General features: G+C 43.1%; 1 protein-coding gene and 1 pseudogene across 1 annotated transcript; both read right to left on the bottom strand.

The window, feature by feature from the left end:
• Positions 1–23,661: 23,661 nt before the first annotated feature.
• On the bottom strand, positions 23,662–23,780 carry LOC134912104 (5S ribosomal RNA; annotated as a pseudogene).
• A 24,007-nt stretch (positions 23,781–47,787) lies between these two features.
• On the bottom strand, positions 47,788–48,729 carry LOC134910778 (olfactory receptor 13C9-like). The gene has a single exon (XM_063919162.1). It carries the CDS (start codon positions 48,727–48,729, stop codon positions 47,788–47,790), a length of 942 nt encoding a protein of 313 aa, XP_063775232.1.
• Positions 48,730–72,089: the final 23,360 nt, after the last annotated feature.

Here is a 72,089-nt window from a genome sequence, read left to right on the forward strand (position 1 = left end):
TAAAACATATCCCCACACACCAAACCAACTTTTTCATCTGACCAGCCAACATTCAAACTTTTTCATCAGACCAGCCAACTTCTCTCCAACTTGTGATGTCACAGAAGTAGGAGGACAGTGTCTGCCTACTTCTGAATTTTAAAAAAAAAACTTGCATGTCTATTTATTCCAGTAAAAGCTTTTTTTCCCTTTCTTTTCTTCCACATCAAACATTAATTGGTATAGAGAAAAATGTTTTATTATGTTAAAAAAGGAAGTTGCATCCAAGTAATTCAATGAAGAATGTGCCTAACAGACTAAAATACTAATTATATGGCAATATATAAATGTCAGATAATAGAATAATATTAAAATGTTGAAATTGATTGAAACATTTACAGTATATGCTTTGCAATAATTAAACTAAGATGTCATAAACTAAAATATATTTCTATTCTATGAGCAAAAGATTTCTATCATCCTATAAGGGAATGAGTGCAGTTAAAATCTTAAGTATTTTGACATTTGTGGGGGTGGGGGGAGGATTGGAGGTGCCATCTGTGGTAGAGGGGCGTCAGAAGTGTTACCTGTTAAGGGGAGGGTGGGGGTGCAGGTGGGGTTGTAAAAATAATCATTTCTATGACGGATATTCAACTGATTGCATAAAGTCCGTAAAGTGCCCTCCAGGGAAGACCCACAGCCGGCGCTGATGACAGGGGGACCCATTGGCATTTCTAGAATGGGTGCAGTGTGTGTGGTGTACACGGCGTCTGAGTCCCGGGGGGCCCACACTGCACACATTTCTTCTATACTTACCTTTCCGGAGTCCATCGCTGATCGTGTGCGGACCCTCTCCTCTCCCATAGGCGTCGCACCGCTGCTAGCGCACTGATCACTAGAGACTCTGGCACAGTGCCAGAGTCTACAGCGCATGTGCAGGACTCCAATAAAATAGTGCGGCTGACATTTTTCATAGTCCTGCTCATGCGCTGTAGACTCTGGCACTGTGCCAAAGTCTACAGCGCTCAGAGCGCTAGCAGTGGTGTGACGGCCCACACACGGAGTCTGCACATGGGTCCCCTCCTCTCTAGAGACACCCCTGGGGGGACCCACAGCTGGCGCTGATGGCAGGAGGACCCACAGCTGGCGCTGATGACAGAGGGACCCACAGCCGGCCACATGTTTTATATGTACGGTATGGACCCTACCTTACTGTCATGTGATACATAGTTGCTGGCACTGTATGTGGGGGATGGCTGCCAGGGGAAACATAGTTGCTGCTGTATGTGTGGGCTAGGTACTGCTGGCATGGCAGACTGCTGCTGCAGCTGGTGCTTTTCACCACAGGTCCCTACCAGCAGGAGGATGGAGTGCAGTGAGGAGGCCCTTGCAGCCAGAGGGGCCTCCTGCAAAGACCCTGCTACTGCACCCATGGCTTCCTGTAACTCAGAGGTTCTCAAACTCGGTCCTCGGGGGCCCATACAGTGCATATTTTGCAGGTCTCCTCACAGAATCGCAAGTGAAATAATTAGCTCCACCTGTGGACCTTTTAAAATGTGTCATTGAGTAATTAATACACCTGTGCACCTGCTGGGTTACCTGCAAAACATGCGCTGTGTGGGCCCCCGAGGACTGAGTTTGAGAACCTCTGCTGTAACTGGACAGAAGATACTTTGGCGGCCCAAAGTCCTCACACTCCAGCCCGCATCTGTGATGCTCCCTCCCCTTCCCCAACCCCTACCAATGATGTATTCCCTGACCAGGACAGCACAGCTATTCCAAAAAAGCTAGTGAAAGTGCGGCTGCCAGTGCTGATTGCAGGCAGGCGGATTCAGGTGCTGCTGTGCCGGGTGTCCGCTGGTGATGGGGTGTGGCAGGGGCGTAACTAGACAAAAAGTATAGGTGTAAATAACACCCAGTACTCCCGGTACAATAGAATATAAATTAATTTCACTTGTGTTTGAAGTTCACAAGCTGCACGGACCAGGCTTTGCAAGAGCCTAAATAGCAAAAGAAACTAGATTACACAGGAAGGTGTCAATGCGCTTTAGTGACTGAAAACACAGTGAATATTAAATAGATGTCTGTTTTCAATCATAAAACCAGTAGACTTGCTAATAAACATTTACTGATACAATAACATAACACTTAATATTGTTACAGTAGTCTAAAATAATGTCATAAAATGTAGCAGCTCTAAACTGTCACATAACAGTCAGTATATATTGCAATATGAGTTCAATTGGAATTACGTTCTGCCTATAATATATGCAGAAATAGCCTGTTAGCTGAAAAAGGTCAATTGGGTCTTCTATTTGCCGCTAGTGCCACAAGATAGATTCTGTTTGCTACAGCACAAATATAAAGGAACAATGTCTCCAATTTACTCTAACACTGGCGTCCCAGTGCAGTCAGTCCTCCTTCAGTGTTATTACCCGACTAATCGGGATTATATTTACCCCCTTCTGGAAGTGTCCTCTAATTAAGCACTATGGCACAAGTGCAAAGGTGTACTCCTTCAAAGGATCCAGCTGGTGGGCAGCGTATAAGGCACACAACAGGAGGCAGTGGAGATCGTAGCTGGTGGCCGGCGCTATAACGAGCGCAGTCCAAAGGCCGCCGTGCACGGACGTGCCGTAGATACAACAGGTGTCCGCAGCATTCAACACACACCACGAGCGGCAGTGACCCAGTGCAATTGCAGGTGGCAGAGGTGACACAAACAATATTAAGTGTGATGTTATTGTATCAGTAAATGTTTACATCATTAGCAAGTCTCCTGGTTTTATGAGTGAAAACAGACATCTATTTAATATTCACTGTGTTTTCAGTCACTAAAGCGCATTGAAACCTTCCTGTGTAATCTAGGGGTGTAACTAGAACTTTTTGGGCCCCATAGCAAGACTTTGAAAGGGCCCCCTGTGCCCATCGAGAGCGATGGGGTAGAGGGGGGGGGGGGGTTGTTGGGTTGGGGTTAGAGGTGATGGGAAGCAGAACAGCAAAAAAGGGGGCAGGGCTTGCAGCTCTCTAAAGTGGCATGTCCTTTTGACACCTAAAGTGACCCACTGGTCAGTAGGGCAGCGCTGGGATACACATATACATATGCATATGTGCATATGCAATTATACAATATACAGATAGGTACATACAGACACTCATATCAATATACACATACTGTATATGTACATGGATACACAAGTACACTCATATATAGCTACATGAACATCTTTATACAAATATAAGATTCACACATTTTAGTCCTAAAATTTGCACCGAGGTCGCTGGATGACTAAACTCAGCGACCCAAGTGGGTGGCACAAGCACCTGGCCCATTTAGGAGTGGTACTGCAGTGTCAGACAAGATGGCACATAAAAAAATTAGCCTCAAACATCACATGATGCAGAGATAAATAAAAAATAAGAGGTGCAAGATGGAATTGTCCTTGGGCCCTCCCACCCACCCTTATGTTGTATAAACAGGACATGCCCATCATTTCAGCCACAGGGTCTGCCACACGACTGTGACTGAAATGACTGGTTGGTTTGGGCCCCCACCAAAAAAGAAGCAATTAATCTCTCCTTGCATAAACTGGCTCTACAGAGGCAAGATGTCCACCTCATCATCATCCTCCGATTCATCACCCCTTTCACTGTGTACATCCCCCTCCTCACAGATTATTAATTCGTCCCCACTGGAATCCACCATCTCAGGTCCCTGTGTACTTTCTGGAGGCAATTTCTGGTGAAAGTCTCCACGGAGGAATTGATTATAATTAATTTTGATGAACATCATCTTCTCCACATTTTCTGGTAGTAACCTCGTACGCCGATTGCTGACAAGGTGAGCGGCTGCACTAAATACTATTTCGGAAGTACACACTGGAGGGAGGGCAACTTAGGTAAAATAAAGCCAGTTTGTGCAAGGGCCTCCAAATTGCCTCTTTTTCCTGCCAGTATATGTACGGACTGTCTGACGTGCCTACTTGGATGCGGTCACTCATATAATCCTCCACCATTCTTTCAATGGTGACAGAATCATATGCAGTGACAGTAGACGACATGTCAGTAATCGTTGGCAGGTCCTTCAGTCTGGACCAGATGTCCGCACTCGCTCCAGAATGCCCTGCATCACCGCCAGCGGGTGGGCTCGGAATTCTTAGCCTTTTCCTCGCAGCCCCAGTTGCAGGAGAATGTGAAGGAGGAGCTGTTGACGGGTCATGTTCCGCTTGACTTGACAAGTGTCTCACCAGCAGGTCTTTGAACATGTGCAGACTTGTGTCTGCAGGAAAGAGAGATACAATGTAGGCTTTAAACCTAAGATCGAGCACGGTGGCCAAAATGTAGTGCTCTGATTTTAACAGATTGACCACCCGTGAATCCTGGTTAAGCGAATTAAGGGCTCCACCACAAGTCCCACATGCCTAGCAGAATCGCTCCATTTTAGCTTCTCCTTCAATCTCTCCAGCTGCTTCTGCAAAAGCCTGATGAGGGGAATGACTTGACTGGCAGTGTCTGAACTGACTTCACGTGTGGCAAGTTCAAAGGGTTGGAGAACCTTGCACAAGACGGAAATCATTCTCCACTGCACTTGAGTCAGGTGCATTCCCCCTTCTTTGCCTATATCGTAGGCAGATGTATAGGCTTGAATGGCCTTTTGCTGCTCCTCCATCCTCTGTAGCATATAGAGTGTTAAATTCCACCTTGTTACCACCTCTTGCTTCAGATGATGGTGGGGCAGGTTCAGGAGTGTTTGCTGGTGCTCCAGTCTTCGGCACGCGGTGGCTGAATGCCGAAAGTGGACCGCAATTCTTCGAGCCGCCCACAGCATCTCTTGCACGCCCCTGTCTTTTTAAAAAAAATTCTGTACCACCAAATTCAATTTATGTGCAAAACATGGGACGTGCTGGAATTTCCCCACAAGTAATGCACGCACAATATTGGTGGCGTTGTCCAATGTCACAAATCCCCAGGAGAGTCCAATTGGGGTAAGCCATTCTGCGATGATGTTCCTCAGTTTCCGTAAGAGGTTGTCAGCTGTGTGCCTATTATGGAAAGCGGTGATACACAGCGTAACCTGCCTAAGAATGAGTTGGCGTTTGCGAGATGCTGCTACTGGTGCCGCCGCTGCTGTTCTTGCTGCGGGATTCAATACATCTACCCAGTGGGCTGTCACAGTCATATAGTTCTGAGTCTGCCCTGCTCCACTTGCCCACATGTCCGTCGTTAAGTGGACATTGGGTACAACTGCATTTTTTAGGACACTGGTGACTCTTTTTCTGACGTCTGTGTACATTCTCGGTATCGCCTGCCTAGAGAAGTGGAACCTAGATGGTATTTGGTACTGGGGACACAGTACCTCAAGCAATTCTCTAATTCCCTGTGAATTAACGGTGGATACCGGACACACGTTTAACAACAGCACAGCTGCCAAGACCTGAGTTATCTGCTTTGCAGCAGGATGACTGCTGTGATATTTAATCTTCCTCGCAAAGGAATGTTGGACAGTCAATTGCTTACTGGAAGTAGTACAAGTGGTCTTCCGCCTTCCCTTCTGGGATGACGATCGACTCACAGCAGCAACAACAGCAGCGCCAGCAGCAGTAGGCATCACACTCAAGGATCCATCGGAGGAATCCCAGTTAGGAGAGGACTCGTCAGAGTTGCCAGTGACATGGGCTGCAGGACTATTGGCGTTCCTGTCTAAAGAGGAAATTGACACTGAGGGAGTTGCTGTTGTGGTTCGCAGGAGCTTGGGTACAAGAGGAAGGGATTTAGTTGTCAGTGGACTGCTTACGCTGTTACCCAAAGTTTTTGAACTTGTCAATGACTTCTGATGAATGCGCTCCAGGTGACGTATAAGGGAGGATGTTCCGAGGTGGTTAACGTCCTTACCCCGACTTATTACAGCTTGACAAAGGCAACACACCTGTTGTCCGCATTTCTGTTAAAATAATTCCACTCCAAAGAGGTGTTTTTTTTTTGTAATTTGACCAGGCATGTCAATGGCCATATTTATCCCACGGACAACAGGTGTCTTCCAAGGTGCCTGCCGTAAATAAACCACCTCACCATCAGAATCCTCCTTGTCAATTTCCTCCTCGCAACCGACACAATTGGAGTCTCCTTGGGGATTTGTGATTTAGAAGAACGCACAGTTCTTTGTTGTGCTTTTGCCATCTTAACTCTTTTCAGTTTTCTAGTGGGAGGATGAGTGCTTCCATCCTCATGTGAAGCTGAACCACCAGCGATGAACATAGGCCAGGGCCTCAGCCGTTCCTTGCCACTCCGTGTCGTAAATGGCATATTGGCAAGTTTACGCTTCTCCTCAGATGCTTTTAATTTAGATTTTTGGGTCATTTTACTGAACTTTAGTTTTTTGTATTCTACATGCTCTCTACTATGACATTGGGCATCAGCCTTGGCAGACGACGTTGATGGCATTTCATCGTCTCGGCCATGACTAGTGGCAGCAGCTTCAGCACGAGGTGGAAGTGGATCTTGATCTTTCCCTATTTTACCCTCCAAATTTTTGTTCTCCATTTTCTTATGTGTGGAATTATATGCCAGTAATATGTCAACAGCAATGGCCTACTGTACTGTACTATATATGTACACTGTTGGTCACCAAAATGCTGCACTGTAATACTATATATAATGCTCACAAAAATGCAGCAGAGATATGGAATGGATACATGCAGTGACACAGAGCTGCAAGATACAGCAATGGCCTACTGTACAACTATGGCCCTCATTCCGAGTTGTTCGCTCGGAGTTTTTCATCGCATCGCAGTGAGAATCCGCTTAGTGCGCATGCGCAATGTTCGCACTGCGCCTGCGCCAAGTAAATGTACTCTGGAGAAAGTAAGTTTACTCACGGCTTTTTCATCGCTCCGGCGATCGCATTGTGATTGACAGGAAATGGGTGTTACTGGGCGGAAACACGGCGTTTTAGGGGCGTGTGGCTGAAAACGCTACCGTTTCTGGAAAAAACGCAGGAGTGGCCGGAGAAACGGTGGGAGTGCCTGGCCGAACGCTGGGTGTGTTTGTGACGTCAGCAAGGAACGAAAAGCACTGAACTGATCGCACAGGCAGAGTAAGTCTGAAGCTACTCAGAAACTGCTAACTCGTTTGTGATCGCAATATTGCGAATACATCGGTCACACATTTATGAAGCTAAGATTCACTCCCAGTAGGCGGCGGCTTAGCGTGTGTAACTCTGCTACATTCGCCTTGCGAGCGAACAACTAGGAATGAGGGCCTATATACTGTTGGTCACCAGAATGCTGCACTTTAATACTATACATACTGCTCACAAAAATGCAGCACAGATATGGAATTGATACTTGCATTGCCACAGAGTTGCAAGATACAGCAATGGCCTACTGTACTGTACTACTATAATTATATACTGGTGGTCCCCAGTCCCCACAATAAAGCACACTGAGCACAGATATTTGCAGCACACTGAGCACAGATATTTGCAGCACTCTGAGCACAGATATTTGCAGCACACTGAGCATGGAGAGAACGCAGCCACGTCCTCTCCGTTCAATCTCTAATGCACAAGTGAAAATGGCGGCGCCGCGCGGCTCTTTTTATAGATTCCGCATCTCACGAGAATCCGACAGCGGGATGATGACGTTCGAGTTGGTTCAGGTTAACCAAGCAAGGCGGGAAGATCCGAGGCTGCCTCGGAACCATGTAAAATAGGTGAAGTTTGGGGGGGTTCGGATCTCGGAGAACCGAACCTGCTCATCTCTTCTATATATATATATATATATATATATATATATATACACACACACACACATACAAACACTTCTATACAGATACCAGCTACACATATGTATATGTGTGTATGTATGTATATATATATATATATATATATATATATAAAAACACATCCAAGGAGATACCAGATACACATATCACATATACATATGTACATTAATGCACACATACACTAAAATTCATATGTACTGACACTGTATGTACAAATTTGGTTCCAGCAAGTGCATACAGTAGTTGGCTCCTAGAAGGGTGCAGAAGACAGTAAGGGAGGAGTGCTGAAGATGGCGTCTGCGCTAATATCACAAAGCGTATGTCAGCAACAGGCAAGGGCTCAGGACGGGAAGTGGCAGGGGACGGATCAGCGTGAGGAGAAGATTTACAGTGCAGTCAGGGATAGCGGGCATCTGTTGCTGTTAGGACCCGCAGCCATTACTACCTTGTAAGTGAGCCTCTGCTGCAAGACTGTCATGCCAGGAGCCATACAAGCAACCCCTCACTCTCTGCCTCAGCAGCAGTAGAGAAGCCAGTGCGTGACTGAGAGCAGGGGAGCGGCGGACCCTACAGACATCAAGGACCCCGTAGCAGCTGCATCGCCTGCGGGCATGGGGACACTTGCTGTAGGTGGTGATCTTGCCTAAAGTGGGGAGGGAGGGGAAGTGCTTGGTGATCTCTAACGGGTTTCATGCTGCAGTCCGTTTGGAAGGCTGACCACAGGTGCCGGCAGGAGGGGTGGGGGGGTTGCGAGAGAGGTGACAGGGAGACTGACGTTCAGCAGCAGCTCCTGTCCTTCTCCAGCTCCCCTGCCGGGGTGACAGAAGCAGCCCCAGCCGGAAGTGATGGTGACAGAAGTAGGTAAACACTGCTGCCCAGTGTCCGCCTACTTATCGTTTAGTTGGGGGGAAAGTTCCCCTACACCTGAACGATCAGTTGGGAAAAATCAAACAATTTTGATTTTGCCAACAAGTTGGACAGGCCGTTTTTAGGTGTTTTTCAGCGTGTGGGAGCAAACGGCTGATTATTGTTTGTTCCCACACACTGCCCAACTATCGTTCAAACTAGCCAACTAGTTGGCTGGTTGGAGCAAGATCGTCTTGATGTATGGCTAGCATTAGTAAAAAAAATGGTTGTTTCCGCTGTGTGGGGTGCACCACGTGTGGGTACCTTCAGGTTGGGGTTGCAGTGGTGCATGTCCAATCAGGTAAGAGGTTTAAAGTCAATTGGCCTCTAATGTGTACCTCTAGATTTGTAATATATGTGCTTTTCTGCCCGTGTGGTAAGCAATACGTTGGCAAGACTACGTGCCAATTAAAGGAGAGAATGGCGCAGCATAGAACTGCGATTAGAGCCGCCATCTCCACAGCTCACAGTGATCAACCCGTGGCCCAACATTTCTTGGACATGGGGTATCGTCTATCCAATATAAAATTATAGACCATGTACCTCTGTTAATCCGTAGGGGTAATAGACATAAGAGGCTTCTCCGAATGGAAGCCAGATGGATTTTTAAACTTGACACGCTCACACCAAAAGGGCTAAATGAGCACAAGGGGTTAAGCTGCTTTTTATGAGTATTTAAATATATAAATATTTAAATATTTAAATGTTTCAAGTTATCTGCTGGTTTATAATGGATTTTTCACCTCCAGTTTTTTTATATACGGAGCGATTTGAGATTTTCAGTTTGATCTTGGTGCCAGCTGATGAGTTACATGTGGCTGTGCAGCACACATGTTTTATTGCACGGTTTTTAGAGATTAGAAGTGGTGTGTGAATCACAATATATGTTGATGTTGTGTCATTTATATAAATGTGGTGCCTTACAGTGTCTGCTATATGTTTAAATGCTGTTGTAACATCATTGTAGCCGTGGTGCACCATTGTTACATGTATTTGAATATATATTAGTGATAAGCGGGTTCGGTTTCTCGGAAACTGAACCCCCCCCGAACTTCACCCTTTTTACACGGGTCCGAGCCATACTCAGATTCTCCCGTATGGCTCGGGTAACCCGAGCGCGCCCGAACGTCATCATCCCGCTGTCAGATTCTCGCGAGATTTGGATTCTATATAAGCACCACGCGTCGCCGTGATTTTCTCTCGTGCATTGTAAATGTTAGGGAGAGGACGTGGCTGGCGTCCTCTCCGTTTATCTTTATGCATTGCAAATATTTTGTGCTTGCTTATTACTTAATTGTGGGGACTGGGGAGCAGCTGTATATAGGAGGAGTACAGTGCAGAGTTTTGCTGACAGTGACCACCAGTAATACGTTGTCTGCCTGAAAAACACTCCATATCTGTGCTCAGTGTGTTGATTTATTGTGGGGACTGGGGACCACCAGTATAATATTATATAGGAGGAGTACAGTGCAGAGTTTTGCTGACCAGTGACCACCAGTATACTATATATAGCAGTACGGTACAGAAGGCCACTGCTGTACCTACCTCTGTGTCATCATTAAGTATACTATCCATCTACATTCTATACCTGTGGTTCATTTTAGTTTTGCAGTTTGCTGACACAGTGACCATCAGTATACTATATATAGCAGTACAGTAAGGAAGGCCACTGCTGTACCTACCTCTGTGTCGTCATTAAGTATACTATCCATCTACATTCTATACCTGTGGTGTATTTTAGTTTTGCAGTTTGCTGACACAGTGACCACCAGTATACTATATATAGCAGTATGTTACGGAAGGCCACTGCTGTACCTACCTCTGTGTCGTCATTAAGTATACTATCCATCTACATTCTATACCTGTGGTGCATTTTAGTTTTGCAGTGTGCTGACACAGTGACCACCAGTATACTATATATAGCAGTACGGTATGGAAGGCCATTGCTGTACCTACCTCTGTGTCGTCATTAAGTATACTATCCATCCACATTCTATACCTGTGGTGCATTTTAGTTTTGCAGTTTGCTGACACAGTGACCACCAGTATACTATATAAATCAGTACGGTACGGAAGGCCACTGCTGTACCTACCTCTGTGTCGTCATTAAGTATACTATCCATCTACATTCTATACTTGTGGTGTATTTTAGTTTTGCAGTTTGCTGGCACACTGACCACCAGTATACTATATATAGCAGTACGGTACGGAAGGCCACTGCTGTACCTACCTCTGTGTCATCATTAAGTAAACTATCCATCTACATTCTATACCTGTGGTGCATTTTAGTTCTGCGCAGTATATATAGTAGTAGGCCATTGCTATTGTTACTGGCATATAATTCCACACATTAAAAAATGGAGAACAAAAATGTGGAGGCTAAAATAAGGAAAGATCAAGTTCCACTTCCACCTCATGCTGAAGCTGCTGCCACTAGTCATGGCCGAGACGATGAAATGCCATCAACGTCGTCTGCCAAGGCCGATGTCCAATGTCATAGTACAGAGCATGTAAAATCCAAAAAACAAAAGTACAGTAAAATGATCCAAAAATCAAAATTGAAAGCGTCTGATGAGAAGCGTAAACTTGCCAATATACCATTTACGACACGGAGTGGCAAGGAACGGCTGAGGCCCTGGCCTATGTTCATGGCTAGTGGTTCAGATTCACATGAGGATGGAAGCACTCATCCTCTCACTAGAAAAATGAAAAGACTTAAGCTGGCAAAAGCACAGCAAAGAACTGTGCGTTCTTCTAAATCACAAATCCCCAAGGAGAGTCCAATTGTGTCGGTTGCGATGCCTGACCTACCCAACACAGGACGGGAAGAGCTTGCGCTTTCCACCATTTGCACGCCCCCTGCAAGTGCTGGAAGGAGCACCCGCAGTCCAGTTCCTGATAGTCAAATTGAAGATGTCAGTGTTGAAGTACACCAGGATGAGGATATGGGTGTTGCTGGCGCTGGGGAGGAAATTGACAATGAGGATTCTGATGGTGAGGTGGTTTGTTTAAGTCAGGCACCCTGGGAGACACCTGTTGTCCATGGGACGAATATGGCCATTGACATGCCTGGTCAAAATACAAAAAAAAATCAGCTCTTCGGTGTGGAATTATTTCAACACAAATGCGGACAACAGGTGTCAAGCCGTGTGTTGCCTTTGTCAAGCTGTAATAAGTAGGGGTAAGGATGTTAACCACCTCAGAACATCCTCCCTTATACGTCACCTGCAGCGCATTCATCATAAGTCAGTGACAAGTTCAAAAACTTTGTGTGACAGCGGAAGCAGTCCACTGACCACTAAATCCCTTCCTCTTGTAACCAAGCTCCTGCAAACCACACCACCAACTCCCTCAGTGTCAATTTCCTCCTTACCCAGGAAAGCCAATAATCCTGCAGGCCATGTCACTGGCAAGTCTGACGAGTCTTCTCCTGCCTGGGATTCCTCCGATGCATCCTTGAGTGTAATGCCTACTGCTGCTGGCGCTGCTGTTGTAGCTGCTGGGAGTCGATCGTCATCCCAGAGGGGAAGTTGGAAGACCACTTGTACTACTTCCAGTAAGCAATTGACTGTCCAACAGTCCTTTGCGAGGAATATGAAATATCTCAGCAGTCATCCTGCTGCAAAGCAGATAACTCAGGCCTTGGCAGCCTGGGCGGTGAGAAACGTGGTTCCGGTATCCACCATTAATTCAGAGGCAACTAGAGACTTGATTTAGGTAGTGTGTCCCCGGTACCAAATACCATCTAGGTTCCATTTCTCTAGGCAGGCAATACCGAAAATGTACACAGACGTCAGAAAAAGAGTCACCAGTGTCCTAAAAAATGCAGTTGTACCCAATGTCCACTTAACCACGGACATGTGGACAAGTGGAGCAGGGCAGACTCAGGACTATATGACTGTGACAGCCCACTGGGTAGATGTATTGCCTCCCGCAGCAAGAACAGCAGCGGAGGCACCATTAGCAGCATCTTCCAAACGCCAACTCATTCCTAGGCAGGCTACGCTTTGTATCACCGCTTTCCAGAAGAGGCACACAGGCTGACAACCTCTTACGGAAACTGAGGAAGATCCTCGCAGAATGGCTTACCCCAATTGGACTTTCCTGGGGATTTGTGACATCGGACAACGCCACCAATATTGTGCGTGCATTACATCTGGGCAAATTCCAGCACGTCCCATGTTTTGCACATACATTGAATTTGGTGGTGCAGAATTATTTAAAAAACGACAGGGGCGTGCAAGAGATGCTGTCGGTGACCCGAAGAATTGCGGGTCACTTTTGGCATTCAGCCACCGCGTACAGAAGACTGGAGCACCACCAAACATTCCTGAACCTGCCCTGCCATCATCTGAAGCAAGAGGTGGTAACGAGGTGGAATTCAACCCTCTATATGCTTCAGAGGATGGAGGAGCAGCAAAAGGCCATTCAAGCCTATACATCTGCTTACGATATAGGCAAAGGAGGGGGAATGCACCTGACTTAAGCGCAGTGGAGAATGATTTCAACGTTGTGCAAGGTTCTGCAACCCTTTGAACTTGCCACACGTGAAGTCAGTTCAGACACTGCCAGCCTGAGTCAGGTCATTCCCCTCATCAGGCTTTTGCAGAAGAAACTGGAGAAATTGAAGGAGGAGCTAAAACAGAGCGATTCCGCTAGGCATGTGGGACTTGTGGTGGAGCCCTTAATTCGCTTAACCAGGATTCACGGGTGGTCAATCTGTTGAAATCAGAGCATTACATTTTGGCCACCGTGCTCGATCCTAGATTTAAAACCTACATTGTATCTCTCTTTCCGGCAGACACAAGTTTGCACATGTTCAAAGACTTGCTGGTAAGACATCTGGTCCGGACTGACCGAGCGATGTCGGGGAGCATGCCAACACGGCCACGGACCAGCCAACGACCGGTGACAGTGCAACAGGGCTGAGTAAGGACACATACGATATATCCGCTTCTGGGCACGACTGGCCGTAGGATGGGTTGCTGAAAGGGGGGGTTCACAACACAACCCGGGCTGGGCTCAGCCAGTGGCCAGGAGCAGAGGACGGGAGGGAGGAGGGGGAAGTCAACAATCCCCTGTACACCACAGCATCCCAGTGATGGCAGGGAGCTGATCGTAGGCAGCAGAGCCTGGATGGGGGGGCAGGGCTAATATCTGGTGCAGCTGGAGTGAGCACTCAGGTCAGCGCAGCTCGTGCCATGGAGCCCGAGTGAGAACCACCGCCTGTGCACCAGGCAGCGAGAAGCGAGGGCCGCTCAGTGCCGCCCCCACACAGGGAGCTCCGAAGACAGTTACCTGGGGGCAGAAGGAGGAGACCGGCCGGTGGCAGGAGTGATCGCGGGAGTAGAGCGATCCCGCTCAATGCTTTCGCCAGAGCCCAGCAGCGGTAAGGTCACAGGGAACAGCAGCCGGAGGGAGGGCAGCAGCTCATCTGGCCGGCGTCCCCGCGCTCAGTGGGCTCCACAGCAGAAGGCAAGATGGCCACCGCTCGATCCCCAGTCCCGGTGGGCCACATCTCCCCACTCGTCTCCCATGCGCTGGGGCTATATAACGGTAGATGAAAGGATGAAGGAGCTGCACGGAGGCCCGTAGAATGTATACAGGGGACACCGAAGGCACCGCAGAGCTGGCAACGCAGCCTCGGACATACGGCCCGGATGGGACTTCAACTCTAGGCCCCGGCTTCACACTGGGGGGAAAGCTGCAATCCACAGAAGGGCTGAAAAGCGCTCCCCGATTCCGCGGGACTCCTGCAACGACAACTGCAGGGTAAGAGGGGTTACAGGAGGCACTCCAAGGCTCTCAGGGGAGGAGCAGGCAGGTGAGAGGATTATTATAATAAGGTGCCCTCAGCAGCTGCCAGAGAGCACGTCCTCTCAGTATGATAGCTAGGCCACCCCCCCCCCATCTTTTTATGCTATTAATGTTGCTATTACAAGGCTATTGGGTACACATTTTTTATCTTCCCACCTCCATTTCTTGAGTTATTTTAGTTAATTGATATATGGTTATTTCAGTCAGTTATTACAGTTCATTAAAGTTTTCACCCAAATCCACACAGTGAAAGACCTGGAACAGGCTCACTGTGTTAAAGTTCTGCCCAGCATACACCAACAGGAGGTCTTACTGTGACCACAATCTCCTAGTATGGCTTCTGGGAACCAATGTTATCACTCCAGGAAGTTTAGTTCCAAATCCATCCAAGGACAGGCTCCCCAGGTCAAAGTTCTGGCCAGCATATATCAACAGGAGGTACAACTGGGACTTCAGCTCCCTACTATGTCTTTTGGGATCCATCATTTTTACTCTGTGAAATTTTCATCCAAACCCATCTAGTGGCAGGCCTAGAGCAGGCTCATAAGGGTCAAAGTTCTGTCTAGTGTACACTAACAGGAGGTCTGACTGGGACCCAACCACCTAATATGTCTTCTGGGATCCAATATTATCAAATTTTTTACATTTTATTACAAATCGGTCCAGTGGAAAACTCAGAATAGGCTCCCTGGGTCATAGTTCTTTCCGGCGCATTCCATTGTGAGGTCTGACCAACCCAAACCCCTAGTACATCATCCTAACCCTCTGTTCCACTTTCTTTATGTACCCATCTGTTTCACCCCTGTCTGTCTACCCCTCCCCTTTAGATTGTAAGCTCTCATGAGCAGGGCCCTCTTCCTTCATGTGCTTATCCTTTGTCTTACTTTAGTAATAATCAACTGTACCACATCCAGCAGTCTTCTGCCACCTGATACTTATTCCAGTGTCATCTGCTGATGTAACTATGTTTATTTACCCTGTACTTGTCCTATACTGTCATCAACTGTAAATTGCTGTTTTCCTGTTTGATTATTTATGTACTCTGTAATTGGGTGCTGCAAAACCCTTGTGGCGCCATATAAATAAAAGATAATAATAAATAATAATAATAGAATGTCTTCTGCAATGTATTATTTGCACTCCTTGAAGTTTTCTTCCAAATTCATCTAGTGGCCAGCCCAGAGCAAGCTATACAGGCTAGAGTTCTGCCCAGCATACACTAATGGGAGGTCTTTGGGGATCCATGTTACCACTATGTGAAGTTTTCTTTCAAATTCATGCACTGTAAAGCTAAGAACAGGCTCCCTTGGTCAAAGTTCTGCCTTGTGCATTCCACCAAGAGGTCCAACCTGGACCCTAAACCCCCTAAAATCCAGCTAGACAATGTCACATTAGTTTTATTACAATCAGTGAAGGGGTAACTGAAGGCATAATCAGACAAACAAACAGATCAATTCATTTTATCCATATCAGATAGGGATGCGTTTAGCATCCTGATGGACGTGATGCCAGCAGTCATGTCACTGATGCAGGAAAGCCTACTTCACTTGCGAGACCGGCGATGGAACACGCTTGGCTTGAGTTGAGTATCTGACAACTGACAAATGACTGAGAGAGCAGCTTACGCTAAAGGAAGGAAATCAGTTGGCTGAATATAGTTTAAACTCATGGATTGAAGAGTTGGTCCGAAGATGCATAGAGGTAAGCAATGACGGCAATGACTGAGAATGATACACTAAAGAAAGATGAATTCAGTTTTAATGAGACTTCAAAACTACACCACAACTAGGAGAAAAGTCAGAGTGAGTTCTGAAGAACAAAATGTTCATGACTTGTAGACAGTGCTAAAGATTACTGAAAGGAGAAGTGACTTGTGATTTGTAAATGATGCTGAAATACACTGAATGAAGAGATGACTTGTGATTTGTGAACGATGCTGAAGAACACTGAATGAGGAGCTGAGTTGCGATTTGTAAATGATGCTGAAGTACACTGAATGAGATGACTTGTGATTGTAAACGATGCTGAAGAATACTGAATGATGAGATGACTTGTGATTTGTAAATGATGCTGAAGAACACTGAATGAGATGACTTGTGATTTGTAAATGATGCTGAAGAACACCAAATGAGGAGATGACTTGAAGAACGATGTTGAAGAGAGGATCTCTGTAAAGCACTGACAGCAAACGTAGACCCTCTACCAGATAGAGGACCAATCAGTTAAACACAAGGGCAGGTGGACTGGAAGCAAAGGACTGCAATAACAGAACTGCCCACCTGGGGCCTTCACAGAACCAGGATACCAGGAATTAACCTGGAAGCACAGAGCTTGAGCACCTTACAGCATCAAGTAATTTGAAGCACTGGGACTATAGCTAAGCATCCACCTCTTTTTATAAGGGGAAACAGCACCAGATTGGCTGGACACGAACTGGGATACCTATTGGCTTGGTTTGATCTCCAACATGGTGGCTCCCTGCACAGAGGACACATATGGAACCAGCACATAGCCACTACCTCTGGCCTCAGCCTCCCAGACGCCATACTCCAGCAACAGGACACTTGGAAACAGACACCTCTGGCTGCCATGCTCCGCTCCCTTAGTACCTGGAGCCCGACCTCCAGACACCCAGCAGCCGCACCGAAGGACCTAGCTGCCGCAGATCTTATCTTCCGCAGCCACACCAGCCAGCTATCAGGAAGGCCGCAGGGACCAGAACTGGAGGTAAGACTCCGAATGCTGACACTGTCATCCTAAAGGTTAGTATTATGATACCTGTAAGGGTTAGGGCCTGGGAGGGTTGGGGATAGGCACTGGGTGGTTAGCTCTAGCCGTCACCCTGGAGGGTTAGCCCTAGCTGCCATCCTGGAGGATTAGCCCTAGCCACCATCCCCAGAGGCTTAAGGTCAGGGTAGGGTTGGGGGTAAATATACTTACTCCGATGATGGGATTTTCAGTGCCAGGATGCTGGTGTTGATGATGTATTTTAGGTATTTTTGGATAGGTCTACTATGTTGTTTGATACACCTGCTAAAATTGACTTTTATACTGTAGGTGTTACACTGAGATTCTCTGCACAGTGACAGATTGCATTTTCTCACTTTTGGGCTTTAGCCCTAGCTCTTTATGCTATAGCCTTTCTTGCATTCAATGTTTCCTTTATGTATTAATTGCTATAAAAACTGGTACGCCATAAGGGATTTTAAGGTGTGTGTGTGTGTGTGTGTGTGTGTGTGTGTGTGTGTGTGTGTGTGTGTGTGTGTGTGTGTGTGTGTGTGTGAAGGGGGGTGTTAGCTTTAGGCTCTTTGGGGAGGGTTATGGTTAGGTTGCAGGTGTGGGCAGGTTAGGCTGCAGAATGGGTGGGGTCGGGTTAGAGGGGCATTGGGGGAAGTTAAGTATAGTTATCTATCTCCTGTCTGGATTCTAAGTATCGGGATGCGTGGTTGGTATTCTGACTGCTGACATTCCAGATGCCAGCATCTCATACCCAATGTGCTCTGTAATACAGTAGCCAGAGGACAGGGCCCTGCATGGACCAGAAACAGTGCTGTACAACATTAAACATTATTGAAATTAACTGCAGTGTCGAGTGTCGAACGTAAGTTTTCTAGACCCATCATACACTGTTCTATATACCTAAGTCATGCAGTGAGTTGCCTTATTGTTGGGAGTACTGGATTATTTTTGTATTTTTTTTATATATATATATATATATATATATATATATTTGTTGGAAAGGGACATCATAGCATAGGCTACTCTGGGACCAATTTTGTCATGCTCCTTCCCCATGAGGGCATATGCCTTTTGTTCTTATTGGGAAAATAGGAGAGGGGGGATTCTCTTTCTGGTACAAGGCACCAAAAACTCTAGATAAGACTCTGGACCAGAAGATCTTTTAAATTCTTAGCTCTCGTATACTGGGCATTAAATGAGAACTATAAATTACCATTAAGTCACTATCAGTAATAATAATTGGCCACATTTTCATTGCTTTCTTGGTGATATCATCACTCCAACTGGCATATTTATTAATCTACAGAATGACAGTGGTCAACTTTTGTTTTTTACTAGATGTTTCATCCCTAGGGACTTTGAGTACAGTACTTTAGATGTAATTCCTTCCAGATATTTACATCTGTGACCCCTCTGAAGGCAAAGCTTAATCATACGATCAAGCTCTATCTCTGCCTATGTGGGATCATTACAGATGTGTGCCTTTACATTGTTGCTTGTGATGCATGTATCCCTCTACCCAAGCAGGAAATGTCGGAGGGAGCCTGAGGAGGTAGCGATGATCGATGCTCCAGCTACCCTGTGCTACCCATAGATTTTTCGTTTGTTGGTCGGTGACTAGCAGATCATTCCCACTGCCATTGTATTCTGTAAGGAGCTGGACACAGCTGGAGGCCACACTCTGCCATGATGGCTGTGCAAAAAGCTGACTGATGGCGGCATCCACAGTCATCGGGTCTGGGACTCCAGGTCGACAACAAAAAGGTTGACACACCATTGGTCGACGCCAATTGGTCGACACACCTTAGGTCAATATGGACAAACGGTCGACATGGACAAAAGGTCGACAGGAACAAGGTGAACATGAGTTTTTTATGTTTTTTTAGTGTTGTTTTCTTCGTAGAGTGATCGGGAACCCCAATTAGTGCACCGCGTCCCCTCGCATGGCTTGCTTCGCTCGCCATGCTTCGGGCACGGTGCCTTCGCTCCGCTCCGCTTCGATCGGCACAGATTACCGTTCCAATTGTAGTCCACATGGATCATTAAGTATGAAAAAGTTCAAAAAAAGAAAAAAATAGTGAAAAACTCATGTTGACCTTTTTCCATGTTGACCTTGTTCCTGTCGACCATTTGTCCATGTCAACCTTTTGTCCATGTCGACCTAAGATGTGTCGACCAATTGGCGGCGACCTAAGGTGTGTCGACCTATTTGTTGTCGACCTGGAGTCCAGATACCCAGTCAGAGCGGCGGTCTCAGTAACACAGACCCCCCAGGGAGGTGGCCTGCAATCACCACAGCTCAGCAGCCCACCCAATTGAATGGATGTGAGATGAAGTAGTGATTCCTGGTACTGAGTCCTGTCCGATGGTGCCAGACAGAGAGCTGTGACCACATAATGTGAGTGGAGGGATATCCAAGGTAACTGCACTCACATAATTTGGGTAAATCAAATAACCTGTTTATCCTCCTAAATACAGCTAGAGATCTAACACTACAGCTACAGCTAGGAGAACCTGTCTCTTACAATACTTGCAGGGAGATACCGCTGACAAATTTACTGTTAGTTCAGGAGACAGATACTCCACATTCTGAGGACGGATAGAGCAATACACAGGTATAGAGCCTCACCCTGAAGTAAACGACAGATGAAAGTCTACATAGAATTGCCTAGAGGTAAGTAGCCTTACCTACAGCAGAGACACCAAGCACTATATAGCCTGTTATCTTGGAGGGAACTTAAAGAGCCAGGAGCATAAGGAAGCTTCCAGATACATTCTGTAAAGTTGGGGCTAGTGATAAATAAACCTGATCCATCCTATGAGAGATATAAGTGCATAGAACCACACTGCTACTTAGTAGCCATTAGTGGATGTCTGGTAAAACTTGGAAACAGCTCCATTCATTCAGCTAAGTTTTCACTACCAGTGGCAAATGCAGGATTTGCATGGGGGGGAGGGGGGGTCCAGAACTGGGTGGAGCCAATAATGGGGGTGGGGACTGAGGTGACCCAGTATATGCTGGGTACGTAAAACTAGTGTGGCTGTGTGTGTGTGTGTGTGTATATATATATATATATATATATATATATATACATACATATCTACACATATATATATACTGTGTATATATATATATATATATATATATATATATATATATATATACACACACACACATATACATATATTTATATATATACACACACACATACAGTACACGTATATATACACATGTATATATATCATATGTGTGTGTGTGTGTTTATATGTATGTATGTATATACATGTGTATATATGTATGCACATGGATATATATGTACTATAATTAAAATAAAGTAAACTTTTATTGCACTTACAAGTGCCACCAGGAAGACAGCAGGCTGCAGAGGACGTTAGACAGCCATTAATAATACTCATGCAGCTAAAAAAAAATATAGTGGAGTGGGGTTTCTGGGTGCTCGGAAACCCCCCCTGGGTGCACCACTGACTACAAATAATAGAAACGAGATGTGCACCAACGAGGTCATGACTTGGGTAACTGCCCTGAGAGAAGTATAATTGGGATATATGTTTTACACTGCAGTATAAAGTCTTGTTTGGATAAATAACTATATTAGAGTCATTTATGTTCAAATTGTAATGTTTCATTTTGCAAAAGTTGTGTACTCTAGTGTCAGATCCAGTAAATGTGTTATGTGAGTTTACAGTATTTCTTACATTCTATCTAGAGTTGGTAGTGAATTTATTAAACGTCAGAAGATACGTAGTGTAAACAGTTTATTCTAGGGTTGTTACCAAACTGATATTAATTTACTTGCCCTGCTAATAACGATTTTGTACAGAAGTGAAGATTTTTATCTGAAAGTCTCTGCAAATAAAGTTACAATTTGTTTCTGTTTGTTGTATTCAATAATGTGAACTATGTCCTGTTGTGTCAACAGTAGAACTGTCTTATTTTGAGATTAATAGAATAGCATGGAGCACTCAAGTACACCAAATACCGACAACAGGGGTTTGGCTTAATGAAAAGTATTTACTCATACATTTAGGAAGTAAGGGGAACTTACCTCTCTGCAATTGATAGAGATTCAAAGAAGAGGTTAAACAGGAAGGTCACAAGAGATCCCTTGCCTATCACCTCCTGATTTAATGAACTGGTAAGTAACTCAGGGCCTAGTTCAGATCTGATCGCAGCAGCAAATTTGTTAGCAGTTGGGCAAAACCATGTGCACTGCAGGGGAGGCAGATATAACATGTGCAGAGAGAGTTAGATTTTGGTGGGGGGTGTTCAACCTGAAATCTAAATTGCAGTGTAAAAATAAAGCAGCCAGTATTTACCCTGCACAGAAACAAAATAACACACCCAAATCTAACTCTCTCTGCACATGTTATATCTGCCTCCCCTGCAGTGCACATGGTTTTGCCCAACTACTAAAAAAAATTCTGCTGCAATCAACTCTGAATTACCCCCATGCCCAATTACTCTGTACAGCGATGGTTTGCCACAGACCTACTGATATTGAAAGTATTTTATGATCATTTATTTAGTGCATGATGTCAATTTGTGCCATGTGGAGTTGAGCTCATGTGGTCAGGATGTATCAAAACTGGATTATGAGGTTCCATCTGGTTGCTGATACAGTATTTTGGCCAAATCAGCATAATTAAGGATGTAGAACATTATTAGCACAAAGGGAAGAGTCCTTTCCTGGATCTGGGATTACAGAAAAAAGAACTTGCCCTGAAAGATGTGATTGGATGCCTCAATCATAAATGGAACTAAATTGGCCTTTAAAGTTTTATAGTACTGACAACCCTTGTCAGTACTATACAACTTTAAAGTATTGTCCTGTAATTTGATGACATGAATAAAACTCTTCATCAGAAATATGAAGGCTAGGCTTAATAGAGGTGAGATGTGTGGATGGTCAAAATCGGAAATGGGTTCCCTACCACAGATGTTTGTTTCTGAATGTTAAAATGTTTCTCATAATACATCTACTGTAAAAGTCTTTGTTTATTTTAGATGGATTTTATTGTAGGATGCTTCCTTCATTTTTTTATCATGGGGATAACAAACCTGGCTTTTTATTATGTGGGCAGAATTGAACTGGTTTTCTGCTGGCAGCCAGCAGATGGCGTCCAACAGAGGAATTCAATTGTAGCTCTGTTTTGGAGAGATGTTTGCCGGCGCCAGGATTTCAGCTCACACCCCCCACATGTTGCTATTTAGGTGACACTGGATAACAGACAGACTGTATGTGCTCCCTACAATGGCATTGATACAGTAAGTGAATTAGACACAACAGGGCATCTGAGCACTGCTGCTAAGTTTGAACCACTGGGTAACTCATAACACACTTATATATAAGAAGATAACGCAGGGCCGTAACTAGGTGTGGGCGGACGGTGCTTAGCACACAGCACATTTGCTCTGTGGGCGCACCATCCGCATCCACACTGATTGGCCACCTAAGCTTCCCGCTGTACTGTACAGTTTATTAGTAGCATTGCGCCCGGCTCTTCCCTGCCGGAGGCAGCGCTGCTAATATACATTACAGGCACAACAGGCAGTGCTGGGCAATCTGTGTCTGTGAGTCTCTCACCACCACCCCCGTGTGCTGTGCTCCGCACCCCTCCTCCTGTTCTGTACACACTGACTGTCTTCCGGGTCCTGGAGAGGAGACAGCTGCTGCAGCTGCTCAGCAGTGTCAGCACCAGTGAGGTCTCTCCCTCCCTCCCTTCCCTCGTCCAGAGACTCACATGCAAATGCTGCTTACCGTATGTGGGTACACATGAGAAACTATGGAAGATACCGCACTGATCATAGATATTACACTAATCAGCATAGAAAAATCAAAATTACATGATTAGAAGGGCAAAATTCCTCTACATTTTTGTGTTTGCGGTGCACCCTGAGTCAGTATAATACTAAGCAAGACAAAAAAGGAGAAAAAGAAGAGACTCTTTTTGGATGCACTCTTGAGAAAGTCAACAGAAGACTGTAATAAAGCAAAATTAAAACACATTGTATTTTTTTTAATCCATAATTAAACTTCAAACAGTTGGTATATCCGGATCAAACATATAAAGAACAGACACAAAGTTTAAAAGTTTCACATCTGTGGACTCTACAGTGCAAAAGGTACCTGAGATAATCTCATATAGACAGACTCAGAGATGTGACATTAATCGTCAGTAAGGGACAATAAAACTCACAAGGGGTTGATACTCCATGGACTCACGAGCATGCTCACAGAAAATGTTCTTCAAAATGGTGTATATAGAAAGGTTGGTATATGAAAGAAATTGAGTAATATGAAAATTTGAAGAAAAATAGAAGAATGATCATACGCGATTGTGCTGAGAAACTAGAAAAAAGAGAAATGTAGTAAATCTGCTGTCAGTGTTAGGCACAGAGTCTACCAATCACTTCTGCCTCTACTAAACAAGGTCTTCCCAGGAGGTCCCCCATCCAAGTACTGACCAAGCCCAACACTGCTTTGCTTCCAAGATCGGACTGTGTCGGGCGTTTACAGTGTGGTATGATAGTAGGGGTATCAATAACCATTCTACTCTGGGATCACTGATAAGAGTTCACATAAAAAGCGAGTATAGGGTGATTCAGACTTGGAAAGAACAAAGGAAAAAAGTGGATCTGCTGCCAGCATTAGGCACAGGTATAAATGGTAGTGACAAGTAGAGATGAGCGCCTGAAATTTTTCGGGTTTTGTGTTTTGGTTTTGGGTTCGGTTCCGCGGCCGTGTTTTGGGTTCGACCGCGTTTTGGCAAAACCTCACCGAATTTTTTTTGTCGGATTCGGGTGTGTTTTGGATTCGGGTGGTTTTTTCAAAAAACCCTAAAAAACATCTTAAAACATTGAATTTGGGGGTCATTTTGATCCCATAGTATTATTAACCTCAATAACCATAATTAACACTCATTTTCAGTCTATTCTGAACACCTTACACCTCACAATATTATTTTTAGTCCTAAAATTTGCACCGAGGTCGCTGGATGACTAAGCTCAGCGACCCTAGTGGCCGACACAAACACCGGGCCCATCTAGGAGTGGCACTGCAGTGTCACGCAGGATGTCCCTTCCAAAAAACCCTCCCCAAACAGCACATGACGCAAAGAAAAAAAGAGGCGCAATGAGGTAGCTGTGTGAGTAAGATTAGCGACCCTAGTGGCCGACACAAACACCGGGCCCATCTAGGAGTGGCACTGCAGTGTCACGCAGGATGTCCCTTCCAAAAAACCCTCCCCAAACAGCACATGACGCAAAGAAAAAAAGAGGCGCAATGAGGTAGCTGTGTGAGTAAGATTAGCGACCCTAGTGGCCGACACAAACACCTGGCCCATCTAGGAGTGGCACTGCAGTGTCACGCAGGATGTCCCTTCCAAAAAACCCTCCCCAAACAGCACATGACGCAAAGAAAAAAAGAGGCGCAATGAGGTAGCTGACTGAGTGAGAAAGATAAGCGACCCTAGTGGCCGACACAAACACCGGGCCCATCTAGGAGTGGCACTGCAGTGTCACGCAGGATGTCCCTTCCAAAAAACCCTCCCCAAACAGCACATGACGCAAAGAAAAAAAGAGGCGCAATGAGGTAGCTGTGTGAGTAAGATTAGCGACCCTAGTGGCCGACACAAACACCTGGCCCATCTAGGAGTGGCACTGCAGTGTCACGCAGGATGTCCCTTCCAAAAAACCCTCCCCAAACAGCACATGACGCAAAGAAAAAAAGAGGCGCAATGAGGTAGCTGACTGTGTGAGAAAGATAAGCGACCCTAGTGGCCGACACAAACACCGGGCCCATCTAGGAGTGGCACTGCAGTGTCACGCAGGATGTCCCTTCCAAAAAACCCTCCCCAAACAGCACATGACGCAAAGAAAAAAAGAGGCGCAATGAGGTAGCTGTGTGAGTAAGATTAGCGACCCTAGTGGCCGACACAAACACCTGGCCCATCTAGGAGTGGCACTGCAGTGTCACGCAGGATGTCCCTTCCAAAAAACCCTCCCCAAACAGCACATGACGCAAAGAAAAATAAAAGAAAAAAGAGGTGCAAGATGGAATTGTCCTTGGGCCCTTCCCACCCACCCTTATGTTGTATAAACAAAACAGGACATGCACACTTTAACCAACCCATCATTTCAGTGACAGGGTCTGCCACACGACTGTGACTGAAATGACGGGTTGGTTTGGACCCCCACCAAAAAAGAAGCAATTAATCTCTCCTTGCACAAACTGGCTCTACAGAGGCAAGATGTCCACCTCATCATCATCCTCCGATATATCACCGTGTACATCCCCCTCCTCACAGATTATCAATTCGTCCCCACTGGAATCCACCATGTCAGCTCCCTGTGTACTTTGTGGAGGCAATTGCTGCTGGTCAATGTCTCCGCGGAGGAATTGATTATAGTTCATTTTAATGAACATCATCTTCTCCACATTTTCTGGATGTAACCTCGTACGCCGATTGCTGACAAGGTGAGCGGCGGCACTAAACACTCTTTCGGAGTACACACTTGTGGGAGGGCAACTTAGGTAGAATAAAGCCAGTTTGTGCAAGGGCCTCCAAATTGCCTCTTTTTCCTGCCAGTATAAGTACGGACTGTGTGACGTGCCTACTTGGATGCGGTCACTCATATAATCCTCCACCATTCTATCAATGGTGAGAGAATCATATGCAGTGACAGTAGACGACATGTCCGTAATGGTTGTCAGGTCCTTCAGTCCGGACCAGATGTCAGCATCAGCAGTCGCTCCAGACTGCCCTGCATCACCGCCAGCGGGTGGGCTCGGAATTCGGATTTGGGATTTCGAAGAATGCACAGTTCTTTGCTGTGCTGCTTTTGCCAGCTTGAGTCTTTTCATTTTTCTAGCGAGAGGCTGAGTGCTTCCATCCTCATGTGAAGCTGAACCACTAGCCATGAACATAGGCCAGGGCCTCAGCCGTTCCTTGCCACTCCGTGTGGTAAATGGCATATTGGCAAGTTTACGCTTCTCCTCCGACAATTTTATTTTAGGTTTTGGAGTCCTTTTTTTTCTGATATTTGGTGTTTTGGATTTGACATGCTCTGTACTATGACATTGGGCATCGGCCTTGGCAGACGACGTTGCTGGCATTTCATCGTCTCGGCCATGACTAGTGGCAGCAGCTTCAGCACGAGGTGGAAGTGGATCTTGATCTTTCCCTAATTTTGGAACCTCAACTTTTTTGTTCTCCATATTTTATAGGCAGAACTAAAAGGCACCTCAGGTAAACAATGGAGATGGATGGATTGGATACTAGTATACAATTATGGACGGACTGCCACGGTTAGGTGGTATAAAAAAACCACGGTTAGGTGGTATATAATACAATTATGGATGGACGGACTGCCTGCCGAGTTCCGACACAGAGGTAGCCACAGCCGTGAACTACCGCACTGTACACTGGTTGATAAAGAGATAGTAGTATACTCGTAACAACTAGTATGACACTATGACGACGGTATAAAGAATGAAAAAAAAACCACGGTTAGGTGGTATATATTATAATAATAATACAATTATGGATGGACGGACTGCCTGCCGACTGCCGACACAGAGGTAGCCACAGCCGTGAACTACCGCACTGTACACTGGTTGATAAAGAGATAGTAGTATACTCGTAACAACTAGTATGACACTATGACGACGGTATAAAGAATGAAAAAAAAACCACGGTTAGGTGGTATATATTATAATAATAATACAATTATGGATGGACGGACTGCCTGCCGACTGCCGACACAGAGGTAGCCACAGCCGTGAACTACCGCACTGTACACTGGTTGATAAAGAGATAGTAGTATACTCGTAACAACTAGTATGACACTATGACGACGGTATAAAGAATGAAAAAAAAACCACGGTTAGGTGGTATATATTATAATAATAATACAATTATGGATGGACGGACTGCCTGCCGACTGCCGACACAGAGGTAGCCACAGCCGTGAACTACCGCACTGTACACTGGTTGATAAAGAGATAGTAGTATACTCGTAACAACTAGTATGACACTATGACGACGGTATAAAGAATGAAAAAAAAACCACGGTTAGGTGGTATATATTATAATAATAATACAATTATGGATGGACGGACTGCCTGCCGACTGCCGACACAGAGGTAGCCACAGCCGTGAACTACCGCACTGTACACTGGTTGATAAAGAGATAGTAGTATACTCGTAACAACTAGTATGACACTATGACGACGGTATAAAGAAAGAAAAAAAAATACCACGGTTAGGTGGTATATATTATAATAATAATACAATTATGGATGGACGGACTGCCTGCCGACTGCCGACACAGAGGTAGCCACAGCCGTGAACTACCGCACTGTACACTGGTTGATAAAGAGATAGTAGTATACTCGTAACAACTAGTATGACACTATGACGGTATAAAGAATGAAAAAAAAACCACGGTTAGGTGGTATATATTATAATAATAATACAATTATGGATGGACGGACTGCCTGCCGACTGCCGACACAGAGGTAGCCACAGCCGTGAACTACCGCACTGTACACTGGTTGATAAAGAGATAGTAGTATACTCGTAACAACTAGTATGACACTATGACGACGGTATAAAGAAAGAAAAAAAAATACCACGGTTAGGTGGTATATATTGTAATACAATTATGGATGGACGGACTGCCTGCCGAGTTCCGACTGCCGACACAGAGGTAGCCACAGCCGTGAACTACCGCACTGTACTGTGTCTGCTGCTAATATAGACTGGTTGATAAAGAGATAGTATACAATACATACAACAATATACTACTATACTGGTGGTCAGGCACTGGTCACCACTAGTCACACTGGCAGTGGCACTCCTGCAGCAAAAGTGTGCACTGTTTAATTTTAAATTAATATAATATTATGTACTCCTGGGGGCTCCTGCTATAACAACCTGCAGTGCTCCCCAGTCTCCCCCACAATTATTATAAGCTTTGCCTTTTATACATTGATGTGCAGCACACTGGGCTGAGCTGAGTGCACACAGACTGAGTCACACTGTGTGACTGGCTGCTGCTGTGTATCGTTTTTTTTCAGGCAGAGAACGGATATAGCAGAGAACGGATATATTATATTAAAATAAATAAAAGTTAACTAACAACAACTGCACTGGTCACTGTGGTAAACTCTGTCTGACTCTGCACAATCTCTCTCTCTCTTCTAATCTAATTTCTAATGGAGAGGACGCCAGCCACGTCCTCTCCCTATCAATCTCAATGCACGTGTGAAAATGTCGGCGACGCGCGGCTCCTTATATAGAATCCGAGTCTCGCGAGAATCCGACAGCGTCATGATGACGTTCGGGCGCGCTCGGGTTAACCGAGCAAGGCGGGAGGATCCGAGTCTGCTCGGACCCGTAAAAAAAACATGAAGTTCGTGCGGGTTCGGTTTCAGAGAAACCGAACCCGCTCATCTCTAGTGACAAGTCTCTCCTAGTATACCAATGGATCACTGGTGACAGTCCAGAAATTCAGAAAATAGAAAAAAGAATAGGAACAAAATAAACAAATAGACTAAATCTGTGCAGAATTCAATTAAAATCAATAAAGTTTCTAATTATAAAGAACGTGTCTTGATCCAGATATATAAGGCGCAAAGAGAGCCAAATAAGACCTCTGGAGCAAAGGAAAAAATATTTTGATAATATTGCTCTACTAGTTAACAGCGAGATGAACTGAGGAAAAGCAAGTTATAATGCAATTGGTTATTGTTTGACAACGCTGCAGAAAATGACTGTTAAATATGACCATATGCTCTATATATCAAAATTACGGATTCCATAATGCTACATTGAATACATTTTTATGAACATAACAATCAGAGCAGTTTTACACACATATTATGATATGAGCACAAGAATATACATGAAGGAACAGCTTGTTGATTGTACAAGAATAAACTAATGAATAGTTCCTATATGGTCGTCTCATGCAGAGACTAAGTCACGTGTGCAGTACATGTTACATTGTAGCCATACAAATTAGTACAAAATAAGGAAATATTTGTCCAAATACCAAATCTCGGATAAAATAGAGCAGTCAATAGGGACTTAGTTAGCATTTTGCCCGCGGTCCAAGTGTGAGGGGAACAGATCTGCCGGCGGCGGAATTGGCGGAGAGCCGAGTGAAGTATATACCCATGGTCAAGGAGGCTGACGACGATGGGGACTGGCGGAAGTGGAAGATGCGTTTCGCCCTCACTAGGGCTTGATCACTTCCTGTTTCCTCCATGTGATTAATGGGTGCTATTGTGCGTTGTAATGTGACTATCAGGCGATACTGTGAGGTGTAATGTGACTAACGGGCGCTACTGTGCGGTGTAGTAATGTGACTGATGGATGCTACTGTGCGATGTCATGTGACTTACGGACTCTACTGTGCGGCGTAATGTGACTGCCTGACGCTACTGTGCGATGTAATGTGACTAACGGATGCTACTGTGCGATGTAATGTGACTAATGGGCATTACTGTGTGGTGTAATGTGACTATCAGGCGCTACTGTCCGGTGTAGTAAATTCACTAATGGGAGCTACTGTGCGGTGTAGTAATGTGACTAACGTGCGCTACTCTGCGGTGTAGTAATGTGACTAATGGGCACTACTGTGCAGTGTAATGTGACTACCGGGCGCTACTGTACGGTGTAATATGACTTTCGAATGCTACTGTGTGGTGTAATGTGACAAATGGGCGCTACTGAGAGGTGTAATGTTACTATCGGGTGCTACTGTGCGGTGTAGAGTTACTATCGGGTGCTATTGTGCGGTGTAATGTGACTAACGGGTGCTACTGTGCGGTGTAATGTTACTATCGGGTGCTACCGTGCAGTGTAAAGTTACTATCGGGTGCTACTGTGCGGTGTAGAGTTACTATCGGGTGCTATTGTGCGGTGTAATGTGACTAACGGGTGCTACTGTGCGGTGTAATGTTACTATTGGGTGCTACCGTGCAGTGTAAAGTTACTATCGGGTGCTACTGTGCGGTGTAATGTGACTACGGCGTGCACCCTCCCTATTTTACATATGTGGGTGTGTGAAAGAGAGCTCTGTGGCCACACCAATTCCCCATAAACCGCACTGGCCCTGTTTTGTATATGTGGGGGGGTGCGCCAGTGCTGTTTCTTGCACACAGCGCAAAAATGTCTAGTTACGGCACTGAGATAATGTTAGGAACACCTCTAAGGTGCCGACCTTTTCAGTGGTGGAAAATATTGGAAGCTACAAAAATAATGAAACAGATAAAACCTCCATTAAATGCAGATATAGGGGTATATTCAATTAAAGTCGGATACATTCCGACATGCATTTGTCAGAATGGATCCGACAGGACCTATTCAATGAACGGCCAAACCCGACAGGATTTGGCCATTCCCGACAATCTCAATCCGACTTTAAAAATAGTCGGATTGAGGAGACGAGGAACAGCAGCGGGGAGACGGGGGACAGCTGTGGCTACAGCAGCGTAGCTCTCTCCGCTACTCTCCACTACTCTCCCCCGTCTCCCTGCTTCTTTCCCCGTCTCCTCCTCTCAGCTCCCTCATCTCCTCAATCCGACTTTTTTGAAGTCGGTTTGAGATTGTCGGAAACGCTATTCCTCTGATCCACGTGCTTTCCGACAAGTCGGAATTCCCGCCTTGTCGGAAAATTCTGGGGTCTATTGAATAGGTCTGAACCTCTTCTGACCTAAAAAATTTGAAAACTGCCGTCTTTCCGACAGACTCAGCTTTCGACTGCAATTAAATATACCCCATAATGGGATTCACATTTCATAATTGTGGATATGTGAACATAAAGCAAATTAAGAATAATGTGATACCAAACCCAAAATACTGATAAGATAGAAATCAGTATTAAATAAAACACTCTGGGCCTTATTCAGAGATCATCACAGATCACTGCAAACGCAGCCAGATCTTCATTCATCTCCCCAGATGCTGGGGGCCGCCCAGCAGGTGTGAGGCCGCCTCCCAATGCATCCGCAATTAGATTACGGACGCCATCAGAACTAAGGTTGACCCTTGGCAGCGCAGCCTGGCTGCGCTGTCAGGCAGTCTGCTGCCATTTTTTGTGAGAAGTCATGCAGCCTCCCCAAAAACGGTTGCAATGTGTAAGGTCACGCAAGCGTACAATGGCCGTGCACATGCGCAGTCAACCTGGATGCGGCCGCTGTATGCGAACGCACTGCTGCGTCCAGGTCTGTATCAGCCCTTCTGTGCGACATTCCAAGGATAAATAGCAACAGCAATCGCATCAGCAACCACATCTGACTGAGACCCCTTGTGTGCGCAGCATCTAATAACGCCTGTTCCAAAAGATACTGGCCCAAAGCATTTAGCTATGTGACCCAGCCTGCTGCACATCCTTCCACTAAGATCATGTGCTGTCCTAACTCTGGAATCTCGCAGCTGCAGGGTGAAGCTATTCTTCTCTCTCCAGCTTGTGTGGATTGGGCTGCTGGTGGCAAGCAGTGGAAGCCCTGGGTTCCAGCCTGTATTGTGAGCACCTCCCAGGGACTGGGCTGAGCAGACGAGCCTGGCCCTTTGTTCTGTTTTCCCCTTTTGCTACATCCTACATTGTGTGTGTGAGCTCTGGAGAGTTACAAAACACACAGGGCGTATCTCACAATTACCAAAAGGGGCAGGAGGCAGTCTCCTGCTAAAAGTACCTATTGGGAACACTGGGGTAGATGCATTAAGCCTGGAGAAGTGATAAAGCAGTGATAAATAGAAGGTGATAATGCACCAGCCAATCAGCTCCTGTCATTTTTCAAACCTGTAATGACTGGCTGGTGCGTTATCACCTTCCACTTATCACTGCTTTATCACTTCTCCAGGCTTAATGCATCTACCCCACTATTTAACATTTTACATTGCCCAGGTTTGATGGGTGGGCCCAGTGGGTGCAAAGGTCGCCCCTTCCCTTACCTGGCAGTTGCAGTGTTTCCCTTCAGCCCAGCACACGCTGCAGTGAGATCAGGGAGGTGGTTAAAACGAAAAAAAAAAAAAAAATATGTGCAGCTAACATCAAACAGACTTATGTCAAATTCAGTATTCAAAGTATTACGTTTTTCACGGGTTGCTGCCCGCTTCTTCAAATACGGAAACGTGCTGTACTGTAAATGAGACATATTAGACGACAAGATACATTTTAGCTCAAGTTGACCATTGTGTTTTTTTCATTCCGCTTGAAGGATCACGACACGTTGAACCCACGTATACTTCCAGCAACATGGAGCACAGCTACACCTGGTGCACAAGTTCCAGGGCCTGCTAACCTAACTGAAAGAGATGCAAAGTATGTGTAACTTTTCTTTGGACATTTGAACATTAATTTTAATACCTGTATGTTTGATGAATTAGAAGTGTTTGAAATCATAATGGTGAAACTGGAATTTCTCAACTAACCAAGTAATTAAGGACCAATTCCGGCAAGATCACACCACACCTTCATAAAGATCCTACAGGGGTGAAATTGGTCAGTTTTATGGGGTTGGGTATGCGGCAGTCAGAAGACCGACAGAAGCATTCTGGTGCGCAGAATCCTGACACCTGCTAGGTAAGTATTCTAACCATCTTCTCCTACCCCCTAACCCTCTGTACCTGCAGCCTAACCCTGACTCTCCATCCTCGTACCCTAACCCCAACCTCCTCCCTTAGTGCCTAACCCTGACCCTACCTCCCGCAGCTGTATTCCCCCCGCCGACTAACCCTAACCTCCTCTATACTGCCTAAACATAATGTCTGCCATTGAAAGTATTACCTATGTGCCTGTACAGTATAAACAAAGCTTCAAATAAGCACAAGAGTTGTATTTACACTTTTTATTAAGAAATTCTATCCCCTTTGTACAATTGTATTATGCTATGTATTTTTTTATGTTTATATTTTAGGATTATTTTTTATTAATATTGGAGAAATTTAGAATGCCCTAAGGGGGTCATTCCGAGTTGTTCGCTCGTTATTTTTTTGTCGCAACGGAGCGAATAGTCGCTAATGCGCATGCGCAATGTCCGCAGTGCGACTGCGCCAAGTAAATTTGCTATGCAGTTAGGAATTATACTCACGGCATTACGAGGTTTTTTCTTCGTTCTGGTGATCGTAATGTGATTGACAGGAAGTGGGTGTTTCTGGGCGGAAACTGGCCGTTTTATGCGTGTGTGCGAAAAAACGCTACCGTTTCTGGGAAAAACGCGGGAGTGGCTGGAGAAACGGAGGAGTGTCTGGGCGAACGCTGGGTGTGTTTGTGACGTCAAACCAGGAACGACAAGCACTGAACTGATCGCACTGGCAGAGTAAGTCTCGAGCTACTCAGAAACTGCTAAGAAGTGTCTATTCGCAATTCTGCTAATCTTTCGTTCGCAATTTTAATATGCTAAGATTCACTCCCAGTAGGTGGCGGCTTAGCGTGTGCAAAGCTGCTAAAAGCAGCTTGCGAGCGAACAACTCGGAATGACCCCCTAAGATCTAGAAGTCTTAGTACATAGTGATCTGGATAACATGGGATGTGGTGGGGAGAGGGCATGCCATCTGATCCTGGGTTCTGGTTGCTTAATCTCATTGACTGGCCTATTTCCAAATACAAGAAATATTTGCTCAATAATTTTAATCATGCAGCCAATGTTCTGTTCTCAATTTACTGCATGGCTCACATCATCCTCTGATCTCAGTGTGGTTTAAATAGATAGATATACACATGGAGATGAGACCTTATATCTTTTCAGCCAGTATAGGTATCATCTGGCAGATATACAAGTTACATACTGCACGAGGGTGAAGGAATGCTCTTGATTGACTGCACTCTATAAAAACATGGTGGAAATCTTGAGCTTTCCGTTTCTGTACTCTTCCTTTACTTTGTTCTTTATATATTGCATATCCTCTCCTCCATACCAAACCTGTTTTCCTTTCCATTATACCAGAGATTTTCAACCTTTTACAACTCGCGCAACACTGAACAAGATTTAAATATTGCCAAGGCACATTCAAATATAATGGTGATGCATGGTGCAGTTGCGTGTCCTAGGATGTCATGTCGCAGCTTCTCCATAGGTAATGCCTGAGCAACATCTGAGAAAGCTAGAAGAGTCCAACACTGCCCGGGCCCAAAATTAGAACTGGCTCTGCAACCACTAAACCCACCAGTATTGATTGTTCCAGGGCCTCAGTAGTGGCCAAACACTGACGGGCCTGTCTCTGCTTCTATGGCGGCACACCTGGAGACTGCTCAGGGCACAGTGGTTGAAACACACTGCATTATACTAACCATACTATTAAAACAACACTGTGCTTACAATAGTAAGAACAATGTTACAATGGGTACATTTAAAAATCATAGTCCTTTCAAATATTTGGGACTGGGCTTCCTGACATGATTAAGGGCCTAATTCTGAGTTGATCACAGCAGCAAATTTGATAGCAGTTGGGCAAAACCGTGTGCACTGCAGGGGGGGCAGATATAACATGTGCAGAGAGAGTTAGATTTGGGTGGGGTGTAGTCAAACTGAAATCTTAATTGCAGTGTAAAAATAAAGCAGCCAGTATTTACCCTGCACAGAAACAATATAACCCACCCAAATCTAACTCTCTCTGCACATATTATATCTTCCCCCCTGCAGTGCACATGGTTTTGACCAATTGCTAACAAACTTGCTGCTGCGATAAACTCAGAATTACCCCCTAAGTCTCATGTTTTGCTGCCAAGATTACTGTTATTTTACATTTTGTGCTTGAACATGTTAGGAATTGGTGACTTTTACATCTATCACTCAGTAAATAAATTCTAAGGTTCCAAACTATGTAAATTGACTATAATGATGATCAGTGTTTCCATGAATTGTAAAGCTTGATAGAAGGATAATAGTAGCATTGTGTGCAGAGCCGGCACTACCCACTGAGCAAGGGTATGCAAAGTAGGGAGGCACCAAGCTGAAGAGGCACTCTTCACACTCTGCTACCCTGCTGCTGCCAGTCCCCGATGCGCCTGTCAAACTGGATAACAAGCATTGGTGCCGGCAGTGTGTAGCGCGGCTCCCCATGTAAGATCCCCCCAGCTTCCTTCCCCTCCCCAGAGAGACTGCGTGGCCTCACACACAGCATTGTTGCTGACGACATCCTCCAAAGCCACTGCTGCTGGAGTAATGGAACCTGCAAGAGGGAAGATGAGGAGAAGGCAGTGGAGGTGCAGCGCAAGAGTCAAGACCTCCTACAGGTACTGGGGGTGAGCTGTAAAGGGAATGAGTGTTGCTCTTCCCAAGGCTGTATACAACCATCCCAGATCCCTCTCCTGGGCTGGGGGGGGTGACCTGGGTGTGGATGTCAGTATATGGGCATGCAGTTGCCAGGTGAGGAGGTGACCTGTATGGTGTGTCCATGGGGCACTGCTACCTGTCACCCACTGGTTGTTAGTAGAAGTTGCAGGAGGGTTCCATCTGGGCCACACAGCAGGTGGTAAGGCTGAGGCACTTAGAGAGACCTATTATGGACATTACATGTGGGATTACTATTGTGGACATATGTGTAAGGGGCACTACTACTGTGGGCATTATGTGTATCACTACTATGGGCATTATGTTTGAAACTACTGTGGGTATTATTATATTTAAGGGGCATTAAAATTGTGGGCATTATGTGTGGCACTACTACTGTGGCATTATATGTTGCACTACAACTGTGAGTGTTATGTGTAAGGAGCATTACTGCTGTGGGTAATATGTGTATAAGGGGCACTACTACTGTGGACATTATGTGTATAAGGAGAAGGGCATAGGGTGGATGGCTCTGGTGGAGTGCAAGCACCAAAAAGGTTAAATGTGTGTAATGGGCTCTACCTGGCATAATGTGTATAAGAGGCTCTACCCGGCATAGCTTGCATAATGGGCTCTACCTGGCATAATATGTATAATTGGCTCTACCTATCATAATGTGTATAATGGGTTCTATCTGGCGCAATGCAAATAAGAGGCTTTGCCTGACATACAATGTAAAAGGGGCTCTACCTGGCATAATGTGTATAATCTGCTATACCTGGCATAATGTGTATAATGGTCTCTACCTGGCACAATGTGTATAAACAGCTCTACTTCATATAATGTGTATAAGTGGCTCTACCTGGCATAATGTGTATAAGGGGCTCTAACTGGCATAAGTTGTATAAGGGGCTCTACCTAGCATAATGGGTATAAGCTGCTCTACTGGCATAATGTGTATAATGGGATTTACTTTGCTTAATGTGTATAATGGGCTGTACCTGGCATAATTTGTATAATGGGCTGTATCTGGCATAATGTTTATAATGGGCTCTGCCTGGCATGAAGCAAATAAGAAGCTCTACCTGACATACTGTGTATAAGGGGCTCTACCTGGCATAATGTGTATAAGTGGCTCTACCTGGCATAAGGTGTATAAGGGGCTGTACATGGCAAAATGTGTATAAGCTGCTTTACCTTGCATAATGTGTATTATGGTAATAAGAAAAGCGAGAACTACAGTGCGCAATTAAGACCAGAGATGCAGCCCAAATGAGTGAAAACAAAGTGTACATCCAAAAACACTGAAATCAAACGGTATAAAAGGTGTTACACACACATGTGGCGCTCAAAGGACAAATTAGTTCACCATATGATAAAAGTATTAGGACAATAATCACCCTAAATATTCCAAACAATAATGGTCCGATGTTTCTGTAGTGGACCTAGAGAGAAGTGACCTCCTCCACACATTAAGTATTGGTAGTAGGGCACAAAGACAAAAAGAGAAATATGGTGTAATAATCCTTTTTCAATTGGTTGATTTTAATCAGCTGATGCACTTACAAACACACAAATATATGTCAGCATTTCAAAGATGTTTCCACTGATGCAGGATGATAGCTCTCGGATGAGTTTTAGCATAAAGGATGCTTAAATCTGTAAAACAGAATGAACTTGCCTCCACGTAATATGTAAGGAGCGCAAGTAAACATATATAGTGCAGTAGCCTTTGTAAAAGAACACACATTTAATACAAGATGCACTTACAAACATATAAATTTCAAAAGCATGATATAATCCAAAAGAAGGTACAGCAGCTCAGCAAATGGTACACAAACCCGCGGGTCCCAAAAGACGATTTCTGGATCCGGATACAAGAGATCAGGAAAACCCTCAAAGTGGTTGTCATAGAGCAGCAAAGTTCCCTTGTGCATAAAAATTTGGAAGAACAGGCACTTAACGCGTTTCTGACTTAAAGTCCTTCGTCAGAAGTGTAGCATGTTCCTCCTTGTGATCCTATTTATATCCCCTGCAATCAACACAGCTGTGTGTGATGATTGTTGCTTCCCGGCGTTTACACCATTCTGCGCATGTGTAGTTTTACCGGAAACCGGGGATGCGTTCCATTGGAGTCTGGAAGTACGTCACATGCGTTCCAAAGACCGGAAGTTCATGTTAGAGATAACGCATGTCCCACTATCATCTCAAAAACAGCAGATAACACGAATATCCATTGTTTAGAATGTTCAAGTCCATCATAAAAATAAAATAACAAAAAACATGAATTAAAAACAGTCCCTATATACATTAATAAAAACATAATATAAAGTGCAAAAGTGAAAATGTGCAAAACAGTGAAGAAAAGGGATAGAGGAAATATGCAGTAGATGAAAGTGAGTGTCTTCAATTAAGGAAACACTTAAGTTCAAAGTCACCGTTGAGACCCTTAGGCATAAGAGTACTCAAACGGTGGATCCATCTCATCTCGGCCCTTGAAAGTCTCTCCTCTAAATCCCTATTATGCCATGAAGGCAATAATAATTGTATTCCAACAACGTTCTTTATGCAGCATTCATTAGACTTATGAAGTTTTATAAAATGAGCAGATACAGTATGAGTGTCTAGGCCCTTACGTATATTATTTACGTGTTCGGCCATTCTGACTTTGAGACATCTGGTAGTTTTCCCCACATAGAATAAACCACATGTACACTCCAAAATGTAAATTAAATTTTTTGAGTGACATGTGATAAACTCTCTGATGGGGTAAACCTGATTGTTGACAGTGAACTCCACCTGCTTATGTTGTTTATCTTTAGCAGTCTTGCACATTAGGCAAGATCCACATTTGTGGAAGCCCTTCGTCCTGACACTCTGTCTGATTTCAGGTTCGATACTGCTTTTAACCAGATGATCTCTTAATGAAGGAGCTTTCCTGTATATAAATAAAGGTTTATCTGGAATATGTTGTGACAAGATAGTGTCTAATTGTAATATTTTCCAGTTTTTCTTTATAACTCATTCTATGTCTGTGTAACAAGAATTGAATTGGGTGATAAAGGCCCATTGGGTCCTATTATCAGAACTGGATTCCACTTTCCTATTTTCTAATACAGTTTTCCTATCAACCTGATCTATTCTATCTCTCGCTTTTGTTAAGATATCAGGTGAGTATCCCTAAGCCTCAAATCTCTCTGTCAGTTCATCAAGTTGTTCATCACACACAATTTGATCTGTGCAATTTCTTTTTATTCTAGTGAACTGACCAAAAGGTATCCCATCTAGCCAATTTTTGTGATGTTGGCTAGTGGTTTCAATAAAATTGTTACAGTCCGTTGGTTTGCGGTATGTCATTGTTTGCAATGATCCTTCTTTGACATAAATGCTCAAATCTAAAAAACATACTTTCTCCATACTTGAATTAAAAGTTAAATTAATGGACATGGTATTAGAATTTAAAAATGCACAAAAATCATCCAAAGAATCCTTCGTACCCCTCCATATAAAAAAGATGTAATCTATAAACCGATACCAGGACACCAGGTTCGCCACCAGGTCACCATCATCCCAAATGGTGTGTTCCTCCCAGTATGCCATAAATATATTTGCATAACTGGGGGCAAACCTGGTGCCCATAGTAGTCCCCACCATCTGGAGGTAAAAAGATCCATCATAGTAAAAATAATTATTTAAAAGTATAAATTTAATACTATCAAGGATAAAGTGCTTTAATGCCTCACTCATATTGCTTTTATCTAAAAAGTACATAACAGCTACCATCCCTTTGTCCAATTCTATTATAGTATAGAGCTTTTTGACATCTGCACTACATAAAAAATTATCCTCTGTCCAATTTAACTCATTTAGTTTACGTAACATATCACCCGTATCTTTTAAGTAGGCTTTCGTAGTCTGTACAAGAGGCTGCAAGTAGAAATCAATTAATGCTGATAAATTACTTGTCAGGCTATTACAGCCTGATATTATTGGCCGTCCAGGGGGGTTGAGGGGATCTTTATGTACTTTAGGAAGTACATAAATAGTACTTTTGGAGGGATTCTTGATATTCAAAAACTCCAGTTCTTTCTTGGAGATAATACCATCATTGTGAGCCTTTGTGGTTAATTCCTTCTAAGCCTTCTCAATTCTGATGGTGGGGTCACCCTTCAATTTCTTATAGGTGGGTCCTTCGCTTAATTGTTTGTTAATTTCTTTCATACAATATATGTTTCTTTGTTCATTGACCCCCCCCCCCCCCACCTTTGTCAGCTGGCTTAATAATCAGACTCTTGTCTTCTTTTAGGGATTTTAAGGCTTTAAACTCATTTTTGGTTAGATTCAGGTGTTTATTTTTTTGGGTAAAAATTTTTTGTATGATAGTTTCTACCTAATCGCATACTAGCTTATTAAAAGAATCTATACTGCTACCTTTAGCATGTGTCGGATAGAATGTTGAAGGAGGTTTAAAGCTAGTGGTTTGAGGAGTCAATTGCTCCTGTATACCCTCCTCACTTTCTTTTCCAAGAAAAAACCTTTTTACAGTGAGCTTCCTCACATACTTTTGAATATCAATAAAGACCTCAAAAGAATTAGGTTGGTGAGAGGGTGCATGTTTAAGACCCTTTTTCAGTACTTTAGTCTCATCCTCAGTTAACACTTTATCACTAAGATTAAAAATCTTTACATGATGATTCTCATTGGTAGATAAATCAGTTAAAACAGGACTTTTAATGTTCAATATATTTCTCTTTCTTTTTCTATTTGTATTTTTGTTTCGTCCACCCCTTTTCCCCCTCTGTGTTTTCTTTGAGGTGGGAACCGAGGGGACTAATATCTGTTCCTTATTGGAGTTTGTGTATTCCATTCTAAAAAAGAAGAAGATTGTTTTTGTCTTTGTCTATCTTGATCTTCAAAATGGTCATTACTTAAAGCAGAAAACGATTTGGATGTCTAAAATGTGGGATTGCATTATAATTCCTTGTTGCCCTATTAGGGAACCTCAAAGTTTGCCAATTCCCTGTGCGGGGTTTATTGTTCCCAAGTCTCGATCTCACCTGATTGCCTCGAGAAATAGGCAATCTATCTAGATTGTTAGAATTTGGTTCATTAGTAGTATTTCTCCTCCAATGAGGGATCTTTTTGGATGTATTAGGTTTAGGGCCAGACTTAATTCTACCTGTATCAACATGGAAGATATCTGTCTCTTTAATTGTACTAGTAGTGGTTATATCAGAAGAAGAAGGGATTGCTGAATCCCTAATATACTTCTTCTGTTTTTTCTCCCTTAGAAATTTTGTATTTCTCATTAATTTGGATGATACAGCCTCCTCTAAGGTTTTACAATCCTCCAGTTCCTGAAAGGGTTGTATCAAAGTTTGAAGAACATTGATCTCATCGTTAAGGACCTTTATATTGTGAGTCCTTTCCCTAGTGATGAGAGCAATTAGTGATTCAGAACACGTTTTAAGAATTGAGTCCCAACTCTCTCTGAAAGTAGTATAAGAGGAGGCAAAGGAGGGAGCTTTCATAATTTGTAGGCCCTTAGGAACAATTCCAGAAGCCTGGTATTGTTCCAACGTGGCAACCTCCCACCATAATTTGTTCTCCTTTAGCATTGCATTTTCTAGTTTCCTAAATATACTATCCAAATTATAATCACACAGATCTGTTTGATTGGTGATGCTAAAGGTTTTTTTGGCCAAATCTTTACGTGTTTCTCTATAGGAGAACATCATTTTGCAGCACTTAATTTACAGAAGGATGTAGAATAACAAGGTAATAAGAAAATTGAGAACTACAGTGCGCAATTAAGACCAGAGATGCAGCCCAAATGAGTGAAAACAAAGTGTACATCCAAAAACACTGAAATCAAACGGTATAAAAGGTGTGACCATTTTGAAGATCAAGATAGACAAAGACAAAAACAATCTTCTTCTTTTTTAGAATGGAATACACAAACTCCAATAAGGAACAGATATTAGTCCCCTCGGTTCCCACCTCAAAGAAAACACAGAGGGGGAAAAGGGGTGGACGAAACAAAAATACAAATAGAAAAAGAAAGAGAAATACATTGAACATTAAAAGTCCTGATTTAACTGATTTATCTACCAATGAGAATCATCATGTAAATATTTTTAATCGAGGTGATAAAGTGTTAACTGAGGATGAGACTAAAGTACTGAAAAAGGGTCTCAAACATGCACCCTCTCACCAACCTAATTCTTTTGAGGTCTTTATTGATATTCAAAAGTATGTGAGGAAGCTCACTATACAAAGGTTTTTTCTTGGAAAATAAAGTGAGGAGGGTATACAGGAGCAATTGACTCCTCAAACCACTAGCTTTAAACCTCCTTCAACATTCTATCCAACACATGCTAAGGTAGCAGTATAGATTCTATTAATAAGCTAGTATGCGATGAGGTAGAAACTATCATACAAAAAAATTTTACCCAAAAAAATAAACACCTGAATCTAACCAAAAATTAGTTTAAAGCCTTAAAATCCCTAAAAGAAGACAAGAGTCTGATTATTAAGCCAGCTGACAAAGGTGGGGGGGGGGGTCAATGAACAAAGAAACATATATTGTATGAAAGAAATTAACAAACAATTAAGCGAAGGACCCACCTATAAGAAATTGAAGGGTGACCCCACCATCAGAATTGAGAAGGCTTAGAAGGAATTAACCACAAAGGCTCACAATGATGGTATTATCTCCAAGAAAGAACTGGAGTTTTTGAATATCAAGAATCCCTCCAAAAGTACTATTTATGTACTTCCTAAAGTACATAAAGATCCCCTCAACCCCCCTGGACGGCCAATAATATCAGGCTGTAATAGCCTGACAAGTAATTTATCAGCATTAATTGATTTCTACTTGCAGCCTCTTGTACAGACTACGAAAGCCTACTTAAAAGATACGGGTGATATGTTACGTAAACTAAATGAGTTAAATTGGACAGAGGATAATTTTTTATGTAGTGCAGATGTCAAAAAGCTCTATACTATAATAGAATTGGACAAAGGGATGGTAGCTGTTATGTACTTTTTAGATAAAAGCAATATGAGTGAGGCATTAAAGCACTTTATCCTTGATAGTATTAAATTTATACTTTTAAATAATTATTTTTACTATGATGGATCTTTTTACCTCCAGATGGTGGGGACTGCTATGGGCACCAGGTTCGCCCCCAGTTATGCAAATCTATTTATGGCATACTGGGAGGAACACACCATTTGGGATGATGGTGACCTGGTGGCGAACCTGGTGTCCTGGCATCGGTTTATAGATGACATCTTTTTTATATGGGGGGGTACGAAGGATTCTTTGGATGATTTTTGTGCATTTTTAAATTCTAATACCATGTCCATTAATTTAACTTTTAATTCAAGTATGGAGAAAGTATGTTTTTTAGATTTGAGCATTTATGTCAAAGAAGGATCATTGCAAACAATGACATACCGCAAACCAACGGACTGTAACAATTTTATTGAAACCACTAGCCAACATCACAAAAATTGGCTAGATGGGATACCTTTTGGTCAGTTCACTAGAATAAAAAGAAATTGCACAGATCAAATTGTGTGTGATGAACAACTTGATGAACTGACAGAGAGATTTGAGGCTAAGGGATACTCATCTGATATCTTAACAAAAGCGAGAGATAGAATAGATCAGGTTGATAGGAAAACTCTATTAGAAAATAGGAAAGTGGAATCCAGTTCTGATAATAGGACCCAATGGGCCTTTATCACCCAATTCAATTCTTGTTACAGAGACATAGAACGAGTTATAAAGAAAAACTGGAAAATATTACAATTAGACACTATCTTGTCACAACATATTCCAGATAAACCTTTATTTATATACAGGAAAGCTCCTTCATTAAGAGATCATCTGGTTAAAAGCAGTATCGAACCTGAAATCAGACAGAGTGTCAAAACGAAGGGCTTCCACAAATGTGGATCTTGCCTAATGTGCAAGACTGCTAAAGATAAACAACGTAAGCAGGTGGAGTTCACTGTCAATAATTAGGTTTACCCCATCAGAGAGTTTATCACATGTCACTCAAAAAATGTAATTTACATTTTGGAGTGTAAATGTAGTTTATTCTATGTGGGGAAAACTACCAGATGTCTCAAAGTCAGAATGGGCGAACACGTATATAATATACGTAAGGGCCTAGACACTCATACTGTATCTGCTCATTTTAAAAAACTTCATAAGTCTAATGAATGCTGCATAAAGAACTTTGTTGGAATACAATTATTATTGCCTTCATGGCGTAATAGGGATTTAGAGGAGAGACTTTCAAGGGCAGAGATGAGATGGATCCCCCGTTTGAGTACTCTTATGCCTAAGGGTCTCAACGGTGACTTTGAACTTAAGTATTTCCTTAATTGAAGACACTCACTCTCTACTGCATATTTCCTCTATCCCTTTTCTTCACTGTTTTGCACATTTTCACTTTTGCACTTTATATTATGTTTTTATTAATGTATATAGGGACTGTTTTTAATTCATGTTTTTTGTTATTTTATTTTTATGATGGACTTGAACATTCTAAACAAAGGATATTCATGTTATCTGCTGTTTTTGAGATGATAGTGGGACATGCGTTATCTCTAACATGAACTTCCGGTCTTTGGAACGCATGTGACGTAATTCTGTACTCCAATGGAACGCATCCCCGGTTTCCGGTAAAACTACACATGCGCAGAATATTGTAAACGCCGAGAAGCAACAATCATCACACACAGCTGTGTTGATTGCAGGACATATAAATAGGATCACAAGGAGGGACATGCTACACTACTCACGAAGGACTTTAAGTCAGAAACGCGTTAAGTGCCTGTTCTTCCAAATTTTTATCCACAAGGGAACTTTGCTGCTCTACGACAACCACTTCGAGGGTTTTCCTGGTCTCTTGTATCCGGATCCAGAGATCTTTTTTTGGGACCCGCGGGTTTGTGTACCGTTTGCTGAGCTGCTGTACCTTCTTTTGGATTATATCCTGCTTTTGAATTTTATATGTATGTAAGTGCATCGTGTATTAAATGTGTGTTCTTTTACAAATGCTACTGCACTATATTTTTTTACTTGCGCTCCTATACATATTATGTGGAGGCAAGTTCATTCTGTTTTACAGATTTAAGCATCCTTTATGCTAAAACTCATCCAAGAGCTATCATCCTGCATCAGTGGAAACATCTATGAAGTGCTGACATATATTTGTGTGTTTGTAAGTGCATCAGCTGATTAAAATCAACCAATTGAAAAAGTATTATTGCACTATATTTCTCTTTTTGTCTTTGTGCTCTACTACCAATACTTAATGTGTGGAGGAGGTCACTTCTCTCTAGGTCCACTACAGAAACATCGGACCATTATTGTTTGGAATATTTAGGGTGATTATTGTCCTAATACTTTTATCATATGGTGAACTAATTTGTCCTTTGAGCACCACATGTGTGTGTAACACCTTTAATGTGTATAATGGGCTGTAACTGGCATAATGTGTATAATTGGCTCTACTTGGCATAATGTGTATAATGGGCTTTACCTGGCATAATATGTTTAATGGGCTGTACCTGGCATAATGTGTATAATTGGCTCTACTTGGCATAATGTGTATAATGGGCTGTACCTGGCATAATGTGTATAATGGGCTGTACCTGTGATAATGGGTAAAAGGGGCACTACCTAGCATAATGTTTATATGCTGCTCTACCTGGCATTATGTGTATAATGGGCTGTACCTGGCATAATGTGTGTAATGGGTTATACCTGGCATAATGTGTATAATGGGCTGTAGCTGTCATAATATGTATTAGGGGCTGTAGCTGGCATAATGTGTATAATGGGCTCTACCTGGCATAATGTGTATAAGCAGCTCTACCTGGTATAACATGTATAATGTGCTCTACTGAGGCATAACGTATATAGGAGGCTTTTACAGTGGTGTAACATCTATGATATGCTGTGGTGTAATGTGTATAAGCAACTCTCCTGTGTGGCGTAACATGTATAATGGGTTTTACTATGTAGCATAATGTGTAAAAGGTGCTCTACTGTGGTGAAACATGTATAAGGGGCTTTTACTGTGGCATAATGGGCTGTACCTGGCATAATATGTATAATGGGCTGTACCTGGCATAATGTGTACAATTGGCTCTACTTGGCATAATGTGTATAATGGGCTGTACCTGCCATAATGTGTATAATGGGCTGTACCTGGCATAATGTGTATAATTGGCTCTACTTGGCATAATATGTATAATGGGCTGTACTTGGCATAATGTGTATTATGGGCTGTACCTGGCATAATGGGTAAAAGGGGCTCTACCTAGCATAATGTGTATAAGCAACTCTCCTGTGTGGCGTAACATGTATAATGGGTTTTACTATGTAGCATAAAAAGGTGCTCTACTATGGTGAAACATGTATAAGGGGCTTTTACTGTGGCATAACAGTACTTTCCTGTGTAGCGTAATGTGTATAAGGAGCTCTACTGTGTGGCGTAACATGCATAAGGGGCTTTTACTGTGGCATAACAGTACTCTCCTGTGTAGCCTAATGTGTATAAGGAGCTCTACTGTGTGGCGTAACATGCATAAGGTTACTATTATGCAGTGTAAAGTGATTAACTCAACCCTCATGTGCTTATCCTTTTCTTACTTAAACCATCCTCGACGTCACCAAATCCCGCGGTTTTCTGCCACTCTGATACTTATGTCAGTGTTATTTACCCCGTACTTGTCCTATATTGTCTTCAACTGTAAGTCACTTTTGTCTCATTTTGATTTTTCATTTATGTACTCTGTAATTGGGTTCTGCGGATCCCTTGTGGCGCCATATAAATAAAGGATAATAATAATAATTAACGGTCACTACTGTGCCATGTAATGTGACAAACGTACACTACTGCGTGGTGTAATGTGAATTAATACTATTTTGTGGACACGCCTCTATATTTTTATTGCATGCCAGACACCAAAGGAAACTTTCACCCCAGAGCACCTTAAGGTCTAGAACTGGCCCTGTACCCAATTTAAGATTTTACATTTTTAATCTTTTCAACCGTAGCATGCCCCCAGTTCAATACAGGGGAGGGAGCAGTGAAACACACCCTTGCTGCGAGGAAACCATGGCACCTAGCTACACCTCTGATAAGGGGCACTGCTGTGGGCATTGTGTATAAGTGGTACTACTGTGTAGAGTAACGTGTATAATGGGCACTACTGTGTGATGTAACATGAATAAGGGGCACTACTATGTGGTGTAATATGAATAATGGAGAACCTACGTTTGGGGTAATGTGAATAAGATTGTACAGTAATACTGTACATACTATTAATACTATTTTGTGGACACGCCTCTATATTTTTATTGCATGCCAGACACCAAAGGAAACTTTCACCCCAGAGCACCTTAAGGTCTAGAACTGGCCCTGTACCCAATTTAAGATTTTACATTTTTAATCTTTTCAACCGTAGCATGCCCCCAGTTCAATACAGGGGAGGGAGCAGTGAAACACACCCTTGCTGCGAGGAAACCATGGCACCTAGCTACACCTCTGATAAGGGGCACTGCTGTGGGCATTGTGTATAAGTGGTACTACTGTGTAGAGTAACGTGTATAATGGGCACTACTGTGTGATGTAACATGAATAAGGGGCACTACTATGTGGTGTAATATGAATAATGGAGAACCTACGTTTGGGGTAATGTGAATAAGATTGTACAGTAATACTGTGTGGCGTAATTTGAATTGTGCGTACCATTGTGACCATGACACTTCCTTGTTTGACCACACCCCTTTTTCTAGCACACATTGTCCCTTTTTTACGTATGGAAAGGCGCAAATTTATCATTTGCAGGGGGGGTGCCAAAACCCGAGCACCGGCCCTGATTTGTGTGGATCAATTAGAATGACTTACAGAGGTCTTTTACTGTATTCCAGTTTAATACAGTAACAATAACCATTTGAGAATGACATAAAAAAGTAACACTCAAATATTAATGAGTCAACAATCTTATTAAATTATCATTAATTCATAGAGTTGACAATAATTTTGCTCTCCGATTTATATGTATTTCAGCTAGAAAATGATCCAAGGATGTTACAGTTCATGGTGACATGCTTCAGTTATGTGTAGTTCCCAAATACTGTACTGTACATGTCTTATTTTCCTAGCTCGAGGACTAATTATTCAGTGTACTACTGCATATGTAAATGAAGAATAGGGGGTTGGTGCACCTAGCTACCAGACCATGCTGCAGAACTCTTGGACAATATTGTCTTAAATGCTTCTTTCACCTCTTGATTTCTCAGGCTGTAGATCAAAGGATTTAACACCGGTGTCACAACACCATAAACTAAGGCAAAATACTTCAGGTTGGATGAAGTACTCATTGTTTGTCCTACATAAGTGATCATGCTGGTCCCATATAACATTAATACCACGGTCAGGTGGGAAGCACATGTTGAAAAAGCTTTCGATCTACCACCCTCTGAGTGGATTTTTAATATAGATATAATAATACTGATGTAGGACACCACAATGAAAATAAATGGTGCTAACAGAGTAAAAAAACTTGCGAAAAATATAGTCATTTTATGAAAGGCGACATCTCCACATGCCAGCTCTAGAACGGCCAGTATCTCACAACAAAAGTGGTCCAATTGGTTCCCCTTACAGAAGACAAGAGGCTTTGCAATAATGGGCATCACTGTTATAAGGAAATTTCCTGACCACATAATGACTGTTATGATATGACACGCCCTCCAAGTTATTATAGTGGAATAGTGTAAAGGGAAGCGTATGGCAATATACCGGTCATACGCCATCACCGCCAGTAATGAATCCTCGGTGCTCCCTAGGAACAGGCCAGTGTTCATCTGTGCAAAACACCAAATGATGGAGATTCTCCTTCTCATAGAAAATGCATCAAGCAAAATTTTTGGAAGAGTGATGGATGAGTAGCCAAGGTCAATGAAGGATAAATTGCAAAGGAAATAATACATAGGCGTGTGTAACTGAGGACTGATGATAATAGTACATATCATAAAACTATTCCCCAAAATGATCAGTGTATAAATTATTAAGAAGAAGATAAACATGAAAATACAAATCTGCAGGTTCTGAGAAAATCCTGTGAAGATCAATTCTTTCAATAAGGTTTGGTTTCCAAATTCCATGTTCTGAGTCACTATTAGAAACACATATCTCTGTAATAACATCACAAGAGTTGTGTTACTCTTAAATGTTTACTAATATCTGCCCAAAACAATTATTATTATTATTATTATTATTACTACGTTTCATTTATTTACATTCCTTGTGGTACCAACAGTTATATGTTGTTTTTTTATTGTAGCTTTATTGTAGCCTGCCGGTACTGAAAGTTGAAGTAGTTACCATGGTTTCTTCAATAGGGGAAGAATGAAATAAGTGTTTACCTTGCTTCAAAAGTTAAAACTACAGTGATAATGAGTAGGTGACAACTCATTAAGGAATGGGAATCAATGTTTCATGAATTCTCAATTCAAGATATTCCGATACACAGTAGGAGCTCTTGTAATGGGAGGAGTGTGAGTTACCAGCGCATAGGATCCCGGCACTCAAAATACTGATCTCGATGTGTACGAAGCTGACAGGGGTGAGTAAGGGGTGTTCTCCATTCTCCCCAACTCCCTAACCCTAACCCTCCCCGCACCCTAACCCTAACACCTCGGCATGCAGCCTAACCCTAACCCTCCTGCCATCAGCCTAAACCTAATACCCCCTCCCGCAGCTTACCTGCCTTGCAGCATGGTCTCTCCTCACTCGGGATTCAGGCTGTCGGTATTCCAGCACAGGGATTTTATAAACATAAAATCTGACGGCGGATAAGAAGCACTTGGTCCATCCAGCCTGCCCCTTTTTTTTTTACCATATTTTTATCTCAAACCTTATTTGATCCTTATTTCTTTGTAAGGATATCTTTATGCCTATCCCATGCATGTTTAAATTGCTCTACTATCTTAGCCTCTACCACCTCTGATGGGAGGCTATTCCACTTGTCCACTACCCTTTCGGTGAAGTCATTTTTCCTCAAATTTCTCCTGAATCTCCCCCCCCCCCCCTCCAGTCTCAGTGCATGTCCTCGTGTCCTATTACGTCTCTTCATTTGGAGAATGGGACATAAGAAAGATCACAAATACATTATTAGTAAACGACATAGTAGCAACTCAATGCTCAACATTGTCTAAAAAAATATTTTTTGTCATATTTCTGACAGGATAAGCAGTTTCTTTATTTCATTTTATTTTATTTTATTATAATTAGACCATGGCTGAAATGGGTTTACTAAGAAATGGTTGAAACTTAGGCCAAACGTTTATAATGAATACATACAAGTCCATCATGAGCTTACAGAATTTTATGTATCCATTTCTGTAAAGAAACAGATTCTGTTAGTATTAATCTAAATACTCACATACTGTACATACATACATACATACATAAATAAATGAATAGATATTGTACATACATACATACATACATACATACATACATACGTGCATACATATACTGTACACTCACATACATACAGTATATGTGTATATATATATATATATATATATATATATATTGCATCCAGAAAGTATTCACATCTCTTCACTTTTTCCACATTTTGTTATGTTACAGCCATGTTACAGCCTTATTCCAAACTGGAATAAAATATTTTTTCCCATCAAAATTCTACACACAATACCCCATAATGACAATGTAAAAAAAGTTTTTTTGAGATTTTTGCAAATTTAGAAAACTAAGAAATCACATGTACATACATATTCACAGCCTTTGCTCAATACTTTGTTGATGCACCTTTGGCAGTAATTACAGCCTCAAGTCTTTTTGAATATGATGCCACAAGCTTGGCACACCTATCTTTGGGCAGTTTCACCCATTACTCTTTGCAGCACCTCTCAAGGTCCATCAGGTTGGATGAGAAGCATCAGTGCACAGCTATTTTCAGATCTCGCCAGAGATGTTCAATCAGATTCAAGTCTGGGCTCTGGCTGGGCCACTCAAGGACATTCAGAGTTGTCCTGAAACCACTCCTTTGATATCTTGGCTGTGTGCTTAGGGTCGTTGTCCTGCTGAAAAATTAACCATCGCCCCAGTTTGAGGTCTAGAGTGCTCAGGAGCAGGTTTTCATCAAGGATGTCTCTGTACATTGCTGTATTCATCTTTCCCTCTATCCTGACTAGTCTCCCAATTCCTGCTGCTGAAAAACATCCACACAGCATGATGCTGCCACCACCATGCTTCACTGTAGGGATAGTATTGGCCTGGTGATGAGCAGTGCCTGGTTTTCTCCAAACATGACGCCTGGCATTCACGTCAAAGAGTTCAATCTTTGTTTCATCAGACCAGAGAATTTTGTTTCTTATGGTCTGAGAGTCCCTCAGGTGCATTTTGGAACACTCCAGGCAGGCTGCCATGTGCTTTTTAATAAGGAGTGGTTTCCGTCTGGCCACTCTACCATACATTATTTTTTTCTAGAGGTTATTAGTGTTAGCCACTAGTGGGCCTATCACTAAAAAAGGGCTTAGTGTGTGGCGCACTCTTTTGAAATAATTGTTCTATATTAAAAATGTTTAACTTTTATTTCCATACTTAAAAATGGTCACCATAACCAGGCAAAGTATTCAATCTGATAACCTGAAGGTGCAAAAATCGATAGATAAAAGAATTGCCTACGGGACTAAAACCTCAAAATGGTGTCAGCGTCCAATAAATTTAATGTTAGGCAAGAAAAGTTTAAATAATTTACTAAGCCAAGTGAAATATTGTTGAAATTAATCAGTGCTGTTTAGCTACTGTTAAGCTCCCTTCAGAGATTAAATTATAGTGATAATAATATTGTAGACTTAATAGCCTTCTAATAGAGGGGTTCCTATTTCCGCAGAGACCTTCTATCAACGCCTTTCCAGGATAGCAATTCTCGTGTTTATTCCAGGGAGTGAAAAAGGAAAAGAGAGGGGCCCAGTAAATAAATTTGAAGTTTTGTAACATACGGTGACCCTTTACACCAGTCTACTGTTCAAGACTGCAGTAACAGTGTTAATGTAATTTGATACAGTTTGCATCCAACATTCTGCAACAATGTGTGGCTGACAAGACAGTGTGTATTAGAGACCAGATAATAAGTAAGCTGTCTCAAATACTCATGTCAAAAAAGCGCCTATCTGTAAGGGATATTCAAAACATATGTGTATTAATATCTCGTATATTCGTGTCACAAAAAATTGTTAAGAATACAGAAAGAGAATATATACATATATATCTCTATGGTAAGTATTCTACCAGTTTATCATTGCGGCCCACATGTATCTAGTATCACAGCATGCATGTGAGCACAGATGGCAGCTCTGTATTCTGATAGAAAATGGGGTTTGACACGATGGAAATGACCTGTTTGTTTGCTCCAAAACACTGTTGTAATTACTTAACCTTTGAATGGTAAAAGTTATATTGCTAACAATTATAATACAGAACTGTAGAAATTCCTCTCCCATGTTTATAACAAATAATTCACGATTGAAGTTGTTCTCTAGCTCGCAATTCAGATTAAATATCAGCACATCAAAATTATTTTTTGTCCTGATTGATAATTCCTGATTTATACAGGCACATTAGCTAAAAAGTTGGGTTTAAGCGTATTGTACTCTATCCTAGCCAAACAATTGAAAAATGGCTATAAATTAGCATAATTTAGTTGGTATTCCCATACAGGTCTTATAAGATTATAATGAATCACGTATAATGCATCCATATAATGCTATTTGCAAGTTATAAAACTAAAGGTGCAAAAGAGTCCCAGGTGTGTGGGAAACAGATTCCCTTTCTACTTTTGTCCCATGTGCCACTATGGGCAGTGAATGGGAACAATGAGAGCGGGGAAGAGCCGTCCACCTAGGACTGAAAGGAAAGAGCAGTGCGGGCTGCTTCTGCTGTCCACGTTTCACATCCCCCTCCCCTGTTGCATAGGTGCATTGCAGGAGGGCCTGCAGATGTTAAATAGTGGATGAGAGAGCGTCCCTGAATACCTGATTATTGCCACATAATGTGCCTGTAAGAAATCAGGGAGTTCCTCCGGTGGTTGAAGCGAGAAAAGGCTCCGGGATACGTCAGGTGAGATAGAATTCCTGCCCCTCCGTGTGCTATATGTGCCTTGATCCAAGGTTGAACCAAGACTCAGTGTGTTAGCAGGGAGCTGCTGCGGGAGCCGGACGCCGGGTCGGGTAAGATTCCCGTACCTCCGTATTAGATGCGCGCCCACGTCCCGCTAGTTAGTGGATGATGACGTACGTTTCACAGTCAGCTTGTTCACATCAGTAGCGTCAGTGGGGCCAGCGCCTTATTTAAAGCCGGCGCTGTGGGTGTCATAATTGACTGGTAATTAGGATGATCATGTTAGAATAACAGCTGCAAGTATGGGGGCAATTAATTCTCTATTAATCAAACATTAGGAGTCAAGTGGAAGGGCTATGGAGATGTTAGATTGAATATCCTAAAAGCTGACTCCTTTGTAAATGCTGCTTGAACCTCTAAGCTAGTAACATGATATGCAATTTATCAGCAGTCGGTTAGTGTGTAGTCCATAAGTAACTAAATATAAGAAAGCCTTTAATATGTAAATACACACATGTATGAGAGACCTATTAAAGGTAGAGTATACAGAGTGATATAGCCCTGATCTGTAAGAAATATATACCTCTAATGAGATGATATAACTGTGATCTTTATTTAAAGATGACATTCACGCATCTGTATCTAATCCAATATAAAGGGAGTGGAAAGAAACCGATGATTCTCTTATCATAGAAATGAGTCCGGTGAGTAAATCATTCGAGGTGCTGGAACAAGCTAATTGAGCTTAATAATCCAGTCTCCCTCTGGGAGGCCGCATTGTAAAAATGTGTCTCAAAGTAAAACATATAAACCTTATGCACATATTATAATTGAGTTGGTGTCGAGTGTGTAGAAGTGCTGGGACAAGCTAATTAAGCTTAATAGTCCAGTCTCCCTCTAGAGTGCAACATTATAAAAGTGTGTCTCAAAATAAAACATATAAACCTTATACACACATTTTAATTGAGTTGGTGCCGAGTGTGTAGAGAGGTGTGATGCGTATTTTTAAATATTATGATAGTGTGATAAAGTATGTAAAATTAGTGTGGTGTATCTTAAATGCAGTGATTGCTATTATGATAATAAGGGTGTAAAAATAAAGAGATATAAACATATATCCCTATTAGTGACAGCGCTAAGGTGCTGGCTGTATTAATTAATTGCTCATTAGAGCCATATTAATTAATTGGGGATAGGGCAAGTGATGGTGAAATTAATTATAGAGGGACAGGAGGGAGAAAGACATCTATAATATAATTATGTAAATGAAATTAATAAAAAAATAAAAAAATAAAAAAAATTAAAAAAATTATTTTGTTGTTGTGAATAAAGAATCAGAAATAAACAAATTATGAGCTAAGAGTATAATAGGAATATGTAATATATAAGAGAAAGATGTGAAATATGTCTATTAAATTTAGGCCATTGGTAGTAAATTATATGAATTATAGTGAGATGTTGGACTATGACATGGGAATCGTTAAATTGACTAGAAGCAAGACCATGTAAAGTAGAGAAGAAAAGGGGAAGGACAATTCCCCGATATTAAGATATATTCCTACATCCAAATACATGTTATGGTCTAACTAAGTTTGTTAGATGATTAGACTTAATATTAGTCTTTCAAATGATGCCTACACTCGGCTAGAGGATATACCATTCAATAGCTATCAGATATAATATGGATGTATAGTTGGACTAGTAATTTTAGCATGTATACTCTAAAATATACATAAATAGACTAATAATTTGGTCAAACTGCAAAATATATTTGATATGTAAAGATAAATTATTGCATAGGGTATAAATATAGCCCGATTGGGTCAGTAATATAGGTAAAATTAAATTAAACTATAGATGGGTAGGACTATATACAATGCTGTTATGTAGAAAGTACGTTGAAGAGCATAGAGAGGTGTTTATCTGTTTAAAATTATAGTGGTTCCCTTTATACAAACTAGATGGAAACATAATGTTATGAGATAAAGATGGAAACTCAAAGGAAGAAAGAAGATTCCCTGTAGTGGGCACACGCGGACTAGTATACTTTCTTAAAGTCAAATATCTGTTACGATAGATGACCACAGATTCTAAAATATAACTTTTAATATAATTTCTAAAACATGAGCGAAATATAGTGCATGTGAATTGTGAATAATTGTGAAAAAATTAAATAAAGTAAAGTTAATTAAAAAGGCTTAGCCACTGTAATTATGTATTCCTTCACTGTCTCCAATGTTTTAAACAGTGTTTCAGTATTAGTAACAATTTTAGTTGCCAGGTGTCTTGCAATAATACATTTGTATCTGGGAGTGAACAGCTCCTACATGTAATTTAATAGTACCACCACTATTGTAATTTTGACTCCGTGTTTCCAGTGTGCGCATCACTGACTAAAATACACTGTATTATTTTTAATGGTGGGCCATGATATAAAGTGCCTACTCTGAATAATGTATTAATAAGTTTGCTGCTTGGGGGATTGATGTCCCTGTGCTACTGTCCTAGACGATTAGCTATATGGTGACTTGTGTATGTTGATTCTCTCCTTAAGCTACCCTTATTGCTGTCTAACAGAAAATTCACAAACAGTTGGGGCTTATTCTCATTCTCTTCACATATTATTTGTATGTATCATTGATAGTACTCTTTTCTGTATGGCTGTGAGTCATATTTATAAATCATATATCTAGATCAATTGCACATGGTATATTGTGGAATTTTTCGTGCATTCACCATACAGCCAATATTTATTATCAATAATAGTTATTTCTTTGATGTCATAATAAAGATACTCAGTTCTACTTGACATCAATTGTACACGCATGTGGTATATTGTAGAATTTTTATCCAGCATTCACCTTACAGCTGATATTTATCATTGATAGTAGAGCAATTGTTTCTTTGATATCATAATAGAGGTGCTCATTTGACAATCACCCATAAATATTATTCACATATCAATCATACACACATATGTAGTGTATTATTTCCTTATGTCACATTTATCATACAGCAATAATTCATAATAGGATAGTTGGTTATTCAGTGTTGTGTATAGCACATATATTTTCTTTATTTATGATAACGCATAATGCTCTACATACAGGTTCATCCACAATGTAGCTGGGACCACAATATATCCCCTCAATGTTTAGCCGCTATTGCATTCATTAGATGTTAGTTTTACAGGGCCGGCACACTGGGATCTTATACTAAGAAGCCCCAGTGCAGCAATACCCTCGGCTCCCTCACGCAGTGTATATCAGCGGGAAGCCGCTGACCGCGGCTCTCCCATGTGAGACCACCCGCGTGGCTAGGTGTACTGTATAGCGGCCGTCTCCCGTACGGTGAGCATACAATAGGACCCGCGGCGGCAGCAACTACAATTAAAGGCACGAATATTTATCTAAAAGAGCATCCTTGCTAGGTGGGCAACATAAATTGAGCAGTGGCTAGGCTAAGTGTTAAAAGGACACATAGTAAGTGCGTCTGATCCCCTAACGATCGTTTCACATTTGCTTAGTTATAGGAGAGAGGTGTTTATCTGTTTAAAATTATAGTGGTTCCCTTTATACAAACTAGATGGAAACATAATGTTATGAGATAAAGATGGAAAAGGAATGGTATTAGACACAGTGACAGATATATGTGAGAGAAGGAGGAAGGAAGAAGGGGTGGAAGAGAGAGGGTGTATAGGTAGGAGGCTATAGGGGCTTAAAGGGAATAAAAGGCCACAAGGTGTGTTTGAGCAATGAGTTCCTGGAGATAGAGATATAGTGGAATTCAAGTGGGAAGAAAGACCCCATAATTAATGTTTTCGTTTAGGCCTTTTGGTGCCATTGTATTCAATTTAAAAATCCACTTGCTTTCCAGTTTTTGCAGTTCTCTAGAGGTATTTCCTCCTCTTATGCCCATACGTAGTCTCTCAAGACAAAAGAACTTCAGTTCTTGAGGAGACTTAGAATGTTTACGTTGGAAATGTTTTGCAACAGAGGTAATTCTCCTAAATCTCATTGAATCTGCTTCAACATCCCTAATATTGCCCATATGTTCCATTATACGTATTTTGACTATTCTAGTGGTCATGCCTATGTACAGCATTTTACATGGGCATTGGATACAGTAAATGACATTAGTTGTTTGGCAATTAGAGAACTCCTTCATCTGTAGCTCCTCTCCATCTCTATCCTTAATGTCAGGCCTTGTTTCAACATGTGCACACACTGCACATGATCCACATGGGTACGTGCCTTTAATCGTATCCTCTCGTCTTGGAAGACGGCAAAAATGACTCCTAACCAGTTTGTCCCCAATATTGGGTGATTTCTTCCAGCTCATCGCTACTGTTGGACCCAGATTATTGGCCAAATCAGAGTCGTTAAGTAATAGAGGCCAATGTTTGTTAATGATCCCCCTGATTTCCTTCCATTCTTGGCAAATGTCACCTACAAACCGTATTTCGGGTTTCACCGAGGAGTCTTTCAATTGTTTAGATCTTTTGCTCTCTTGGAAGATGATAGACTGCCTATTAATGTTGAGAAGGTGTCTACTGGCTTTTTTAATACACCTCATACTGTGTCCTCTCTCTCTTAGTCTTCCTGTCAATTCCTTACTTTTGATCTCGTATGTATCATTATCTGAACAGTTTCGTCTTAATCTGAGGAACTCACCCCTAGGGATATTCTGAACAGTGGCGGGTAAATGTGAGCTGGTACTGAGTAATAGGCTATTAGTAGCGGTCTTTTTCCTATAAAGTTCTGTTGCCAGCATTTCATTTTTGTCCCTATAAATTCTGAGGTCCAGGAATGGGATGGATTCTCTGCTGATCTCATATGTGAGTTTGAGATTCAGATCATTACTATTCAACCGCTGAATAAACTCTTTCAGTGACTTATCGTCACCCTCCCAGATAACGAAAATGTCGTCTATATAACGCATCCAAGTTATTATTTTGCTGGTAAATGGTTCATTGATCTCATTGAACACCACCTCCTTCTCCCACCATCCCAGATATAAGTTGGCATAAGTGGGTGCGCACGCTGCGCCCATGGCTGTTCCGCGTATCTGGGTGAAGAATGCGTCGGAAAATGTAAAGATGTTCTTATGAAGAACAAAATGCAATAATTGCAATAGGAAGGAATTAAAATCACTGGGGCCTTCCATTTGAAGAAAGTATTCCACCGCAGCGAGGCCTTTTGCATGGTCAATGCTGCTATAAAGAGACTCCACGTCAAGACCAACCAAAAGATAGTTATCCTCTAATTTAACGTCATGTAGTTTCGCAATTACATCACCCGTGTCACGTGTGTAGGAGGGCAAGGCAGTTACATGTTTCCGCAAATGAGTATCAATGAAGATACTAGCCTTCTCTGATACACCCCCTATACCGGACACTATCGGTCTTCCTGGGGGGTTGCTCAAGTCTTTATGCACCTTAGGTAGGAGGTAGAACGTTGGAATCCTAGGATGGTCTACCCGCAGGAAATCATATTCCTGTTGCGTGATCACTTTGTCCTTCAAAGCTTTCTCAATGAGTCGATTAAGAGTTATCCTACAATTGTCAGTGGGATTAAATAGTGTCTTAATATAACATTGAGGATCACTGAGTTGCTTCATGGCCTCCCAGATATACATCTCTTTCGGCCATATGACAATATTACCCCCTTTGTCGGAGGGTTTTACGACCACATCCTCCCATCTATTGATCTCATTAAGAGCTCTGCGCTCCCCTTTGGTAAGGTTATCCATATATCTGGATCCCTTTCTTCGTATCCCATCCAGATCCCTGCTGACCATATCCATAAAGATCTTCACCTCTGGACATATCTGGTCTTGTGGGAAGAAGGTTGATCTTTTCTTGCAGATGGTTCTAGTTCTTGTTTGGGTCTCTCTCGGAGTACTTTCCATGGAGAGCTCTTCTAATATCGAGATCATTTCCTGATCTTGTTCCGTGAGTTCCTCAGAGACTTCCATCCCCTCATGATCCTGAATATTATGTATACCTTGCGGCAGTAAGGAGGAAGATGTGGTCAGTCTTTCCGCTTGTTCCATTGTTTTATTAGCATAAAACTTGGTCAGTAATAATTTTCGGCAGAATAGCTTCGTGTCTTTTTCCCACTGAAAGCGGTTAAAACTCTTTTGTGGGGCAAAGGATAAGCTTTTCTTTAAAACTGCATTCTGATCTTCCGTTAGTATATGTTCTGAGAGATTGATAATTTTGAGGGAAGATTCCCCTGTCAATATTTCCTGTTGTTTATCTTCCTTCTCGGGTATCTACCATACATGTCTGATTGGTGGATTGTTGCAGAGATGTTTGTCCTTCTGGAATGTTCTCCTCTCTCCACAGAGGAACGATGTATCTCTTAAAAAGTGACTATCTGGTTCTTGGTTACCTCCCTGACTATGGCCCTTCTCCCCAGATCGCTCAGTTTAGACGTCTGGCCAGCTCTAGGAAGAGTCCTGGTGGTTACGAACATCTTCCATTTATGGATGATGGCGGCCACTGTGCTCATTGGGACCTTCAAAGCAGCAGATATTTTTATGTACCCTTCCCCAGATTTGTGCCTCAAGAGACAATCCTGTGTCGGTGGTCTACAGACAATTCCTTTGACTTCATGCTTGGTTTATGTTCAGACATGCACTGTCAAGTGTCGGACCTTATAAAAACAGGTGTGTGACTTTCCAAATCATGTCCAATCAACTGAATTTACCACAGGTAGGCTCAAATTAAGCTATTGGAGCATCTCAAGGATGATCAGTGGAAACAGGATGCACCTGAGCTCAATTTGGAAAAGGCTTTGAATACTTATATACATGTGATTTCTTAGTTTTTTTATTTTTAATAAATTAGCAAAAATCTAAACAAAAATGTTCATGTTGTCATTATTGGGTATTGGCCCTCATTCCGAGTTGATTGCTCGCTAGCTGCTTTTAGCAGCATTGCACACGCTAGGCAGCCGCCCTCTGGGAGCGTATCTTAGCTTAGCAGAAGTTCGAACGAAAGAGTAGCAGATTTGCTACTAAAAAATGTCATGCTTTTCTGAGTAGCTCCAGACCTACTCCTATCTTGCGATGACTGCAGTCCGTTTAGTTCCTGGTTTGACGTCACAAACATGCCCTGCGTTCGGCCATCCACTACCCCATTTCTCCAGCCACTCCTGCGTTTTTGCCTGGCATGCCTGCATTTTTTAACCCACTCCCTGAAAATGCAGAGTTGCTACCCAGAAACACCCACTTCCTGGCAATCATACTACGAACACTCGAGCGACTGATAAACGTTGCTCGAGCTTGGGTAAAACTACAAAGTTTTATGTGAAAGTACTTAGCACATGCGTGTAGCGTACCATGCGCATGCGCATAATTGCCTATTTTTCACCTGATCGCTGCGCTGCGAAAAATGGCAGCGAGCGATCAACTCGGAATGACCACCCCTGTGTATAGAATTTGGAGGGAAAAAATAAATTTATTCCATTTTGGAATAAGGCTGTAACAGAACAGAATGTGGAAAAAGCGAAGTGCTGTGAATACTTTCCAGATGCACTATATATATATATATAGTATGTATATACATATATATATATATACAGTATATATATATATTGTGGCATATACAACATTTTTCCATGTGAAAGTAGTGTGGAGGATCCAGACCACGTTTTGAAAGCAGTGGCAGAATCCCAGGGGTGTGATCAGCAGTACCTGGGATGTCTTGATATAAGGGTTTCCAGGTCAGAGTCACCTTGCTCTTGATGGTGGAATAGCTACCCAAGTGAAAGGTCAGGTTGTGTGGGTTAGACTAGGGACCACTGGAGCCTATCAAGAGTCTGCTATGCTGAGAGTGCCTGTATGCTACTGCCTGTAATACTGACTGAATATGGATTTAACTTGCTATGTGGTGATCTGCTGTTCAAAATAAACCCCGAAAGTGTTCATCTGAGTCCCCGTGTTTGTGATCCTTGTCACAGATGGTGGAGAATGCGAGCAAGTAGCAAGGACATGGTGTACAGTAAAAGCTGTTGGTAAGCATACTGGTGTTTAAACTGCAAGTTTTTCCTTTTCTTTTCTTCCTCTCTGGTTATGCAGGGCAAGTGGCAGCCTTAAAGGGCCATAGCATTATAGGCAGACTGTTTGCTGTTATGTGTTAAATAGCCAGCAAAGCAGGCGGGTGTCGGCTTGGACTGTTTGATAAGCCTGGCACATTATATTAAACCTCCTAGATTTATCCTTAAAGGGGCCACGCAGGGCAATAGGGAGGAGTTACTAAAATAATTTGCTGAACTTGCAGCTGGGCAACAATCCCAGATTCAACTGTTACATGAGGGGCAACAATCCCAGATTCGACTGTTACATGAGGGGCAACAAACCCAGATTCAAATGTTACATGAGGGGCAACGAGCCCAGGCTGAAAGACAGCAAACTCAAGTTCAAATGTTGTGCGATGAGTTAAAAGCGCTTAAACAATCTGAGCCAGAGCGGGAAAAGCTACTAAATTTTACCCCAGCAGATGATCAAGACATTCCTTTGCACATTTGAGCACACAGCCACGCAGTTGGGATGGCCTGCAGAGGAATAGTCTGACAGGCTGGCTCCCTGTTTAACAGGGGAGGCACAGCGGGCATATGTGGACATGACTGTGGCTGAGGCACGCTCCAATCCTGGCCTGAAAAAGGCTATGCTGGATAGGATTGGAGTGACCGGGCCCAGCAAAGCCCAAGAATTCCATGACTGGCAGCTGGAGGGCTCTGAGCCTCCCAGGATTCAGCTGGCCAGACTAGCCCGACTGGCAAGGGCATGGCTGCAGCCGGATAAGTACTCCACAGTACAGATTGTGGAAGTAGTCGCACTGGACCAGGCTATGTCAGGTGTTAGACCGCTCAGTGCAGCAGCAGGCCCATCAGGCTGACCCCCAGACATTTGAGGAGTTGGCAGTAGTGATTTGAGCGGCACCTGACACTGGGAAAGCTGAATAAAGCCAGGTCAGGATACGGGCCACCACCTAAACCCAGAACTCAGGTCCCAGTAGTTAAACCAAAGGCACCGCCTCCCTTGGTGTGCTTTGAGTGCAGCGAACCTGGTCATGTGCGGCGGGACTGCCCAAAACAGGGTGAGCCGATGAATTGCAGTGCAGGGAAAACGGCCCGGCCATTGGTCAGCATGGCAGCGGTCGGGGTATCCAAAGCAGAGTCCTCCCTGTTCTGTGTGCAGGCACAGGTGGAAAACTGGGAGATTTGGGCCCTGGTGGATACTGGCAGTGAACTCACCATTGTCTCACCAATGTGGTTACTCTGGGGGATGACAAGGTCCAGCCTCCTGTCAGGGTGTTGTGCGTCCATGGCGATGTGGAGGAGTGCCCATGTGTCTACTTACCCCTGACCGTTCAAGGTAGGTCATTAAAGGTGGTAGCGGTGGTGACCTCCAGACCCCCGTATCCGCTGATCCTGGGCCAAGACTTTCCATTGCTGCAGGAGCTGGTTACCTGGCATGCTACTAACAAACCGTCAACCACCGAAACAACTCAGAAGCCAGAGACCAGAGACTACCAAAATGTAACATCCCAGAGATAGGCTGCCAGTACCAAACCACCCCAAGAGTCCAAGGCCCATTGGAACCCCATTGGTGAGAAGATATCACTGCAGGACTTTGGGAGAGATCAATGCGATGACAGCAATTTGGAACACGCCTGTAAGACTGTTAAAGTAGTTAATGGCAGGGTAGTTGATGCTTTACCATCAGAGGGTGTACCATATTTTGTTTTGAAAATGACTTGTTATATCGTGTCACTACTTTACAAGGGAAAAAGGTAGATCAGCTCTTGGTTCCCCGAAAACTGGAGCGGTTGGTGTTAGAAGCTGCCCATATGCATTTGTGTGGTGACCATCTAGGGGGGGAGAAAACACTCCAACGCATCCAGTTAAGGTTATTTTGGCACAGCATCTATGCTTCCGTTAAGAGGTATTGTCAGGAATGCCCAGTCTGCCAGAGGACAGCCCCTCAGCCAGAGTTTAGAGCACCACTGGTACCCCTCCCTATTATTTCTGTACCTTTTGAGAGGATTGGTATGGAGCTGATAGGGCCAGTGGAAAAATCTGGTCGAGGGCACCAGTATATATTGGTGGTAGCTGATTGTGCCACCAGGTACCCAGAGGCTATACCCCTGCGCAGTATGAAATCTGGCACTATTGCCAGAGAACTACTAACCATGTATACCTGCTTAAGGAATACCGAAAGAGGTCTTAACGGACCAAGGTACACCTTTCGTGTCTAAACTCATGAAAGATTTATGTTGATTGCTAAACGTAAACAGGATTGCCACCTCGGTGTACCACCCGCAGACAGATGGCCTTGTAGAAAGATTTAATAAAACCCTTAAGCAAATGATAACTAGGGCAGTGTTACAAGAAAAATGAGATTGGGATCTGCTCCTACCTTACTTGATGTTTGCGGTCAGAGAGGTACCCCAATCCTCTACAGGGTTTAGACCCTTTGAGCTCCTCTATGGGATACAGCCCAGAGGAATTCTAGATCTCTTAAAAGAAGGGTGGGAAAAACAACTATGCCAGGACCCTAACGTCGTTCAGTTTGTGGCCCAGTTATACGGCCATCTACGGCAGATTGCGCCACTACTGAATGAACACATGGAAAGGGCCCAACAACGTCAGAAACAGAGGTATGATGTCACCTCAGTCAACCGGTCCTTTAATCCAGTAGACAAAGTGTTAGTGTTGGTGCCCACCACAGAAATCAAGATGTATGCACAATGGCAGGGCCCTTATGAGATCATTGAGGCAGTGGGACCAGTCAATTACAGGGTCCGACGGGAAGGAAGAAGGAGGGAGGTACAAGTCTACCATGTAAACCTGTTTAAACCCTGGAAGGAAATTGCCAATCGTCCCACTTTGGTAGCTAGAAAGATTTCAGAATGCCAGGTACCCATGGAAGTCACGCTTACTCCTGAACAGAAACGGGAAGTGGTGAACTTGGTGAAACGCTACCAAGATGTGTTTTCTGCCATTCCGGTAAAGATGCAGATCATCCAACATGATGTTGTGACTCCACCCGGGGTGGTCATTAAACAGAGGCCATATCGCATACACGAAGCAAAGCGGGCAGCGGCAAAGCAGGAGGTGGAAGAGATGTTATGCCTAGGGATTATAGAGGAATCCACCAGTGAGTGGAATAAATCCAATTTCCTAGTACCGAAGTCTTCAGGTGCCTTACGGTTCTGCAATGACTTCCGTAAATGTAATCAAGTGTCTCGGTTTGATTCTTACCCTATGCCCCGGGTTGATGAGTTGGTAGAAAATTTAGCCAATAGTTAATATCTCACTACACTTGATTTGACAAAAGGTTATTGGCAGATTCTGTTAACAGAAGCTGCTAAGGCAAAAACAGCCTTCTCTACCCCAGAAGGCTTATTCCAATATAAAATGCTCCTATTCGGTTTACATGGTGCCCCAGCCACCTTCCAGAGAGCTATGAGTAAGTTGCTGTGGCCCCACAGGGAATATGCGACTGCATATTTAGATGACATTGTTATTTTCAGCTCTGACTGGGAGTCACACCTACCAAAGGTAGAAGCCGTTTTACAGTCTTTACGGGTACATGGGTTTACCGCCAACCCTGGGAAATGTGCCATTGGTATGATTGAGGCCAAGTATTTGGGGTACATTGTGGGCAGAGGACAGGTTAAACCTCAGCCTAGTAAAGGTAGAAGCAGTCCTCACCTGGTATAGATCTAATTGTAAATCACAACTTAGGACATTTCTCAGTTTGGTCGGATATTATTGCAGGTTCATTCGAGATTTCACCGCTAGAGCGGCTCCACTAACCGAATGTCTTAAAGACAATTCCCAGACAAGATAACATGGTCTGGACCAGTGGAAACTGCTTGGCTGGATTTAAGATGAGATTTGTGCACTGAGCCTGTCTTACAAGCTCCTGACTTTAAAAAGCAATTTGTGTTACAAATGGAAGCCCCTGGGACATCCACCCAAGAGGTAGATGGAAAGGAGAAGCCCATCCTCTATCTTAGCCGTAAATTATTGCCCAGAGAGCGCAGGTACTCAACTGTGGAACAAGAGTGCTTGGCCATTAAATGGGCAGTTGAGTCAATAAGGTATTATTTATTGGGACAAGAGTTTTTGTTGGTCACAGACCATGCACCCTTACAGTGGATGCATACAAACAAAGAGGTGAATGCTCGTGTGACCCATTGGTTTTTGGCTTTGCAGCCATTTAAGTTTGAGGTAAGGCATCATCCAGGGAAACAGCACCTCAATGCCAATGCCCTTTCCAGTTGGTTCGTAGGTCCTGTTCCTCCAGCAACCCTATGGTGAGGCTGGGGAAGGAGGAAGAAGGCGAGGTGGGTGACCTCTGGAAGCTAGTGGAAGGCTGTGTACCTGGGCAGATGACACAGGTAGGGGTGGGTGAAGCAGAGAGCTCGTCTGAAAATAGTGTTGCTTCACCAGGGTGGTTGAAGCTAAAGGGGGAGGAGCGTGGCAGAGACAGCATTTTTCCATGTGTAAGTAATGTGGAGGATCCAGACCAGATTTTGGAAGCAGTAGCAGAATCCCAGGGTGGGTGATCAGCAGCACCTGTGATGTCTTGATTTAAGAGTTTCCAGGGCAGAGTCACCTTGCTCTTGACGGTGGAATAGCTGAACAAGTGATAGGCTGGGGTGTGTGGATTAGACTAGGGACCACTGGAGCCTATCAAGAGTCTGCTATGCTGAGAGTGCCTGTATGCTACTGCCTGTAATACTGACTGCATATGAATGTAACTTGCCATGTGGTGACCTGCTGTTCTAAATAAACCCAGAAAGTGTTCATCTGAGTCCCCGTGTTTGTGATCCTTGTCACTATATATATATATATGTATATACAACATCACACGGCGGCACTCCAGAGCTAAACAAAATTCACTTCACATGCAGCAATACTTGCCAACATTTCAAAGTTTTACTTTATCGTCAGGGCTAAAAAACTCACAATACAAATCTTACCTTAAATAGATTAGCACCCAGTGAACACTCCCTCCGGGAAACAGGGACAACGCACCCGCCTGGCAGGACAATTAGTGATGATGTCATCCACCACGATGCTCCAGACTTCCAGGCACTGCTGGATGACCTCACCTAGTGACCAGCCATCACCTAACAACTGTAACAAACAACAATGTAATAATAATACAAGTACATAGTGACAAGCCAAAGCAATTATGTTATACATTTATAACAACAACAAGAGTAAAAAATTAGAGATCAAACTGCAAACGAGATTACCAGAAACTTTAAGCCCAAATTAAGCCTCCTAGAAACAATTCAGACTTAACATATCGTTTCACCCTTTCGGTGTTAATGTATCTAGATGCATAATCCATCTAGTTTCACAACGGAGGCATTTTAAACCACGACTACCTCCCCCAATAGACCTTGGGATGTGGTCAATCATTCGATATTGTAGCGCTGATAAATTATGTGGAGTTTCCGTAAAATGTCTAGCTACAGGTTAGATCACTAGACCCAGAGTTAATAGCTTTCCTAATGGCTGAATGATGGGCTGTCATCCTTTTTTTAAAAGTACACTCTGTTTTTCCAATATAATAATACCCACATGGGCAAATGACTTGGTACACTACAAATATTGAATTACAAGTTAAATGATGCCTTATTTTATAATTTTTTCCTGATTAGGGATGTTGAAATGAATCACTCTTAATTAGAAAGCCACAGGTCGTACACCCGCAACCAAAGCAACCATTTTTAGCCTGAAGGAAATGGGATGGTTTTGTACGGATTAGATCCATCACTTCTGCTTTAACAACTAGGTGTCTGATGTTTTTACCTCTTCTATAGCAGGGTATTAATCTGGTATTTTTTAATCCCAAATCTGGGTCTGGATTAATTATTGACCAATGTTTTCTGTAGTGTCCATTGACACTCTCACTTCCATCTGTATATGTGGTTACCCATGGTGACACTTCTTTAGTTCTATTTTTCTTTGTTGCGATGGTTAATCGGGAGGTGTGGTCTAGAGATAATAACTTTTGTTTATCCTCCAACAATAAACTTTTTGGGTAACCTCTGTCCCTAAATTTTTCTATCATTGTATCCATCTGTGAAATGGCTGAATTGAAATCACTATTCACCTGACAAAGTCTTAAAAGCCGGGAGTATGTCAGACCTGATTTCAGCGGTTTTGGGTGGAAGCTACTAAACAGTAGGATATTATTACGATCTGTCTCTTTAGTAAAAAGTGTAGTCACAATTTGTCCTTCTTTTATACTGATGTTCACATCGGGGTAGTTTACTTCAGTTTGACTAATCGAATAAGTAAACTTAATAGGGCCCTCTCTACTATTATAGCCTTCCATGACATCCACAAAATATTGTTTAGAACCCCTCCAGAAGACCAATAGATCGTCAATAAACCTAGTATAAAATAATATTTTAGAACTAGTATCGACATTACAAAAGAATATCTCCTTCTCAATAGAAAACATTTACATGTTCGCATAAGCCAGGGTGACAGGCAAACCCATCGCACACCCTCCTGTTTGTAAATAAAAATCACCTGCATACATAAAATAATTCTTAGAAAGAATCATCAAAAGTAAGTCCAATACCAGACCCAAATCAGGTCCATTATACAAAGGATGATTTTGTAGAAAGCTTTTTGTAGCTGCAACTCCATCTGAATGTGGTATTGATGTATATAAGCTACATACATCAATACTACATAATCATATATCTTCTGAAACTACCAGTAAACCATCCAATTTCTTCAATAATGTTGGAGTATCCAGCAAAAACCAGGATGACTTTGTTCACTTAGTTGTAAATTGCATTCCAAAAGATTGATGTCAATTGAAATAACAAATTCCTAGCAGCAATTATGGGTCATCCCGGTGGCCGAATGGGGTTCTTATGTATCTTAGAAATTGTATAAAATAGTGGAACTTCTGGAAAGTTTGGAAATTTTGGAATCAACCCTTCACGAAGTTTGGCTGGAATCACATCATCATCCACTGCCATTTGTCATCTGCTTTGTAGATCTTTCATATATTGTAATGTCAGGTGACCCCTTAACTTCTTATACGTGTTGACATCTGACAGTGTCGATTTACTACAGTGCAATAATCTGTGATGTTCTGCATGACCAGTGTGATTCCCTTATCTACTTGCTAAAGATTAACTCTCTATTATTCAACATATTTTTCAATGCAGACCACTCCTCCTTAGACAAATTCTTATAAGAATTCTGAAATGTAGGTAAATCCTTCCTCACATCATGTTCCATCATTCTTACAAAGGTTTTTATAGTTGAATTGGATGACTGGGGGTCGAATTTAGAAGTGTCACGATCCGGGTATCTGGACGCCATTTCTTACCCATCAGATGCCTCCTAAGGCTGGCTCAGCGCTCCAGGACCGGATCCCATCTGTTATCCTGATGTGTACATTCCTGTATCCTCTCCTGTCACTCTGGGACGCTGTCACAGTAAACGCCATATTACACCTGGCATGGCGTCTCCCGCGGCCTCCGCCGCCGTCCCTGAACTTCTGCATGCAGAGTGTCTGAGTGGCGATTACGTCAGCCGCGGCCTCCGCTGTGTCCGCGTGGTTGGATGTGCATCTGTCAGCCTGGCGTCTCCTGTCTCCAGTGGCCGGCGCCGCCATTACTGTTTTCATTACCACATGGATTACAAACCAAACTTCCCTCCAAGTGTCTGCATGGGCGCAGCCATCTTGGATTCTGTCAGCTGATCATTTCCTCCAATCTGTTGTCAGTATTGTTAATCTGCATAATTGCCTAGCCAATCCCTTCCTTGCTGCAGGTATAAATACACTGTGCCTGAGCAAGGAAGGCGTCAGTGTTTTGGTTGTCAAACCTAGTTCCTGTTTGTCTCTCTCCTGTGATTGTCTTCCAGGTTCCAGCTCCTGTCTCAAGACTTCCACCATAGAGACCCGCACCAGCATTCCACCTGCGGTGTAGCCTGACTCTCCAATCCATTGTGGATTCATCTGTTTCCAGCTACAACATTACCTGCTTCCAGCTCAGCTTCCAGCAGAGTACAGCTTCCCTTAAAGGGCCGGTGTCCTTTCTACACTTTACCACTCTCCACCGGTATTATTATTTCTCCGCTCTCAAGTTCTACATTTCAGTTCATATTTCATCGCTCCCAAGTTCATTTATTATTTAACTGGTTCCAGCCAGTATCCACTCCGTGCTAACAACAGTCTGGTTCCAGCCAGTATCCACAGCAGCTGTTTTACCTTCAGCAACCCAGCTTTTCCTGGAACACCAGCTGGCACAATCCTGGGTTATCTCCATTGCTACAGTTGGGCCTGGTAAGGACTTTCCATTTAGAAGATCATAAGAACTATCTCACACTACCAGTGCCCTGTGGCTCCTGCCATCCTGTAGTACCCAGGAACTGTATTTATTATTTGCTGACTTTTACGTTTTCTTTTACTGCTGCTGTGTTGCGGAGTTGTCATAATAAACATCATTGACTTTTATCCAAGTTGTCGTGGTCACGCCTTCGGGCAGTTATTATTCATGTTACTTACATGTCCAGGGGTCTGATACAACCTCCCAGGTTCCGGTACATCTCAGCCCCTACAACTGAGGCTGCCTCCCGTCAGCTCAGGCCCTCAGTTGTGACAGTAAGCACTGACCTAATGAATCCAGCCGGAGACCAGGATCAAGCGGCCTGGCCGATGCAAGAACTGGCAGCCCGACTAGAACATCAGGAGGCTGCACAGGGCCACATCATCCGCTGTCTCCAGGATCTCTCTACTCGGCTGGATGGGATTCAGACAACTCTCCGTGGATCAGGCGCGTCTGGTGCGTCAACCACAGTGACTCCAGCTATAACCCCACCCACCTTACCCATTTCTGCTCCACGTCTTCATCTTCCAACGCCAGCAAAATTTGACGGATCTCCAAGATTCTGCAGGGGATTTCTCAACCAGTGTGAGATTCAGTTTGAGCTACAACCTGGCAATTTTCCCAGTGACCGTACAAAAATTGCCTACATTATTTCTCTTCTCAGTGGCTCAGCCCTTGATTGGGCATCACCGTTATGGGAGAGGTCCGACACCCTGCTATCTTCCTACACTGCCTTCGTGTCAACATTCAGGCGCATCTTCGACGAGCCAGGCCGGGTAACCTCAGCTTCATCCGAGATTCTCCGTTTACGCCAGGGGTCACGTACTGTAGGACAATATCTGATACAGTTCCAGATCCTGGCGTCCGAACTGGCGTGGAATGACGAGGCCCTGTATGCTGCATTCTGGCATGGCTTATCTGAGCGTATTAAAGATGAGTTAGCTACCAGAGACTTACCTTCTAAGTTAGATGAGCTAATCTCACTCTGCACGAAAGTTGATTTACGTTTCAGAGAGAGAGCAACTGAGCGTGGAAGATCATCTGCTCCAAAATCTTCTGCTCCTCCTCCTCGTCAACTGTCACCATCTAAAGATGAGCCCATGCAACTTGGCCGTTCCCGTTTAACTCCTGCTTAGCGCCGAAGACGTCTCTCCGAGTTTCTCTGTCTCTATTGTGCAGCTCCGTCTCACACCATTAATGCCTGTCCCAAACGTCCGGGAAACTCCAAATCCTAGCTCGCCAAGGAGAGGGCCGGCTAGGAGTAATGATCTCCTCTCCATCTCCTCAAGATTGTAATCTCCCAGTCTCGCTTCAAGTTGCTCAACGTTATCGGAACGTCATTGCCCTCCTTGATTCCGGAGCAGCTGGGAACTTTATTACCGAAGCCTATGTTAAACGGTGGTCCCTACCCACCGAGAGACTTCCTTCGTCCATTTCTTTAACTGCCGTGGATGGCAGCAAAATTTTTGATGCAGTTATTTCTTTAAGGACTCTACCAGTTCGTCTGAGAGTGGGAGTTCTTCATTCCGAACTTATTTCTTTTTTAGTGATTCCAAGAGCCACACATCCTGTGGTCCTGGGCCTTCCATGGCTCCGTCTTCACAATCCTACAATTGATTGGACGACTACGCAAATCCTGGCATGGGGTTCCTCCTGTGCTGAGACATGTTTGTTTAAAGTATTGCCTGTCTGTTCTTCCTCCCCCAGGTCGTCTGATGTTCCACCTCCTCCATATCAAGATTTCACGGATGTGTTCAGTAAAGCTTCTGCTGATATCCTTCCTCCTCATAGAGAATGGGACTGTCCGATTGATCTCGTTCCAGGGAAGGTTCCACCTCGAGGCCGAACTTATCCGTTGTCTCTGCCTGAGACGCATTCTATGGAGGAATATATTAAAGAGAACCTAGCAAAGGGGTTCATTCGACCTTCTTCTTCTCCAGCCGGTGCAGGCTTCTTTTTTGTACAAAAGAAAGATGGTGGTCTGCGGCCGTGCATCGACTACAGAGGTTTGAACGACATTACCATCAAGAACCGTTATCCTTTACCCCTGATTACTGAGCTCTTTGACAGAGTTAGCGGAGCTACCATCTTTACAAAGCTGGACTTGCGAGGTGCATACAATCTCATCCGGATCCGTGAGGGTGACGAGTGGAAGACCGCCTTTAACACCCGTGACGGACATTATGAGTACCTCGTCATGCCCTTCGGATTGAGCAATGCTCCAGCTGTCTTCCAGCATTTTGTCAATGAGATCTTCAGAGACATTCTATACCGTCATGTCGTGGTCTATCTAGACGATATCCTCATTTTTGCCAACGATTTAGAGGAACATCGTTTTTGGGTTAAAGAGGTTCTGTCCCGTCTCCGTGTCAATCATCTCTATTGCAAATTAGAGAAATGCGTCTTTGAAGTCAAGTCCATTCCGTTTCTAGGGTACATTGTGTCCGGTTCCGGACTAGAGATGGATCCTGAGAAACTACAAGCAATTCAGAATTGGCCGGTACCCTTAACCCTCAAAGGGGTCCAGAGGTTCTTAGGGTTCGCCAATTATTACCGAAAGTTTATACGAGACTTTTCCACCATTGTGGCGCCTATTACTGCTTTCACCAAGAAGGGTGCTAACCCGTCCAAGTGGTCTGAAGAAGCCATGCAAGCTTTTCATCTTTTAAAACAGAGGTTCATCTCTGCGCCTGTCCTGAAACAGCCTGACATCGACTCTCCTTTCATCCTAGAGGTGGATGCCTCCTCCGTTGGAGTAGGAGCGGTGTTATCTCAGAGGGCTAAAGATGGCCATTTACATCCTTGCAGTTTCTTCTCACGGAAGTTCTCCCCAGCGGAGCGCAACTATGCCATTGGCGACCAGGAGTTGCTAGCCATCAAGCTCGCTCTAGAGGAGTGGAGATATCTATTGGAGGGAGCTTCTCATTCAATCACCATCCTTACAGACCACAAGAACCTTCTATTTTTAAAAGGCGCACAATG

This window comes from Pseudophryne corroboree, chromosome 4, assembly GCF_028390025.1.
Source record: "Pseudophryne corroboree isolate aPseCor3 chromosome 4, aPseCor3.hap2, whole genome shotgun sequence".
NCBI classification, from domain to species: Eukaryota; Metazoa; Chordata; class Amphibia; order Anura; family Myobatrachidae; genus Pseudophryne; species Pseudophryne corroboree.

Coding starts and splice junctions, on each gene's coding strand:
- LOC134910778 (XM_063919162.1), bottom strand. CDS start 48,729: ATGGAATTTGGAAACCAAACCTTATTGAAAGAATTGATCTTCACAGGA.